The sequence below is a fragment of the Lutjanus erythropterus genome, chromosome 20 (genome assembly GCF_056507025.1).
Source record: "Lutjanus erythropterus isolate fLutEry1 chromosome 20, fLutEry1.hap2, whole genome shotgun sequence".
Lineage (NCBI taxonomy): Eukaryota > Metazoa > Chordata > Actinopteri > Lutjaniformes > Lutjanidae > Lutjanus > Lutjanus erythropterus.
In genome coordinates this window covers 3721635-3793723 of record NC_139336.1, presented here as the reverse complement: position 1 = coordinate 3793723, position 72089 = coordinate 3721635, and the positions used below count along the sequence as shown (strand labels likewise).

Genomic DNA, 72089 nt, shown 5'->3' with positions numbered 1-72089 from the left:
CCCCCAGAGGGCTTTTTCCATTACCCCACAACGGTGGAGTCGTTTAGCTGATCCAGCCCAGCTTTTCCATTCTTTCTTTCTTTCTTTCTTTCTTTCTTTTTTCACTCCCTCCCTCTTCTTTGCTGTTTTTTCACAGACACATTGTGCAAATGTAACCTTTTGCAAGCCCCAACCCCCTCCTCCCTGCTCCCCATCCCCAGGAAGTTGGCTAGCCACTTTGCTGCCAAGAAATATGAAAAACTGGCAGGCTGCCCGTTTCATCTGCAAACACACAGCGGAAAAGGGAGGGAGGATGGAAGCAGCAGGAGATGGAGGGAGGCAGCGAGGGAGGGAGGAGGGAGTGGAGGTGACACAGAGGAGAAGGAAATGCTGCTGCTGCTGCTGTGCTTTGCCACGAGGAAGAAAAAAGAATCAAACGAAGAGCAGAGAGAAAGAGAGCTGCAGAGAGATAAGGATGAATTTTACTTGCATGAAAAGGGGCCACATTACCGAGTGAAGATAAATCATGTGGAACATTTTCTTAGCAGCAGCAAACAGCACACGGCCGCTGATGAGCGGAGTGAGCTGGGTTAACACATTAGCATGCACACACACACACACACACACAACCAAATGCTGCTCCGCATGCTATGTGGAGACACATGCACATACACAGACATGCAGATACATCAGAGATCTTATTCTCATTAGTTTCTGGAAAATGGTTCATGCTAAGTTTGCAGTTGCATTTACGCTTCATTGTGGAGAAAAAATCAGTTCTGGTATATACTGACTGCACAAACCTCCCAAAGCTTTCCAACTCAACACTGTTCTACATAAATCATTTGAAACGTTTGAGGCCAATCCAAAGTGAAAAGGATTGGTACCAAACTCAATACTTTCAAGGGTGCCACACACTACGTTGGTACTACTGAGAAATTTACATGAAATCAATCAGTACCAAATATTAGTACCAAAGGGCCTGATTTTCTAAGATCCTAAATAAGAGTGCTAAATTCGTAACATATTTTCACATTTGGTTGGTGTGCATTTTGCAGGTGATCAACTAAGAATAATTGCATAAATGACAACAGGTGTAAACACTGTGGAGACAGCAGGATTTAAATGAGGGTTTTGCATGTTTTACAGGCTTCTGCCACAGGGAGTTTGAACGGAAAGCAGAATGACTGCACGCGCAAAATGAAATTCGATCCAATGGAGGTGTGAGTGGAAGAGGCAAATTAACATACTGTTGAGCTGGAGCAAAAAAGTTAAGAACAACAGATGAAATTAAGAGACGACGGCAAGATATAAGGCAAATAATAGATAAATAATCTATTGCGCAGGAGGTACGAGGCAGGCGGCGGTGACGTCTCTCAATCGAAGCGGTTCCACAGTGGAGGAGAGGTGCGCACCAGAGGAAAGGAGTGCGCTGTTGGAGAAGAGTGCACAACCTGCCAAAAAAAACCCCAGTTAAAATTGTAATATTGATGAAAAGAAGGAAATATGAAGACATAATAAAGGTCAGTGTTCATTGTCTTTAGGCTACAGTGGCTATGAATGTTCAATTTTGTTGAATTTGGCTGCAAATAGGTTGCAATAAATTTATGTTTAATCATGTTGTTTTTCCTGCATTAAGGATTACTGAATGAAAATATGAATACATGCATCCCCTAAACAACTCATGAGAAATGACTTTAAATAAGAGTGTCTCCTCCTCGCCAGAATAACAGCAGCCATCTGTGCGCACCGCTGGGCCGATTAGCACCTTCCTTTCAAACATATTAAATACAGACACAGTTGCAGTCACTGCAGATTATTTTCAGGGTTGGTAAATCGCTGTACGTGTGCTAAATTAACCTATTTGCATTTTCTCCTCCTAGTATTTTGCACACTAGGGTAGAAACGTCCCATACTGCATATTCATTAAGGCAAACGTACTAAATGGACAGTGTGTGATGTCTTACACATTTGAACTCCTCAGTGCCTCAGTGCGTACCATTAGTAGATCAGTTTTCGCAGTTGTTTGCAAGTGATATCAAGTTTATGCACGTTTTTACACACACAAACCTTGAGTAAATCAAGCCCTGAGAGCCAATCTGGGTGAGAGATGAACTTATGAGGCTTTTCCACTGGCACTTTTGGCCACCAGGAGTCAATCCGTGCCACACTGATTTGCATTACCATCACCACTTTTATCTCGCCGAGCTGTGCTGAGTCATGCCCGAGATGAGCCTACTCTGGAGTGTGACCAAAGCGAGCCTGACCCGCCTTCAAGTGGGCTGCGGTGGAGTAACACCAACCACTGCCAACCCCGTACAAGCCTTCCTTTCTCCCCTTCAAACAAGCTCAGCAATGTTTGAGCAGAACAGACGTTTCGAAAAGTAACACTCTCACTCTCAGCTGTTTAGAAGCTAATCTCTTTAGTTTGAAGTTAAGTTTCTCTCCTGTCTTGCTGTTTTTACATTCAGATGGCTTCTGTATTTTACTGTCTTGTTGGCTGTTAGTTTCATAATAAAGGCTTTTGGATAACACCATAAAACAGGACTTGTATTTTGAAGAATTTACAGGAAGTGCAGTGTTTATCCACCGTTTAACAGCTACTGGGCTAAGTTCATCTTCAGTCAAAGACACCTGTCGAAATCCCTGCCATGCTGGGCTGAGTCAAACCGAGTCGACCTAAGTCACAGGAAATAGTGAGCCAAAAGTTGTCTCAACTGTTTAAACTTTTCAAAACTCAATGCACACTTGCTGCAGTAACTATACTGTGAAGTGCAAAGGGCGAGGCCAACACGTCCAATCAAACTGAAAACCATATCTAACAGCTAAGAACGTCTCACCTCTAGCAGCAGCCGCAGCTAACATTAGCACATCTGCGGCCAGCGCCAAGTTTCACGCTTCATGGATAAGAAATCTTTAACTGAGGTGTCAACAAATTCAGTCAACATCTTCAGGTGATCAGGTTGCTTGTTGGATCAGTTACACATTCAACATAGGTAGTACAAAAAAACAACATAAAATACCAGGATTTAGGGCTTAACAATAATGGTTGCCCTATTGCCCCGGGGAAGTAAAATGCTAAGTGGGGCAAGTTAATCTGGTAACTCACTTGCCTGACTGGGCAAGTGGTATAAAAGAATTAAACTATTAAATTATTTTAATTATTGATTAATTGTTGTAATTTATGATGCAAATTGACAGAAAATGCTCTTTCAGCCTTTTGAATATGAAGATTTCCTGCTTTTCTTTGTTTATTATCGTATTAAACTGAATATCTTTGGACTTTAGACCAACAAACAAGACATTTAAAGACATCACCTTGGACTTTGACAAATTGGGATGGATACTTGTCAATATTTTCTGACATTTTATAGACATTGAAGCCTAAAATTAAACATGACAGTTCATTTTAATCATTAATAAATAAAACTATTTGTCTTAGCAAGTAGATTTCTGATTTGCCTAACAGGGCAAGAGAGAAAAAACATTCCCTTTGAAGTGGCCAAAACATACACAACTGATTTGCTGCAGGTTTAATTAAAGGACCAGTCTGTAGGATTTGCTTGCAGATGAATAACACCTCACCATGTTAGCTGTTGTCCAAAACTTTTGACCATTCTTCTTCTTCTCTGGGGTAACTTTTGACTCTGAGCAGCAGCCTCTAATGGATGTAAGCCTCGCTAATGTGAAAGATGCATGGAGGTACTGTATGTGGTTAGTGACGGTTAAATTGTTTGAAACAGATGCATCCATTTTCCTACATAAATGGGGCATAAATGATAAATAAATAAATCGCCTTTATTCCTATTATTGTATCTGTTCTGGCTATGGGTCATGCTAACTTTACCAAGCTTCCAAACTTGTTGAAGAACATATTGTGACTACAAACCACGCTAAAACTGGAAAAGATCCTCACTAGAGCCAGTGTTTGGTTTGTGTGTCTGTTCTGGCCTATGTGGCAGTATGACAGTATGAACACATACTTATGAACAGCGGCACACTGTGATTATGAGCTGGGACTTCAGTTTGACCAAAACATGTGTAGTTGCCACATACAAAAATCCCAGTAGAGGGCAGCAAACACCACACAATGATAGCAGAGTAAGTAATGTTTTTCAAGCATTTTCTTTACTTAAACTTGTATTAAACACTAGATAATTGCCATTTACTCTGTTACTGTTGTTTGGATAAATTATAATGAAGTTTGTGTTTGATATAAAGAGCTATAATAATGTATATGAATCATTCTAAGTTTCTTTTTGTCATTCTTATTTCTCTGTTTTAGTAACACACACAGTTACATGTAGCATAGATCTCCAGTTATATTATTTCTGTCTAACAGCATAGCTCTTTCTGCTGTGCTGCACAACTGGAAGAAGAAGAAGAAGATTAAAGTGTCTGAATATTGTCTTCTAACAGACTCGGGGATGCGCACAATTTTGTCCGCTACACTGTGAAAGTTCCCCTTGAAAAAGGCAGTGCTGTCAAGTTAGCCTCCTTGCAACAGCATCAGGCTCGTCTGCTTCGTATCAAGCAAGATATCGGCCTAAGAGTATTATTTTTCATCCCAGCCACTGTAACTCAAAATATGATTGGTTAATTCACCTGTCACTTTCTAAACAAACACACAGGCTGCGGTTTTTAACCAATGAGTGAGCCACCTCTAACCTTTCTCTGCCTAGAGACAACAACAAAAACATCTGATTGGATCACTCTATTTTACTGTTTACAGGACAGCAACCCTTTCATTGCTGAAATAAAGTTGACAGAAAATGAGGTTGAAATCAGAATTAGAAGAGAACGGCCTAATAATTTCATGAAATAAGTCAAACATAATATATTTAAATATAACACTTGAAATACTGAAAGCCATCACCGTTCCCCTCTACTTATGAATTTGATATTCAATTTCTGCCATCTTCTAAGAATAAATCCACATAAATCTGACACACCGGACCTTTAAAAGGTAATGATGTCAGTGTTGTGTTGACAGCTTGTTCTTGATCCAGAAAAAACAAACCCAGTTAGTGTAGTTTTAATTAAAACGTACATTTTAATTTAATAACTATCTAATAATCATATTCGTATTCTTTCATATATTATGGAAATGCAATTAGCTGATTACACTGTGTTTTTTTAACTTTAAATTTGAATTTAATTTGAACCTCAGTGCCTCCTCTTTTTCTTGGCCTAGAAAATATCAGTTATCAAAGGAGGCCAGATTCTGCCACCCCAAAATTCCTCCATCCAGACATCAGCAACACACAGTGTGCACATTCTCAACCCACTGTCTCTCCAGTGAATTATATATTTGATATAAAGATTTGGTTTGGTACAGGTATATTTATGTAAAAGTCATCCTGGGTAGTATACTGTAGTGTGTTAGATGACAAAGGATGTTTTACTTATTTTGGTTCCATGTATTAAAGCTTGTCCACTGCTCGGGCATTCTCTTTGACGTCTCTCCTGGACCTCCTGACAGTTTCTGTCCAGGCAAAATGCAGCGAAAGAAGGAGCACGGAGCTTTTTCTGACTGTTCGGATAGACGCTGGTTCTTCCACGGAACATCTGTGTGATGTGTCTTCCTGCGAGCTCTTCCTGTGGTTTTGACGTCTCCAAGTGATGCTCTTCCTGTCTGTTGCCTGGCAACAGAAGGGAAAAAATAGATGAGGTGATGAGTGAAGGTGAGCCCGAGGGAGATGGAGGAGAGAGAGAAAGGGAGGAGATGGTGGGGAGTAAAGCGCCGGTTGTTATTTTCTTCTTGGCAGGCTCTCGCGGATCGTTCCGTTTCTGTTCTCTAACGTTCCTTTGAAATCAAAAGACTAGGCATGATGTGATGCTCTGCTGAGTGCGCGATGATTACATACATGTCAGAATGTGCATTTCATGTCACATTTGACATTCTTGACAATAAAGTATTCTCCATGGTGTGTGAAATAAGCTTTTATCAATTTTAATTGTATTTTCTAAAGTATTGTATTTCTTGTGTCTTTAGATTTCCTCTCAAAGTGTTCAGACTACCAACACACAGGCTAGATTATATACATACATGTATATGCATGCATGAACATATAACTGCAGAAATAATGACACAAGTCTTGTGATTTAATTTGTTTCTCAGTGAACTTCTTGCACTAATTTCCTTAAATTTTGAATAAATTGTGGGTTTTATGCTTTTCCATTGGCTTAATTCATAGATTACTTTACCTTCTTAGAAATAAAGGTGTGAACTAGAACCATAAAGGGCTCTTTGGCTTGTCCCCTTTTGATTTCTGTTAGAACCTTTTATAAAGGTTTTATATTATGTTACATGGAACCCTTGACAAACCCTTGATGAAAGAGTTCTTCGAGTATTTCAACAACAATTCTTTGGATGAAAAGTGTTCTTAATAGAGTCTCTAGTCCTACAAAGAAGCCTTGATAAGGGGTTCTTCAGAAGCAAATGGTTCTGGGTAGAACAGGACAGCAAACAGATTTAATTCACAATGTTTTTTTTTAAATTGCCACTGTCACATTGCATTATTTTGCTTTCAGCAAAAATGCAGAAGAACCTTCCAAAATATGGACTGTGCAAGCTTGTTTCAGGGCCTTATCAGAATTTATTACGGCTCTCTGTCACACTCAGTCACAATCAGATGTAATATAATGTAATGTCAGTAGTGAATGACAGAGGTGAAAGCATGTGTGATATAGAGGAGTCATGATAGCAAGGCCAAGATAGTGATAAACTAGCCTACCTGGCAAAATCTGGTGTTGGAGCATTATAACACACATAATCACTGTCAGTGCACCTTCTCACATATAAAGACTAACTGGTGACAGCGCACCTTTACATGGATGAAGAATATATAGGTTAACAGGCGACAGCACACCTGCACACAGATGAAAACTAACAGGTGACAGCAGCACCTTAACACTGATGAAAATAAGTGCACTCTCCTTAATTCATCCACGGGAACAACTTGTGCTGCTCTGAAATATTCTGAAAGGAAACTATATTTGGAAGCTGCTTTTTCTTTCTCTGCTGCTTCTTTCAATTCTGGCTTCTCAAACTTACCTTTGTGTTTCTATATTGCTTGTTTCTCACTTACCTGTTGTCTTGACATTTCACTGGCTGGCTTGGTTTTCTTAATTTGAAAGCATGTATTATTCTAATGTTATTTATATGCTGAATGACATCAAGTATGTGACACCATGAAATAATGTTCTTGACTGAATAAGCACTATAACTATAACAAGTGACAATAATTGGCAGCACCAGCGGCTCTAATGCAGCTGCATTACCTGCATATATGGTAGTTCTGCTGCTGGACACGTGTTCACACAACAGAACTGTGTAAACTATCGGCCTTTTACTTTTTCATCATCCTCTTGTTTACTGCACTGCATTGTACTGTAACTGTATTTTATAAAGCAAATGCACATTTCTGACCATTTTCTTTTAACTGCACTCAAAAACTGGAAAAATAATTGGTTATATCATGGTTGTATTAAGCCGCACACAACATAGACAATGTATGACACACTGGAACTGAGCCTTAAATTTCAAAACGAAAGCTGTAGTCAGTGATTAAAGTACCAGGTACCATGAAAGTTAGACATGCAAGTAGAATTATATTATGCCAAACTGTCTCATTGATTTGTTTCAGGTATCTGAATCTCTTTTCATTACAGGGGTTACAGGTGGATGGATCCCAGAATGCAATGGGCAGAGACCAGAGCTTTAGCTGTCTCTCCCAGACTGTCTCTTACTTCCATCCCCTGCTTCACACACACACACACACACACACACACACACGCACACACACACAGTGCTGTAGTGTCAGTGAGTCACCACAGTGACGCATTCTGATGGAACATTTGGTTTTTGTGTGTGTGTGTGTGTGTGTGTGTGTGTGTGTGTGTGTGTGTCTTCAGACTTTCATATGTAGATAGATGGCAATGGAGGAAAGAACTGTGAAGTTGAGATGAGACAAACCAATCTCCTACATTTTATGTCCATGCCACCGTGCAGGATTCACATTATATTTTGTGGGGAGTAATGTGGAAGTAATTTGTGGAATATTATATCATTCTATTGTCAATACTGTGCTTGAAAATAGAGTTTTGTAGGCTTGTACATCAAAGTTTATGCCAGTTAACTCTATGTTGCAGACTTACAGGTCTGTGCTTTCCATCTGAACATTTAGGTCTCTGCCTGTAAAGTCTGCTTTGCAAGTTTGTGCTTCAGTTTCAGGATTACAAGTTGCAAGCTTACTTTTACTAGCTGTGAGGCAAAAAAAACCAAACATGTGACAGTGAAACAGGTTACAAACCAACACATTCGCTTACTGACAACTGGCCAGATATGACTGCTTGCTCATTTGCCCTCTGTTTTAAACTCTGTCCCTGTGTACACCTGGTATTAACATGCGTCCTGGGTGGTCCAATCACAAACGGACAGCTGTGAATGTAACCAGGATGCATTTGAGATCAGATTACTTACACCACATTCAGAGGTTGTCTGTGCTGCATGTAGGGCTAAGTATTGTTTAAAAAATGACAATACCAGTACCCTTAAAGTGATACTGATATTAATGGTGTACTATTGCGGTGATTGGCTGTGAGCAAAACCATATAAATAGTATTTTTTTCTAGTACTGGGTATGAAAAGGATTGATTGCAGGTTTCATTTGACTGGAGAAGTGTCAATACCACTTGGTACTGAGTTATTTCAATCAATACCTTGAAGGTATTGAGTACTGATACCAAGCCCTAGTGCATGTGACCACATTCTTTACCTGGTGTGAATGTTTCTGAACACGTAACACCAGATCCCCTTAAAAATCTTACAATTTTGAGAGCTGAGTTCTGGGAAACTTCCTAAACTTTGAGAAACACTGTTTATGACTGAATTATTTGGACCTTCTTGTCAAATAGGCATTAAATGCAAAACACTGAGTTATTTCTTTTCTTATTAAAAGCATTGTTTTGCTGGATGCCCCAGCACATCAGCTGGTAGAGCGTGTGCCGAATGTACAGAGGTGGAATCTGCAGCAACAACCATGGGTTCGATTCCAGCCTGTGGCACTTTGCTGCATTTCATCCCCACCCTCTCAATCCGCTTTCATGTCTGTCTACTGTACTGTTAAATATTATTTAGTAAAGTCCAAAAAAGAATCTTAAAAAAATGTGTTGCTGTGAAGAGCAGATAGGAGAGACGCTCCATGGTGCGCTGGGATGCACACTTTTACTTACTCTTTGTGTGAAAAATGTGAAAAAATCTGATTTCCACACAGTCAGAAAAAATAAAAGTGTGTGCCCTGCACATGGTTAAAATCCCGGCACTGCTGACAGTGCAGGTTAAATATGAGGCTCATGTAGGCTGATAAAAGACCTGAACTAAAAAAAGGATAGTCGAATCTTTGTACTGAATGGTCAAATGGACATTTAACGGACAAAATAGCTTATTTGCATAATGAACGTTGAAGTGAGGTCAGATCACAAGTGGTCACTTGAGACGGATCTGGAGGCGCATTAATACCAAGTCTGAACCCACTGAGAGCTGTTCAGTTGTGATGCATGTTAATACCAGGTGTGAACAGGTTCTGTGACACTACGTACTCTCTAGCAGCACTTTTGCTCATGTAGGGCTACGTGGTCCAGTTAGCAATAATGAATCTGTAAAATCTGGGTAGACTTTAACAAAACAGGCTAAAAAACTACTTAGCTATGTTCAGAAAAATATCAGGGTTTGGGATAAAACAACCCACTATGGAAATAACCAAATAATTTGGGTAAATACATCTCTACCATTAATTAAGCCTTAATAAAAAAAAGTGATTATGGTTATTTTTTTTGTATTTTCAAGATAAGAGTGGATGTTTATACATGACATGTTATGTCATGATCTGTGGTAAGATAAAACTGACGTAAGTGCTCAGAGAATATGAAATGTAATTGAAATCTCAAAATGTCCCATTCTGGACATATGTGTTGCATTGTTTCTACCATTCTCACATCTCCTCCTCATGTCCAAAGGAGGATGCAAGTTCTGGAAGCAAAGGATGCATAAATGACAACAATCCCGATCAAGAAGAATCCCAGGAGTGACAGAGAGACAGAGGAAGAGAGAGGGGAGGACTAAATGAAAGAGAAGGAATCACCAGAAGGGAAAATGTACGGTCCCAAAGCTGGAGAGGGAGAGATGGAGAGAGGGGGGAGGGTGGGGGAGGAGATGGAAGGATCAATATCTAATTTCAGTGCTGAGTTCACTGTGGACGGTTTTCCAATAAGACTGGGATAGAACACCAAAGTTTGAATAGCCGTGTATCTCTGTCTGTCTCGCTGTGCATCTTTCTCTGTCTCTTTGTCTTTCTTCTCCCCTCTGCCTGTCTCCCTCTCTGCGGCCTCATGGGTGGACCACGCCTCCATCTGTCTCTGTGTCCACTGCTAATGATGTGCAGGCTCCAACTGACTTATACCAGCTATTCAGGCCACTGCGAAGCCAAGACGTGAAGTCATTCCTGAACAATGAGCAGCATCTACTGTACTTGTAACCAGCAGTGTTAATTACAGCAGATGTGGCTGCATCATCAGAAGAGCTCTAGAGTCGGTCATTAAAAAGGGGCGGGACCGCTAACTGTGACTTCCCTGTCAATGTTACACAAACTTAATGTGTCTCAAATGGCCTGAGTTAATTTAATTGACAATTTATTTAGGAATACGAAAAAAACAAAAAACATACAGAAAACAAATTAGGAACCAGCATGATAAAAACTTTAAAGGGGAACCCCAGAGATTTAGTATTGCGTAATTTTGAGGAGCTCAAAAGTAGGGTTGGGAGGTTTACTTTAAAAATGTGTTCTGATACTGTTAGTGATTACCTATTAAAAATGTAGTCAGTAACCTAATCCAAGGATTGCAGTGGTAAAGGAATGTAACTTGATTACTTTCCATTACTTTGGGATTACTTGTAGTGTTAGCAGTTTATCTTTGTTGCTAATGTTAGCTGCTGTTCTGTATAGGTGATGTTAGCAGTTGTCTGTGTAGCTAGTAGTTGTCAGTGGAGCTAAAGTTAGAGTTTGGTCTGTGTCGCTAACATTAGCAGTTGTTCTGTGTAGCTAATGTAAACATTTTTTCTGTGTAGCCAACATTAGCAGTTGTTCTGTGTAGGTAACATTAGCATTTTGTCTAAGTAACTATTGGTTGGTCTGTACAGCTAACGTTAACATTTGGTCTGTGTGGATAATGTTAGCCATTGGTGTGTGTGGCTAAACTTAGAGTTAGGTCTATGTAGCTAACATTAGTGGTTGGTTGTGTAGCTAATGTTAACGATTTTTCTGTGTAGGTAACATTAGCAATTTGTCTATTGAACTATTAGTTAATCTGTATAGCTAATGTTATGTTATCATCATGACATCATCAGGTTTATACTCTCAAACTTTGGAAAGCTCCTTTACGTGGCAATCTGCAAGATTTTCATTTAAATATAAAGGTTAAGCCCAACTGGAACAACTTGCCTGGTTGCACAACCTAAACAAGGACTTAATAATGCCATGAATGCACCAAATCCTCCTGAAGTAGTTCACCATGCCATGAAAAGTGGGGAAAAAAATGGGAAAAAGTGAGAGATTTTCTGCTCTTCCACAAAAGCAGGTGTTGTTGTTACTGTTGTTTTTAAGTCATGTCAGAGCTGAGGTAATAGTAAGGTCAAATTCTTCTCTCTGCTTCTCTGCAGTCCGAACCTCAGCAGTGAGAGCAGGATGGAGGTGTTGAGGGGCAGTTTACCTTCCTGAAATATTTATGAGAAAATGCACCAATGCAACTGTGCAGCAGCCACAACTGAGAAGCTCTGTTTCTTTCCCTCTGTCTCTGTCCTCATCTCTTCCCTCCATGAATCATGTTGTTCTAATCAGTTTGTAATTAGAATATTTTTGGTCTACTTTCTTTTCTTATTATTTTCACTTAAAGAGACAGTTCACTCTCAAATCAAAAAACATATATCTTCCCCCTGGCCTGTAGTGCTATTTATCCAGATAGATAGTTTTGGTATGCGTTTTGGAGATATCTGCCTTCTGTCCCATATACCGGAACTAGATGGCACAAGTCCTGTGGTGCTCAAAACACCAAAAAATACATTTTAAAATTTCAACAGCAATGTCTCTTTCCAGATATCATGACCCGGTTGCTCAGCATAATCTACAGACCTTGTTTTGAGCAGTTTAATGTTTCTTTCTTACTGCTAACTGTATCACTGTACAGCAGGAAGCGTGCATCTACTCATGGATGAAAGCTTGAGCCAAGGAGGTACTAAATGCATGTTCACAAACATGAGCTTCTCGTCCATCATGCATGCTTCCATCTGCACAGTGATATCCTTGGTGGGTGTAGTTTGGTAGAAAGACAATAGTTGCTAGATGCCATCTAGTCACATTATACTGGAGAGACGGCAGACATCTCTATGGCTGATATCTCCAAAACTCTGCAACTCACAACAAAACTGTGTAGATGGATAATCAGCACTACAGCTAAGAGGAAAAATATGTTTTTGATGTTGGGGTGAACAATCCATTTAACTTGAAAAGGTCACCTTTATAATCAAGAGGATACACAGCCCTCAACTACTTCTCTGTTGTCATTGGTGTCTTTTACCCTTTGTCTCACGCTCAGAACCTTCAGACTCTGGTCTGAAGGAACATAGAGTATTAGAGGTGGTATTTAGAATGTGTGTAATAATAGGAGTTTATTGTGTGTGTCCAGCCCACATGGACCCGTAAGACAACTGCTGTAGTGAAACAACATTTGTCAGAAAACAACATTAACACCACACATCTCTGAGTGCCACCTCTTCGAGGCTTTACATATAAAATATGCTGCAAAAAAAAAAAATAATAATAATAATAATTAAATCCCTAAAACACAGCCTGTCCTCTTCCACTGAACCTGTCCTACAGCAAATGGTAGTTATACAGAGATCTTTGACTTTTGGTAAAATTCCACTCCAGATAAGGTAGGATAAATTTCTCTTTGTAGCAAATATTACCATTTCATCATACAGAAGGATGACTTTGCACTGAGCATCAGTTTGAAAATCGTATAAAATCAGAGTCAGCTCTGACTGATTTGGTGCCCCTGGCAAGATTTTAGCTGGTGCTTCCTTGAACTGTAGCCAAACGCCATCACACACTAATCATCATGTTAACTTACAGACTAGATCTGAAATGTGACCCCGACAGCACTGCTTTTTGTACAGTCTGTCCTCACCACAAGAGCATGCATGTTGGTTGTGAGTGCAAGCACCTTATTCTGACCGATATGTCTGTTTAGTTGGGGGCAGTGGCCCATAGCGTACATAGTAAGTATTACAGGAGAGTGAGAAGGTCCACATTCGAGGAGGAAGTGGAGTGGATGGATGTCTAAAGCAAGCATACCTACAGTTATTTAAGGTTTTGAGTAACTTAGAATGTCATAATGGGTGCAATGTCCATCACGCCACTTCCGTTGTGCGAGTGACATCAGTTTACATGGCATACCTAACATAGTTATTTTAACCCAAACCACAACATTTGTTGTAATGTAGTTAAGGTCCAGCCAGCCTGTTGCTGCTGGTATTCCACCTGTAACTGACAATCGACCAATTATGGCGTTTAGGCATGAGGATGTGTTGGTAGAAACATGGCAGTGCAACATGGCGGCCTGCTCCCTCTGTAGATATAAATGCCTCATTCTAAGGATGGATGGATGGATGGATGGATGGATGGATGGATAGATAGATAGATAGATAGATAGATAGATAGATAGATAGATAGATAGATAGAATGTGAAAGGATCATTAAAGGTCATTAAAACCCTCCAGTTCCCTGAAGACAGAGGACAATGTTCTCATTGTCACCTGTACTTCCCTGCAGACATGTTCACAGGTCTGTTCCAAAGCCTGATCATCTCTGGTGGGTCTTTAACATTTAACATTTTACATTTCAACATTCCACATGACATTTTCCTGCCTTGATAATACGAGATGAGGACAGGACTCACACCAAGGATAAAAAGTACAAGGCAGCCTGTTTTTTAACACAGGATGGTGAGTTGATCTCCTGTGAACTAACTTCAAAAACATCTTACTGTAATTATTATAGAATACATATGATTAGTATGTTGTGTAGGTTTGGGACAGCTATGCTAAGTGGCAGACTCTGTCTGAGGAGCAGGGAGGACAATAACTAAAAAGGGCACAACCCGTGCATGGTTGGGCACTTTAGAGGGCTGTTTACCCCATTTTGTCCACTGGAAGGGCACCCTAAAGGGCACTTCATCACATTTTGTTTGCTGGGAGGGCACCTCTAGAGGACACTTCACCAGGTTTTCTCCACCAGAAGTGCACTTTAGGGGGCACCTTATCACATTTTGTCCACTAGAAGGACAGTTTAGAGGGCACTTTACCATGTTTTGTCAAGGGCACTTTCGGGAGCACTTTGTCATGTTTTGTCCACCAGAAGGGCACAGCAGAGGATACTTTGCCACATTTTATCTCTTAGAAGGGCACCAAAGAGGGCATTTTATTAAGTTTAGTCCACTAAGGCACTCTAGAGGGCACTTTACCAGGTTTTGTTTATTGGAAGGGCACTTTAGAGGGACACTACTATGTTTCATCCACCAGAAGGATATCCTAGAATGCACTTTTTACATGTTTTGTCCACTGGAAAGTCAATTTAGAGGGCACTTTACCACGTTTTGTCCACTAGAAGGACACCCTAGAGGACATGTCATCATATTTTGCTCAGTTGAGGGGCACTTTAGAGGGCATTTTACTACATTTTGTCCATTAGAAGGGCAGCCAAGAGGGTAGTTTATTACATTTAATCTACCATAAGGGCAACCAAGAGGGCACTTTTGCTCACCAGTGGCTATATTAATCCTTTTCTGTATCATTTTCTTCTTCTTTAATCTGTATCCATCTTAGTCTCTTGTAGTGTGTCTTTGTTTCATGAGCCCACAAGGACCTTGTAATGCATCTTCATTAATTTACGCCACATACAAACATGCAGCCAACATATAGCCTACAACAGTTCTCACATCTCCCTCTCCTACAGGCAGCACACTGTTTTCAGCACAGAAATGAACAAATCTTCAACACCACAGCTTCAAGCTGAACTGAGTGCACTGAATCACCAGTGACACCAACAGAAACTGCAGCTTTCTGCACTAGAGCTCCTCTCAGTGGTGGAGAGGAGGCACTGACATTTCAGACGACAACTCAGCCAGGATATTCTGTGTGTTTCTTACTGGTTAATGAAAGATAGCAGAGACTACAGGCACAGTTATGTCTGTTGCTGAGTTCTGAACCTCACAAAGAGAGCTTATATAGGCTGAAGCCACTGAATGAAACTCACTGAACCTGAAGACTCAACTGAAGGCTGTCAGAAGCAGAACCTCAAGTCCCCAGTGTGTTTTTAACAAAGTGCTTGGTTTCTAGCATCTTTGCTGATGGTGGATTCAGGACGGACTGCATCCAACAATTTCCAGAATCCAACTTTCTGAAAAAGACAACCTGACATTTGTGAGAGCGCCCTTGTCGAGATTTCCCTGGCTTTTTCTGCCCCCTAGTGGTCATACCAGAAAATACACTGTGGCAGTTCTACGCATAGTGGCTTTAAAAATGCAAGTACATAGTCAGCCAGACAGAATAATTGTAACCCTAGCTTCCTCTGGAGCTTTCAGCCACATCTCACGGTTTGTTCAGTTGTCATGGAAACATTATGACTATATCCAGTAAAATGATTCAGTATGTTCTCCTTTATTATATAATACATACAGTATGTTCATTATAAACCTACACTACAGTTGTGAATATAGGAATATTATACCTCATATTCACGCTGTTTAGCTTGAAAGGACACTATTATTGCATTTATTATGTTTTATTATGACAAAAATCTGCATTCAAGGGTAAAAACCCTTTCAATTCAAGTTGACCATGTGCATATGTCTTTGCTCTGATGCACACCAGCCATTTAACCTGATAGAAGTAGTTTGTCTGTCTAGTCTATGAATGCACGTGTATAGAAATTGTCCTGTAATAACATGCCATATATCAGCAGGTTGCAGTTTCACAGTGCAAACACTAAGCATACAGAGAAGAGCAAGGATTCAGCTGATATTAAACTGCTCTGACAAAGATCTCACAAACCAAGACAGGAAAGAGGCTGATCCTTCATGGCTCTATACTGCACTGCCCTCCTGTGGTTTATTTTCTACACTGCAACTCCATCTGCACCTCTTTATAATGACGACAGTGGCTGGAGTAAAGTGAACCAAGCACCAGGAGTTTAGACAAGTATTTGGTCTGTACCGTAGAGCATTTTATGATTTGATCCTCATCCAGAGTTACACATACTCAAACCTGACAGCTGGTCAGTCCAACTACAAAGTCATACAACACCTAGGGATCTTCTGCGGGTTGTTGGAGGTACCTCTGGAGGTCCATGGAGCAGTTTGGTTTCTCCATGACCAATATCAACTTGTGGTTCAGCATATACCAGTCCAGAAGGGACATTGTAGCATATTAACCCAGGATCCTGGTAGACCTGCACTTTTCAACATGAAGACCATCTCCAGAATGACTTTGAACTTCTTCCCATTGCACGTCTAAAGAAAATCAACGCAAACATACACTAATGAGGTCTGCAATGAGTTTGAACAGCTTTGAGAAGGCTGTAACAACCCATTCACTCATGCACATTGAATGTCATGTTTAGGAGACAGCAGGGTTAATATCTGCTCATCCACAGTAGAGTAGTGAAAGAAATACTTAACCCTCAGGTTCAGTTTGACTTTCAACAGATCAAATTACTCACCACTCGTTCCCGTCTCGCTTCCTCACTGGAAATGTGCTTGATGACCACCTGCAAGGCACAAATACAATTTAGCTGCTGCTTCTTGCAGATCAGTGAAGGTTATAATGTGTGTGAGGATGTGTTTGTAAGACTTACTGGAAAAGAGTTCAGTTTACAGAAGGCAGTGTACACAGAGCTGAAGCCTCCTGAGCTGAGCAGAGTGAGTTGATGAAATTATCTCAAAAAAAAAAAACCCACAGAGATGATTCTAAGTTTGATTTTTACTTTTGATTGCATTTGTACTTCTAAACCTACTCTTATTTATGTTGTAACTAATTCTGATTTATTGTAAAAGTAAAGAATTTGCTTTACATTAAAAAAATTGACTTTTCTAGTCAAATAAACTTGATATTAAATTGTACTTGAGAAAACAATTGTTATTCAATTGTTTGCTTCAGACAAGAAATAATGTATTAGAAATGAAATTGAATGAGCTGATTCATTCATAGGTTCTGAAATGTTCTGAAAATAAATAGTAGAAATTTTAAGTTTAATCAACTTAAACAAATATATTAAAGCTTTAATATGAAAGACTTTAGAAAGTTAGTGATCAGACTGCCTCACAAATTTAAATTAACTGAATTTGAAAAAAATTAACATGGTCAGTGATTGAAGTCAGGTATGGAGTCACAGGAGAGCCATAAAAAAGAACAAGTCTGTTAAAGAATAAGAAAAAATTGTGAAAATATAAGGAGGAATTAACATATAAATGCAAATAATATCAAGGAATAAATGTATACATTTTAAGTGTAGGGACAACATTTTCATAAAAAAATAATAGCACATTAACTACATTATCAGTAGGTATTGTTAGTTTTGGGTTTTGAAGGGTTTTAACACATTGTAAATTGTTTGAAGTTGTGAATTTTCATCTGGGACGCGTGTTTTCTAGCTCAGAGCAAGTTTAGAAATTAAAAAAAAATCTGAAAACCAAAATATTAATACATTAGATATATTCATACACAGAAATTCTTAAAGAACACATTTCACCCAAAAAACTGGAATTAGTATTGATTTTTTTTTTTTTTTTTTTAAAGCTTTTTGGTAGGATATGATGATCCCAATTCCCAAGAACAGACGATATACAGAAATAAATGAACCGATAAATTTATATTTTGTTATTTGTGATTATTTTTCTACATTCTTTATTTACCTTTTTATTCCTATTTATATTTCCACATGCATTTTCTTACACTTGCTCCCACAGTCAGCCACCAGAGGCGCTGTTGTCACTTCTCCTCCTGGGAACCAAATAAGGAAATGACGTGGTGCGCGTGCAGAGATGGTCCCAAATAGAAAAGTGAAACGGTGACACCGGCAGCGGAGCAGGTTTGTGAGCGGTAGAGGAGGCTGAGGGACCTGGAGCTTACCGCTGACTGAAGACGAGGTTAGTGTCATTATTAATAATGAGTTTTATAAGGTGTAGAAAGAGCAGGTTTAGTGATTTAGACTGTAAACAGGCTGTCGGTGGCTAACTAGCTGCTGGGCTAAAACTAGCTACAACATCTTAACTTAGCACGTGCAGGGCCTGATAAACGTCACTGACATTGTAATGAACTGTGTGAACAGGTCTTTATAACTGTTGTCAATTAAACAGTCAGTTTAGTGGCTGTTTAAGTTACAGTTAATTGTTAGTTGTTATTATTAGCTTATAGTGGTGGGATGTAATTACATACATTTTCTTAATTACTGCAGTTTTTCTTTTCATGCCACTTTACACCTCTGCTCCACTATACTACTTCTCAGAGACAAATACTGTAGCTACATTTTACTACTTTAGTAACTCTTTAATTTTTTTTTTTACACATAGAGAGAAATATAAAATATATTTATAAAGTGTGTTTGTTATAAACCACCAAAGTTTATACAAATACAACTGGAATGATTAGTTGTTTAATCAGATAATTATTTGCAGCTATTTTGACTGATTAAGACTCTTTTCATTTAAAATTATTTCATGTTTGAAATCCACAATGTGGATTTGCTGCTTCTGTTAAGTTATTGTAATAATTGTAATGTAGTTGTAACATTGTTGAGGTTTAGACTTTTGATTTTTACAAAGCAATCAACTGATTAATGGAGAAAATAATCAGCAGATTAATCCAGAATGAAAATAATCATGAATTGTAGTCTGATACAAAGTAGTTACAAATGAGCTCCAGATCAAGCAACTGCAACAGTAAAATCCTACTTTTACATTAATGCATGTAGTCATAATCATCTAATGAGTTCATATATAATTGTATAACAGTCTAGAGTTGCAACACATATCAATTAATTGATAATTAATCACTTATTAAATTAATAAATTGATAATTAATCAGTTATTAAATTAATCCCCAACTATTCTGATAATCGATTAATCTATTTCAAGGAAAACCAGTCAAAATTCTCTGATTCTGGTGTCTTAAATGTAAATACTTTATGATTTCTTCACTATTTTATGACAGTACTGAACTATCTAACTGCTAACTGAATATCTTTGGGTTGTAGACAAAATGTTGTCATTTTTGACATTTTCCGACATTTTATGGACCAAACTACTAATCAATTAATCAAGAAAATAATCAGCAGATTAACAGACAATGAAAAGAATTGTTAGTTGCAGTCCTATAACTGTCACATTATTTTTTATTTTTTGTTTGGTGCACACTTTTACTTTAAAATACTTTGCTCTGATTATACTTCTATACTTTTATTCAAGTAACATTTTCAGATAAAGCTGAAACATGTGACAGGATATTTTTAGAGTAGTACTTGAATACTTCCTGCACCACTGTTATCTTATAACTAATAAGAGTCAGTTAACTTTTATATTTTAAAGGTTCACTTCAACTCCCCATGTGCAAGTTGTCATGACATCGCTCTGCATTCTTTCAGCTTTAAATAGCAGCTAATGTAATAGCTAAGCTATCTCTGTGTGTTTTTAAATTGAACTGTGTGTGACACTAATTTAATTGGGTCTGTAGTCATAAAAGGGTCATGTTAATATTCTCTGGTGTAAAATAAGGACATGTGCACATGTGTGTAGTCATAATAATTACACTTTGTATTGAAAAGTCCCTCAGTTGTGTGATCTTTTATACAGACTATCTAATCAAGTTGATAGTACACACCTCTGTGCCACACCGAATAATTGTTATGAGAGTTTTGAAAAGGTAATCATAAATACATATAGCATGGCAGACTTTATAAAGTGTGTATCCTCATTCATTCTGCTTGTGTTGGACAGAGTTCTCAGGGGAAATGTATGCCCTCTGCCCCGGTCACAAGATGGGTGCTGACAGCTGAACTACTGCCCAGTGTAGCCAGATTTGGCTGCTGCTGGAGTGTGTGTGTGTGTGTGTGTGTGTGTGTGTGTGCGCACGCACGCACACACGCACGCATGCATACACGCGTTTGTGTGTGTTTGTCTCATACCAAGCAGGTGATAGACGCCCCCATCCTCTTAAAACAGTCCTAGAGTGGGAAGTTTGATTATTCATCCCTTCAAATACAACCTCCACAGAGCTGAATGAATGTGGATGAATAGCCGTTAATTACAGAGCTGAATGCAGCTTTCAAACAGGTGGATGAACGTTCACTTGGAACAATAAGTATCCTAGAAACTACAGAGACTGACTGACACGCAAAACTGAAAGGCACATTTACAAGCTGACAGGCAGTGCATTTTAAATTAGGGTATTTTTAGTAACACGTGACACAGGTGGTGAAAAATAATATGGTGAAATAATAAAATAACTAGTATATAACCTGTAGAGTATGTTTTTCTATAGCAAAATAGCAAAACATATAGGTATGCATTTGACATAGGTGCTAGAAATACAGTTACAAAATGCTTTTTGTAAAGAGATGAAACAAAAAGGGGAGAAGGACAGAATTAAGTACTGTGTATAAAAAATATGAGGTTATTATACTTTATAATGTGCTACATGTTACTCAGCAGCTTCATAATATGAGGGTGTTTTGAAGTTGTTAGATATCAGCATGAGCCAACAGACAAGTCTTAACAAATTCCTAATTTAACCCAAATATGGCAGAAAACTTGTGGAAGTGAAGATTTAATCAAATATTAAAATTCTGACTCAAATTATGGCAGTTACATTTTGCAGGTGTATCTCCTCTTTAAGTTTTTATGTGATGTACTGCAGATGTTTGCCTTTGTCTCCACTGTTAACATTGCATACAACTGCGGTATGGCAGATAATTAAGAAACACACAATGAGCCTCGTGCAAAAACCACTTGTTCAAACAGATTTGTTCTTAAGTGGTGTGTACGAGTGATTTAGGAGAACTTGTCGCATTCAAGGGTTTTCTTGTATTTGGAATTTTCTTTCAGATACGAACACAATTTACGAGGTCCAGACCTGTTGTAGTGTCATGTGTAGTTTGAGAAATAAATTAAACTTCATAATTATGTCAACATTATTCTGTTTTACTTATTAATTATATATTAATATAATTGTACTATAAATTCACATATAAAGCCTACCATCAGTAATTCAGTGATGTATTATTACCTGCTGTCAGGTGTATTGGTCGTATATCTGCACATGCAGGTTTATGAAGTCTCTGTCCAGGTGAACATCCTCACTTCTTCTGTCCTCTCTCTCTGTGATGAAAAGTTTTTTTCTTTCTTTGAAGCCATTTTCATATTGAGACATTTCTTCTGTATTTCAGTTATAGTGTTAGGTAAAACAGCATTAGCAGCACTATTTTTTCCCATTTCTTTTCTGTAGCAGGTCGTTTAATTCCACTGCTGATGCTATTAAAATGAGATTTTTGTTTATGGATCTCTGAAAGCAGGACTTCAGATTCTGAACTCTTTAAGTTCTTTTATTTACTCTTTGATGCCACTTTCATGAATGAACACTTCCTGACATATGTGGCAAGAAGCGTAGCCTTATATGGTAGTATCGGGGTGTTATTCATGCTAATTTACAAGTCTCATGTATGTGCACTCAGATATGCACAGGCAGATCATTTACGCAGTTTTCTGAAGTTATGAGCATTTGTTGAATCTCACGTTGTATGTTTGATGAGCCCTTCCTACGAAGTGAGTGAGAGAAATTTAAGATAACAATATGAAAATGTTCTTGTGTTAGGCCCGAGGTGTTTATTAAAATGTTCACTGGTCTGATCCTGGTTCCACCTCCATCAAAGGTGGACTGAGCAAGGTTCATGTTCATGTTCTTCTGGTCAATGACTGTACATCCAAATACACTTTGATTACTATTTGACACAACACACTAGACTCTTCATTTCATTAGAAACACAATAGTTCAAGAGGGGTTTGACTCAGTCATGGAGAAGCTACTGTGGAGTAGGGGTGGAAGGTATAAACTGTATAAAAAAGGTACAAATGTTGATCAAAAAAGTAACATGATAATAAGTTACAACAAAACATTAAAAGCGCAGATAAAAGAACCTACAAAGAGCTTTGCCAGATTTGAAGATATGTAGCAAACAAAACTAAACAGACAGCTTTGGTTTAGCTTGTTTGTTACAATTCACTACAGTACACACAAGGAGAAAAAAAACTGCTGCAACTGCCTCTATATGAACATGGTTCAGATTTAAAATTCAGACAATAAGCACAAGACGATAATCTGCAAATTATGACAGACAACAGTGGTTATAAGTGGTGGTACTTGATAGGGATGGGCACGATTAATCGATGATCGATAATTGATCATTAAGAATTTTGTCGATCACGTAATTTTTTTTCGATTTTTCGACAGTGTTAAACAGAGTTCATGTAGTGTGCGTCGAGAAAGCAATGTAATGAATTTCATTATGTGGCGGTAGTAAAATATCCCACCAGCGGGGGGCGATATAGCAGAGAAAACCGCCTGCGAGCTGACTTCTGCCCTGCCGCCGTATCTGAAGGTAGTAAACATGAAGCGTGCACGGCGAACAAAAACAAGTAGGTTAAGTAAGCTATAGCCCAGGACAGTTACCACCGTAGCCTTCATGTAAACCTATAGGCCTATAATGTGTTATTGATTTGTGGGACCTCCCTCTCTCAGTCGTGCCTTCTGGCAAAAAAAAAAAAACAAAGGTCAGCTGCGAGTCTACTTTGTTCTTTGATTAAATGACTATTAGTTAATAATATGATGTTTTATTTTTGTGTTTAAAAGAGGCGAAATGTAGCCTATTTATTTTGTTTTAGAGAATAGCCTACTGGCTCTTATTTTGTTAAGATCCCGAGTCCCGAGTCCCGACGCCTCCGCGTAGGTATATTTCTATTGTTTAACAGTTGCACATTTAAATTGTAAATCGCGCAAGACGTGGATTAAAGTTCTCCTTAAATTATTATTATATATTATGATTTTTTATTCTGTCTAAAAGAGGCGGAATTGTATTTTGTTTGAGAAAATAGTACTGTCACTGGCTTTTATTTTGTGAGGAGTTTCAGCCCGACGCCTCGCGGTGTTTTGTTTAACAGTTGCACATTTAAACTGTAGCCTAAATTGTGCAAGAGGATTGCTGGATTAAATTGAGAAAAATCAGACTGCCTGTGGTATTTTTAATCATTTTTTCTATCAGACATTTCTTAATGATTAAATCGATAATTGATCGTTAATTCTCATGATTATCGATCAAAAAGTTTGTCGAAAATGCCCATCCCTAGTACTTGATATATTTTAGAAAAGGTTATGTATTTTTTCTATTTTTAATTCCAGTTAAGCCCATTAAATGGTCTTAAAATATCTCTGTGCTATGTGAAATATGTCTTATTAATGCAATTCAGAGGATGGTAATAGTTGTCATACCATTGCTTTAGCCCTGCAGAAGACTTCAGTTTGAAAAACAAAGATACTGCAATATATACCTGAAAGTACTAAACAGTAGTTTGTGTACAATCTTCCTGAGAGTGAGGCATGTTATCTGTGGACTCTGACAGGATGGGGGACATTGCAGAAGATGAGACAAGCTTCTACTCCAATGCAGAAGATTACTGGAAGGAGGTTGCCCCCACGGTGGATGGCATGCTGGGAGGATACGGCAGCATCTCCAGCATTGATATCAATGGATCCAAGGCTTTCCTGCAGAAGTTCCTCGGTGTAAGAAACTCAGGCCTGCTCACTATATGTCACTTGCACACCTGATCATTTTGATTTGAACAGCTATAGTTTATTTCTTTTTTTAAAAATGTACAGATGGCTTTGAATCTGGTGAACATCTTATAACTACTTTTTAAAGACTTGAAACACAAGTTTAGGACATGGGCATGACTTGGGACTTGTTGGTCTTTATTTGGGGCTTTACTTGGGACATGTTGGTCCTAATTTGAAACTTGTTGCTTTTGACAAAGGACTTGCTGAATTTGACTTGGGACACTCTGAACTTGACTGGGACTTCCTGGCCTTTGACTCGGGACTTGACTTGAGACTTCTTGGCCTTGACTTGAGACTTTATTTAGGACTTGTTGCCCTTGACTTGGGACTTGCTGAACTTGACTTGGGACTTGTTATTCTTGACTTGGGACTTGCTCTACTTGACTTGAGAGTTCTTGGCCTTGGCTTGAGACTTAACCTGAGACTTGTTGGGCTTGCCTTGGGTCTTTATGGCTTAGACTCAAGACTTAACTTGAGACTTGTTGGTCTTGACTTGGGACTTTTTGGTCTTAACTTTGGACTTTTTGGCCTTTGGACTTGTTTTGGGAGTTATTGGGCTTGCCTTGTGACATTACAGCCTTGATTTGACACTTGACTTGGGACTTTATGGCCTTGACCTGAACTTGTGAGCCTTGACTTGGGACTTGCTGAACCTGACTTGACTTTTCAGCCTCATTAAATGGCACATTTGGATTGTATATGAGAACAAAATTCTGAGTATCCTAGTAATAATACCACTTTAGTTCCCATTCAGTGGATTCTGTACTGTTTTAAAGTCTTTCCAGCCTGACAGCAGCAGCTTGTGTCACAGCTTGACTCACTTGTGATGTCTTGTGTGTTTTGGTCGTAGGAAGGGGAGGGGAAGACAGGCACGAGCTGTGCTCTGGACTGTGGGGCAGGCATCGGGAGGATCACCAAACGTCTACTGCTGCCTCTGTTCAACACCGTGGACCTGGTGGACGTGACGCAGGAGTTCCTGGACAAAGCCAAGACGTACCTGGGAGAGGAGGGCAAGAGGGTCGGGAACTACTACTGCAATGGCCTGCAGGACTTTATGCCAGAGAGTGGACGCTATGATGTCATCTGGATCCAGTGGGTCATTGGTGAGTCTGCTTCAGTGGTTGCCTTCAAGTGCATGATTCCCATTGATGAGAGACTGTTGGAAAGTGTGTGCTGTATACCCATGTGTATGAGTCATCGGCTTGATAATGTGGTCAGACGAGAAGTTGTGTGAGGCATATTAAAGCATTAAGCTTGGTAAGAGCACATACATATCCTTGCAGTGTCCCATCCAAACATAGTCAGAGCCGTGGTGCTGCAGCAATGAAGACAGCTTGGTAGTTCAGTCTAAAATCTCCCAGTGACTGCTCTGTGACTGCGTCACTTGTAGTTTTAAATGAGAAAATCTGTAACTTTCTTTAAATGGCACCACAGCCAGTTCTAAACAGGTCTAACTGTGTGAGTGGTAAGTTTTAGAAGAGGCATTACAGCCACACTCTGGGACATCCACAGCACTGTCTGAATGTCTGTAGCAGAATTCCTGCATTCCTTCATTGAACATCCTCCCCCCCCCAGGTCACCTGACAGACGACCACCTGGTGGAGTTCCTGCGGCGCTGTCAGAAAGCCCTGCGGCCCAACGGCCTCATCATCATCAAGGACAATGTGTCTTACGAGGGCGTGGTCCCCGACGAGGTGGACAGCAGCGTCTGCCGCGACCTGGACATCCTTCAAAGCCTGGTGGGCAGGGCCGGCCTCCGCATCGTCCACAAGGAGCAACAAATGAACTTCCCAAAGGAGATCTACCAAGTACACACGCTGGCTCTCAGATAGAGGACTGTGGCCTTGTATACAGAATATTTCTAATGTGGAAATGATGTTTTTCTAGCCAGCAATCCATTTATGTGTCTGGAAATGATCTGCAGTGTGGTGTGTTTGTGGAGTGTGTGTCTTCTGCTTCCTGCTTATTGCTCAGTCATCTTCTTTGAGCTACCAGGCCTCAGTCTCAGTCTCCCATTCAAGATGGACAGATTCTAGCATGCATTTCCTGCGTCAGTGTGATCTCCGACAGCATCACAGGTCAGACTTCACTTTAATTCAGCTTTGGCTGTGTGGATACACACAGTCAGCCAATAGAAACCCAGATGTTTGGAAATGGACAAGTCTTAAATACTGTGACATCACGTCCTCAGTCTGAGCTGAGTGCAGGTCACAGAGGGTTCATCACTAACCTTAGGGTCCATCATCATGTCCACAGGAAGCGTTTTACATGTGGATCTTCAAGCTGTCTGTTATTCAGCAGATCAAGTTGGGAAATAAACACTAAGTAAACATCTACCTGCCACTGAGAGATAGATGTTCAAATTTACCAACTGCTCTATAGTAAATCATTATTTAGTGTCACTGTCATGCAGTGTAATTTCCTACCTTGAAGCAGACACATTTACAGTATTATTCAGAGTTGTTTCGTGCACCTTTGTGATGTTTTACAGCTTATTGAAAATGTCTGCAGGAGACTTTATGGCTGTATTTTACTGTCCTGATCCGAGTCGTTTCATTTCTGCTCATGCAGAGTCTGATCTGATTCTTATATTTACTAAAATGTTGATGAAATGTATTTGACACAGTGGAATAACAGCTGAAGCCTACGGAAGTCAGCCCATCAGATTTTCACAAGCTTCTTGATTCAAATGCTGAACACCCTTGGTAAAATTTTTTAAATTGATCAGCTGAAATTATTAATATGATATGGATGAAAGTTTAGAAGTACAATGTGTAAGATGTGACCAGAATTTTTACGTAAAACAAACAGAATGTGAAGAAATAACAGCCATGACTTCCAGTTTCAGCAGGGAGATGTGTGTGAGTGGCAAGTTTGCTACTTTCAAGCTCTGTTGGCTTTTTTAGTGGAATAAATAAAATAAATGAACTCACAAAATATGAAGAAAGGATATATTTTGACACCCTTTGTGCGTAATAAACTGTACACCTTCTGAATTCAAGTTTCTCTCTTTTACTGAACTAAGACAAGTGTAATTATTTGTCAGTCTGTTATGATTTATATTTGGAGAGCAGGTTTAGTGTAAGATGTCAAATAAAAGGTGACTGTTCTCTGGGCCTCTACAGAACCAGGAATGTGGATTTTATGACATACACGTGTGTTTCTGAATCTGAATATTGTCATCTTTAAACACTTTGAAAAGCAAGTTTTCATCCTGAATGCATGTTATTTGACTGAACTGTATCACATTTATTACAGTATATGAGCAGACAAATATTTGGTGTTGTTACTGTAAGATCCAGTTCTGATGATGAAGACTAAGTTTGTTGGTTTGTATTTATGATATCAAGAAAAATGTTTCAGCACTCTAATTTCAGCCATTGACCGGACACTTCACTATTTGTCCAGGTACAGAATAAAGGATTAGACTTTGGTTCATGACTGTCAATATTAAAATGATCTGATTAAAATTTTGATAAACTTAGTAAAGTTATCATCCATTTATGAATGCATGACATAAATACAAAAACTCAGTGTTCAAACATTCATAGTTACCAGCCATATAAATTAAAATGAAAACTAAGCGTTATACTGGAATAATTATAATGAGAATGACCATTTTTAGGAAGATTAGTTTGTTTCATATAGATAATATTTCACTAAGATTAGAAAATAAGGGCTTGACAACTTATTATTAATCTGACACCTACTTCACATATACAGTTCCACTCAAACAACTGGATGCATATTTTCAGTCATTGTTTTTTTCTTTTTTATTATTTTTTGTGTTGTAGATTAACACTGGAGACATCAAATCAATGAAATATGGAATTGTATGGAATTATGTACTAAGCAAAAAATGTAAAAACCAGGCAAAATGTTTTATATTTTAGATTCTTAAAAAGCAAAAAGACTTTGCAGTCTTCTGCACATGTAATGAAAGATTTAATATTGTTGTTATTGTATGTTTGATTTGCAGAAGACAGTGTGTGAGTACTGTGAGTATTGTAGACTGATGTCATGAGAGTGTGTGTCATAGAGGGGAGATATATCACCTCTGGCTGGTTGCAGCAAGGACTACAATTCATCATGGCATCCATTAAAAGACTACAAAACCCATAGTCAGGAGGGAAGTCAGGACAAGGGTTGCTGACCAGCTGAACCAGATCTGCTGATTGTCCCAGTGAGGGTGCAGAGACTGCAGTGATCAGTGTGTGTGAAGGAAGAAGACAGTGAACCTCAGTTTTGATTTAATTTGATTTATTTGAGAATAAGATGTTCTGTTATGAGAAGACTCAATGCACGTAATCTAAGTTGGACAGCAATGTCTGGCTTTTTTTTTCTTTCTGTTTTTTATATTTGAAAGCTGGTCACCATTCACTTCCACTGTTTGGGAGATTCTGCAACTCTGTTTTCCTGTGAAACTCCAGCAGTGTTTTGTGAACTAAAAAACTAAACCTGACCTTCAGTCAGCATGAGGATGAGTAGATAATGACTGAATTCTCATTTTTGGATGAACTATCCTTTTAACTGCAGACTGATCCCAATCAGATATCAGATATTGTCCATTTTCAGTAAACCAGAACTACAACAAGATGGTTTATTTTGACATATTTTTTGACAATCAATCACAATTATCTCACACATGGTGTGCTGCTGCACCAGTGGTCCATTATACTGTAACAACAAGTCAAGTTTACAACTTTCTCAAGTCAGGATTCACACACTCAGCAGTTCAAATTGTTATATATTACAGGTAACATTAGTCAGTTTGAGTGAGCTGATGGTATGTGTAGACTGGGCTCAGTAAGTGCTATAAAAATGCCCTTGTAAAATCAGGTTAACTTTTTATTCAGTGTACCTGAAGAGGCATACTATATATAATCCTCCATACTTTTTCTTATTTTTCTTCCACCAGATTTTCAGCACGTAACTAGTCCCACACCGTCGGGAGCATGTACACCAAAAGGACATCAACACTTGTGGAAAATTCAGGACAAGGGTGCTATGACTTTTGTTAACGATTCGCTAAACCATTTCCATGAAATTGCAAATAATTTCCCATTCAAAGTGAATGGGATTTTTGATTTTTGATTAATGAAATCACAGTTTTCGTTTTGGGAGATTTTCAGTCTGTTTCAGACTTTATAATGGGTGTGTATTTCGTGCAGTTGTTAGAGTGGAGAAGAGCTGTAAAATCATCTAGAAATTTTCTCTTAAACTCCGAGGCAGAGGTCCAAAAGGACAACAAGTCCAACCAACTGCCCCATTTACTCCCATGTTAAGCAAGAGCCAAAATTTCTGAAAGAAAGCAGATGATTCCAGTTTTTTGGTGGCCATATTTTTCACACCACAGAAATAAAATTTGCACCATCACGTTCTGCAACCTGTCCTCTCGCTCACCGTATGTGGTTTTTAGCTGTAGCAGTTACCGTGTTTCATTAAACAGCTGTAGTTTGAGAGGTAGGTAGTCTCAACTTTTGCCTCTTTTTGGAGTATTTAAAATTGAATGTTCTGTTGCACACAGGCAATTGGCTGAATAAACCAACCTGAGGCTGGTCCTGTCTTCTGATTGGTGGATTGACCTAAAGCTGTTTTTTTGGCTGTTCAAACCTCATACAGAGAGAATTACACCTGAAGTGTCCAATTTTAAAATTTTAGAAACTTTATACACACACAAAACCTGTTCTTTCTATCTGTAAGGGGACTTTTACTGACATACAGAGATACACACACTCATATACATACACACATGCACGCAACAGCGCATACATGTGGACAGACGCGCAACCTCAATGATACATCTACTGCTATTAATACTGCTGGCATTATGGTGGGGATACTAGTCGGCAGCGAGCATCAGGCACACTCCAAATATTATGTGAAATTTTCTAGTTATTGTTAACATCTTGTTGTTTGCATGTGTTTTGTTGTTGTTGTTGTAGGCCATGTCTCTCCCTGTTGTGGTCATCTCTAATGTGTGTCAGCTGCCCAGCAGCTGGGCCTCCATCCTGTGGTACAACATGCTGACCACCGAGCTAAAAATATCACATCATCTATAGAAGATGTATGAGATGCTATCAGGCAGATTCATCTTCAGCTTCTTTATGGTGCATTTGAGTGTAAGGAAGTAGAGGGAAAGTCTGTAATCATAACTGTACAAAAGGTTTTAGGGAAAGTGCAGTTCTGTATATTTATATTTATGTTTCTATGAGTCACTTGTTTATGTAAAAATCGTTGGATAAATAAGTGAAATTGTTTTGTATCAATCTCAAATATCTTGGTTGACTTCAGTATCAGTCGAGTGTGTTAAGATGTTTTTTCTCTTGTCATCTTCAGAATCTGAAGTTCTTCCTCACTCCTCCTCCAGTGAAGTGTTCTCAGCTGTCGGAGGTTCTCAGCTGGCAGTTCTCCTCCGTCACCAAGCGAGGCCTGAACCAGGAGCAGCTCAACACGCTGGCCGACAAACTGCTGGGTACGATCAAACACAGAAAAACAAAAACGCAACAAGAAGCAAAATAAACCCCTCTGATAGCTGCAGATGTTTTTAAGGCCTGTTTAATGTAAACCTGAATGTTTCTCTGCAGGAGCCAAAGCCCAGAGGAACCCAGTGGGACCAAGTTCTGCAAGGTGAGACTCAGTCAGCCAGGTCATGAAAATGTCAAAATCAGAAATGGCTTTATTGCCAAGTAGGTTTTCACTTACAAGGAATTTGCTGTGGCATGTTGGTGCATACTAACATAATACTAGAAATATAAAACGTGTCAGATGGAAACATTAAAACAGACTTTTCGGCCGAGTCAGTGAGTCAGCATTAGCTTACATCAGCCAGCTACACTTCTGAAATCTACTTGTCAGTCATTTCTCAGAAATGAGAAGCTGCTTTTGTTGACTTCTCTAAGGATTCAAAGACCTCATGTTTCAACAGTTGCTTCTACAGAAATGCAGGGCAAGAATGGAAAGTTTATCAGACTTAGCAACAGTAACTAAGGAGGGCGGGACTTAGCGAAGGGTGAATTGCTGCATCTTTCTTTGTTGCAAGCTTCAGAAATTCATTTCCAGATCATTTTGATAAGTTCAATTTGCACTCAAAATAAAATAAAAATTACAAATCAATCTTGAATCTTTTTTAATATCCACAACATACACAGTGAACCAGAACAGCCTGTAGGGGGCGTTGCTCTGCTGGTGTCTTTAAAGACAACACATGTCTTCAAGCAGGATTCAATCCAACACTGAGTTGAAGTTAAATCTTAGCAGGTCATCCTCTTGAACTGTCTCTCTGCATCAACTTCAGCTCAAAACCAACCCAAGGACTGAACCTGGTCCCTCAGAACTTGAAACCAGTGATCTACCTTCTTAAGTCACTGAATCAGAGATACATGAAGACTCTTTCTTAGAGCTTTTCACTCTTTCCTTTGGAAACAGGTCTCAGAACTAAGACAAGGATCAAACCAGGGTCCTTGAACTTTGAAGTAGTGATCTATCTACACAAGGCAATGAATCACAGATACCTCAAGCCTCTTTCTGAGGGCCTTTCAATCTTTCTGTTGTATTGATGAAACCTGGGGTCTCAAAACCACTGAGTGGTGATTTTACTTCTTAAGTCAATTAACCAGAGACACTGGCGAGCTCTTTCTTAGAGTGTTTTACAACACAAAAGCTGTTCTTCGTGTCTGTAAGGGGACTTTTATTGATATATACTCTCACCCATATACTTACAAGAGAAGAGCATGTTTTCTTCTTGTCAGTACAGAGACTGTTTCCAATGATTCAGACTGAAAAAAGCCCTGCATTAAAGGGACAGTTCACCTCCAAATCAAGATACATATTTCCCCCTGGCCTGTAGAGTTATTTATTCATCTAGATGGTTTTGGTGTGAGCTGCAGAGTTTTGGTCATAGAGATGTCTGTCTCCTCTCCAATATTAATGGGACTAAATGGAGCACAGGTTGTGGTGTTCAAAGTGCCAAAAAAATACATGTAACAGCAATGTCTCTTTCCAGAAATCATGATCCAGTTACTCAAAATAATCCACACTGCTTGCTGTGAGCAGTTTCACGCAGGAACTACTCTCTTTCTACACAACTACGCCAACCAACTGAATCACAGAGCAGAAGAAAATGAGAGGCTTGTCCTCATAACAGTGCAGGATGTAAACAGAACATCTCAAAAACTCAGCAACTCAAACCAAAACAATCACATAGATGACTGATAAAGTCTGGAATGACGTCCTCAAATGTCTCCTTTTGTCCACAAACCAAAGATATTCAGTTTGCTCTCATGAAGGAGTAAAGAAACTATTTACATTTAAGAAGCTGGAATCAGAGAATTTTATGTTTTTTTCCCTTAAAAAATTACTCAAACCGATTAATCGCTTTTCAAAATAGTTGGCAATTAATTTAATAATGTACTTATCGCTGCAGGTGTGCCTTGGTGGGTATGCTGTTTGAAAGCCACTGGTTTATAGATTAAAACTGGAATGTTCATTTTACCCAAACTCACACCTGGACTGTAAATGGAAAACACAGAAGAAGCTGATCATTTCCGATAATACAGTTTTTCCAGAGCTGTAGTTTTGATTTTGGCCTGAACTGTCCCTTTAAAATAAGGCAGAGGGCTGTGTTCACGGGGGTGTGTTGTTTCAGGTACCAGTGTGACATGTCCAGAGTATCATATTAGTGTGTTTTAAGGCCTATCAGATGCCTGAACACTGCACAAAGTGGGTGAATAGCAGCGTCGATGTGAACTGCAACACCTCAATACAACCAGCTGTTGACTATGGTCTGGAGCTGGTCATGTGATGACAGCTGAGTCTCCTCCATTCACTGAATGAAAACTGTGAGATGTGACTGAAAACTCCTGGTGAGTGGACCTTTGAGCTCAGTTCTGTCACCTCAGGCCGATGCTGACTGATGGATGGATCCAGTCTGATCACACAGTCAACAGCATGTGATCAGGACCAGGTCTCGCTCTGGAATCGGCCCGACTTCTCCATGGCAGCCAGCATCTGCTCGGCGTCCTCGGCAGACACGCCCCCCTGCTGCTGGAACGCCTCCTTCAGGGCGTCACACACACTGGCGGGCATCTCTTTGGCATTGCTGCAGAGAAAATGAACACGGTCAGCAGTGTAGATTCACAGCTACTCTGTGTCTTGAAGCTCTTTAGGAGGGGATTTCTCAATGAATAATTACAGCAAACAGAACCGTGTTAATACAGACACCTGACAAGTGTTCAGGGCAGACTTAAAGAAGGGTGAAACTTTCTTAGACTTAGTCTTAGACTCACCCAGCGATGTAAAAGCAGGCACTTTTATTGGCGATCAGGTCCCACAGCAGCTCAGCGTTCTCCTTCACACGGTGCTGCACGTACACCTTCTCCTCCTGAAATAAAAAAACACATTCAGGTTCATGATCTGCTACAAAGGACACACAGGAGACACACACGGCCACAGTTATTATGCTGTGGATCATTCTACAGTAACGCAAACACAAGAATTCTTATTTTGTTATCATACACTCATGAAATCAGACATTCTGATTATCATATTCCACTTCTGTCATATTCTGTCAATAAATTAGCCTAAATCCTACAACATAAAAAAGTAGAAAAGATACAATATTAAGAGTATGTGTGTTACCTGGTCTCGTGAAAAGGCAGTAAAGAGGGTCAGGTGTCCAGCCTTCATCATTTCTTCCCAATCTGAGCGGCAGTAGAAGTCCTTGTACTCAGAGCGACAACCAAAGAACAGGATGTTGGCTGAACAGCAGGATGAGGAGGAGGAGGAGGACGAGGAGTCAGAATTGTGAAATGATGTGCAGTGAGAGACAGAGTCAGAGAGGTAAAGAGCTCACCAGTTTTCCCCTCAGCGATCCTCTCCTGTAGAGCCGACCTGAAGGGAGCCACTCCTGTTCCAGGTCCCACCATGATCACAGGCGTGTCCTTCTCTGCAGGGAACTTCATGGTCCCCTTCTTCACCCACAGGGGCACACACACCTCCCCTGCAGCACCAGTTAGTACGACACAAGAAAATGTCTTCATGGAAAATGTCTTCAGATTACATTTGTAATGCATTTCCTGCATCAGGAGCTACGCATTCTGAATTATGCATTTGTTTTTTTAAACTTGGTGAGGATTACAGTATTTAGTTAAACATGAAAAGTTTCTAACAGCAGTCTTTATTTTCCTTGGCTGCTGAGAAACCAAGCATTTATATTAGAGACAGGTCTTTATTCCTAATTTCACATTTTTGTGAATACATTTGATGACAATTTAGCAAGATTTTTCCCTGAGTTCTGATCTTGCTGATGATGTTTGCTGTTTACCTCCACATTACCTGTTGTCTTTTTAATTCTAGGAATGCAATAATATGTCCAACAGCATGATTAAAACATGTCTCAATACTGGACTGTGACAATGTCTAAAGTGATATTATATAGTTAACTATTTTATTAGATTTTATAAAAGCACTGCTACTGATTGATGCAATGTTTTGCATTTCAATTCAACTCAAACATTCATTGCTAAAGACAATTCATGGAAATTTTTTGCAGATGCTGAGATCATGTCTACTACTTAAGCACTTTAATTTAAAAGGAAAAGCTAATTTTATATGAAAAAAAAAATCTGCATACATCAGATTTATCATTAAGCAAAGGACATTTTTTCCAAGTCATAATTTTTCTTTGTTTTTAAATATCGCACTAAATATCATACTGTGGACTTTTTATCATGATATTATCATACCTCGAGTTTTTTTGTATCATAACATCCGTAGTTAATTTAGCGTAATGTTCATTTCCACAGCACTAACTCCATCAGCAAATGTCTCCACTCTGCTGCTCTCACTTTGTCTATTACAAAGAAACACTGTTCTTCCTCACTGACTACAGTCAGCTCTACCTTGTGGTTGTTTCTTTGTGCTCAGATATCAACAATGAAACTAACACTTCCTGCATTGATTCTGCACATTAGAAGTTTTCCTGTGGCTAAATATGAAACATCTACAGCACGTGTTGAGTATCATTGACAGTAACCTAATTTTTAACAAAAAACTACAAAATGACAGGGGCTCTCCTACTGTTGTTGCCTGTGATGATCTGAATCACCTGATGTTGTTGGTTTCAGGTTTGCTCTGGCAGTGCCGTTTTTTGCCTCTGCACAGATCCCTCACCTCTCCATTCATCTGGGCTTCGAAGTTCCTTTCAATATCATATTTAAACTTCAAGTTCATTCAGATCCAGGCGTTATAATTGTTGTGTCAGATGAGTTTCCACTGTGGAGAGTGGTGGACTACCTGTGTACATGACTCATACAACAGGTCTCGCGTCATTCATTGGTTTTCTCCTACTTAGAATTTTCTTTATGGTACATTCTCTTAAATGGTTTGTACTGTATGTGCCACTTCAGAACAAATGTGTTCATGAGTGACATTTATTTCAACAAGTGGGAAAAGCTGTACAATACTAACAGAGAAAAGGAACACAGGGTATGAATGTCTCAAATGAACACACAACCTCCAGCCAATCAGAATTAAGTAACATCTGTGGCTGTGACGTGCTGACTGACCTTGTGCAGGGTCCAGGGAGGCTAACCAGGTGGAGCAGAGGCCTTTCCGTGGTTTAAACAGTCTGGTTTTGTACTGAACCACAGCTACCAGGATCTGAAGCCTGTTTGGGTGAGCCTGTGCAGAGACAAGTCAAGGTTTCACTGTCTTTACTAATCAGTGAATTTCATTTACACTTTTGCTTAAAGCATCCATTTGAAACAGAGGATCTTCTTGGATGGCAGTTAAACAGCTGTCATGAATGAGGAGCTACCTTGAGAGAGGAGGCGATGGAGAACGAGCGAGGCTGGATGGCAGGGAACAGATCCAGGAGATAATCTGCTTTGAGTTCTGCTGTAGTGTGAGGGAAATCAGCCAGGACCTGCAGTGGAGACAGCACAGTGCACTCAATGAGCATGTGTGTAAGATCATTTTTCCTCTCGGCCCAGTACCGACTCCAGTCCTGATCCGTTACCTCTAGCGCCGTGCGTCGGGGCCGGTTGCAGTAGCTGTGCAGCTCGTCCTGACCCGCCGCCGAGCTGAACTCAAGCAGCTTCTCCCGCTCCAGCTCGTTGGTGGCGAAGGTCGACAGCAGCTCGAAGAAGGAGCGGCGAGGCACAGCGGAGATGTCCAGGTAGCTCTCCACCAGGTGGCGCACAGTGCAGGGCTGAGGAAGCCTGTCTGGAACTGAGAAGACAAATTGACTTTTCAATGTCAACTGTGGCTAGAGAATTCTGCTTTAAAGCTGCACTGAGCACTAGTTTTACGTGAAAAGGGTCACTCATAGAGACAAAAAACACAGAATCATCACCCAGCTCTGTGGTCCCCTATAGCCTCTTTCTAAAGATTCATAGATTTCTTTACTGTGGATACATGGATAATGCACACACTGAACACACACTGACCTGCAGTGTTGTCTGTGGCTCTGAGGGTGAACCAGGCCTCTGGATCTAGTCTCAGCAGCTGACAGAACTGCTGCACGTCCTCTGGTGCGTTACATGGATACATCATCACCACGTCACCAGCAGAAAACCTGATCAGCAAAACCAAAAGAGGGCGTACCTTTTTCATTTTGCATTTTCACTGCGACTGTTTTCTACCTCTAAATGTTTTGACTGAAAAGTGAAAAATAAATGTGATTTTCAGCAAAAATAGACAATTTCAGTTTCTGGATGTGTAGAATGTGTCACAGACATGAAAAAAAATCAGGTGAAGGGAAGTTTTTTTCTCACTATCTCCTAACCACCCTCCCTTTATCTTTATCTCTCTGAATCAGGGGGAAGAAAATGCACTGCTTTCTGTTACAGCTCTTTTCTTCTCTTCATAAGTCTTCTGTAAACTAAATTTAGAAAGATATTTCTGACAGCAGCAGCCGCACAACAGAAACATGTGAGCTGCAGCAGTTCAGCAAGGTAAACAGCATCTACCTCACCTGTCTCTGGGGTGCAAGTCTAAAAGGGTTTCAACATTACTCACTCAATGTTAGATCCAGTGATGTCAAACTCAATGTGTCTCACGTCCTGAAAGTGTGATGCGTCCGTTACTCTCCTGTTAAACACCAGCCGGGAAGGAAAAGGACAGGACTGGGAGGGGACAGTCTGATCCGTGGGAATCCTCGACCTGTTGTCCATCTTCTCTGTCACATCATCCAGGAAGTGGAAAGTGTATGTTGGAGGGAGTCTGCCAGGAGAAACACGCAACAGTCCAGCTGGCAAAAAGCCCAACAAACTTTAAAGAAAAATATGCCACCACAGAAAGACAGACTGTGTCAGATCGAGTGGACACTCACGGTTCATCTTCCCCCAGTGGAATCACATCAGCCAGTGATGGGTACAGAGCAAACACTCTCTGCCAAAATGACGTGAGCCACGGGTCGATCACAGCGTCTGACCTGGTTCACACAGATTTTAAGGTAAGAAAACATTTAACAGCTAAACTGGATATGTATTGCAAATATTTTTCTTCCTGGTCAAAAATAATATTTCAGATATTCACAATATTTTTCCTTGGACAAAATGTTTATTGGGCTTTTAATTTCAGATATCCACTATTGCATTTTTCATATCTAGACATGAACATTCTGGGCATTTGCAATAGAATTCTGGGGAAAAAGTCCCAACTACAACAGTTTGTCAATCAATTAAAAAAAGCATTTTCTGAGGCAAATCAGATTAACATGTGGCTTAAAATCTGTATGGGAAAACATTAAAGAGATATGAGCCACAAATTAGAGCACTTCATAAATGTCCACATGGTGGTGCTACTGTGTCTGGATCTGCTCTAAAACCATATCACTCTCTCAGTTCTTACCTGGCTCACAGCCAGACTAAAGCACAAAATTCTCCTAAAATGCGTGATGCAGTTTAAAGGTAGAGAGATCAAACAAAAAAATCTACATGTGTAAAAGTAAATGTCTTTCATTATCTAAATTAAATTCCAAACTCCAAACAAACAAATTAAATTTGTGGCATAGCTGTCTGGACAGCTAATGATTAACTGGTATCATTGTATCAATATTGCGTGATATATATATTTTTCCCACAGTGTATGAAAAAAAAATTAACAGGAGCAAAATCTGTGAAAACTTCAGATGAGTAGAAATCTATCAAAATGCTGCACACATGAAAAAAATACCTGGAATAAAAATGCATTCCAAGCTTTATTTGTGATGAAGTATCCCATGATTCACCAGCTCCTTCACACATGGTGTTTCTTACCCCAGGTCATGTTGGTCATCTGCCAGCCCCACAGGCAGCAGCACACTGGCACCCAGCTGCAGAAGGCGCTTATGGAGCTTCTTAGCCACAAAATTGAACCTGCAGCGAAAGTGGTTGATGCCTTTATTAAAAAAAAACAAAAAACACAAGTTTCTCTGAATGTGTGCTGTGAGAAGTGCAACCCTGAAAAAGAACTGACTTTGGGTAAGACGAATCCCCCAGGCCTAGCACAGCGCAGTCCAGCCTACTCAGAGAGCCTACAGGCAGAGACTTCCTAAAGACAAACCTCCAGAAGTTCTATGAAGAAGAAAAAAACAGAAATCCTTAGTGGGTTTTCTTATTTCAATTGATCAGCCAAGAAACTGAAGTATTGTTCCTGTTACTGTATGTTTTGTAATACCTTCATATTGTCTGGAGGGTCTCCTTGTCCAGTGGTGGCACAAACAAAAACAACCAGAGACTCTGAGATCAAGTTGGCCTGTTTGATGAGAGGAAACACACATGAGGACACAGTGCTTTCAAGCAAGGTAGACTTTAAACAACACAAATCAATAGGAAGAGAGATAGAGGCTGTCACCCAGCAGTGCAGGGACTAAAGTTCAGTTGGATCTGGTGCTGTAAGTATAAATGGTCAGAGCCATAATAATCCGCTCTCCTGGCTGCACCACACTCACCACATTGTAAGAATCCAGAGGCAACACTTGAACCTGCAGCTGTCTTCTCTGCGCCTGCCGTGCAATCCTCTGGGCTGTGTCCTGGGCCGTACCAGTCTGACTCCCATACAGGACGCGAAGGACAGGCTTTAACATTGTGACTGAGAGACAAAGAGTGACAAAATGCTCTGTTATTTTACAAGGACAGAGACTTGGAATCGTAAAATGAATCCACAAATTAAATAAAACACACAAGGTGACTGAAGTTATCTCTGCAGCTCTGAAGTCCACAGAGCAGAGTCAGTTTCCACACATTTAATAACAGCATAATGTCCCATTTTATCATGTTTATATAGTTTCATCAGGTCGTTGTAATGGCGTGTTTCTTTGCATGTGATCACTTCATCATGTGATGGAATAATGTTGACAGTGTAGTGTCTATTTTGTGAACCATGTGTAATGAATATGTTTTTAAATCTCTCCAGCTCTGCAGGGTCATCCCTGGCCACCATTACTCTCTTTCAGAGGCTGTAGCGGGCTCAGTTTTTAAGATGACCTAAGAAATCCACTGCTACCAACCATGGCATGCTAGCTTCAGAAGTACACAGGAATTTGGTGATGCAGCGCAGTGGGACAAGAAGAAAAAAAGGTTGAAGAGATTGACTTAAAATGTTAAAGTTAAATACAAAATTTATGCACAAATAAGAGTATTATATACAAACAAAAATACAAATTGAAAATATAAGGTATGAATAAGATAGGAGTTGTAAAGGACAGTGTGATTTAAGAATAAGAAGTACAGAACAAGTTAAGAGCTTGATAAGAAGTTAGCTACATAATGTTTTAAAGCTAGACTAAATTTTAGCAAGTGAAAAACTAGCATGGTGATTTTCAAAGGGCTCCCTTGACCTCTCACCTCTAGATATCTGAATAAAAATCTTCTTCTGCTTCCATTCAATCCTAAATTTTTATTGCTGTTTACTGTTTTCATCGTCCAACTTTTGAAATTCTGGTTCTTCTGTATGTGAATGCCATGCAATTTGTGGCAAAACCCTGCAGCAATTTGCATGCAGAATAAATGTATATGTGTATAATTTTTTTGCCTATTCTATCTGAATATTTCTGCAGACTGGAGGGTGGAAATTTGAGACTCTTTTGAGTCTTGAGACTTGACCTCACTGTATTAAATGGCCTATAGTCACCTCTGGGATAATCAAAGCTTCATCAAACTTCACAACCACAAAGTAGAGACCTGCGGCATTCAGAGGATGGATTGCTTTCCTATGTATATCAATAAATAAGGGGGTCTCTGAACAACCTCCAGAACAGAAGTGCTCCCCATCCAACCACCAAAAATAGCAATTCTGACTGAAATGTCTAAATAGTAAAAGTTTTTGAACCCAAATCACGGCATAAATTCTTCTATGGTGTTCCTCAAGGTCTTGTTGTCTTAATGTGGTATTTTGGAGAATTTTTTGACTATTATATAACAATTCTCCAGTGTTCAAAAATGGTTACATTTGCACCAAATCAGTGTAATAAATGGTATCAACCCAAAAACTGCTGCAATGACTTATAAGAAATGATCAAGCATGGGGAGGGCCATAATCAAACATGTATGTTAGGTCAGTACAGACAGAGACTGGCTTTCATTGGATGTTGTATTTTGTTCAATTGTATATGTGACCCTACCATATTTTTTACCCTAAACTCTGAACTTTCAGTATTTGAATAGGCGCCTTAAAAAGGGTCATGTTTATTGCAGATTTATGACTGAGAAACTTGACACACGATGCTGAGCTGCATCTCTAATTAATCTCCGGATTCAAGCTTTGACATGATGCCTGCTATTTCCCCTAAAGATCTCCTGTACTCCCCTAAAATAAGACAACAACAAGTGCAGGATATGGAGATGTCAAGTAGAAAAGGTCACTTAAAGTAGGCCTAAGTTAAACATAATACTTTATTCTTTTATTGTGACGTGTCTGCCTTTTACGCAGCATCTTTTTTCTTACAATAAAAGTAACCCTGACACAAAGTAAACATTACAATTATATTGCTCTGACGAACTTTGTCCATATGCAATAACACATGACATTATGTTACATGACTTGGTGGCTAGCAGGTTAGCTAGGTCAATTATTTTTGTTTGTTATTTTTTGTTTTCTCTATAAATCACACATATAACAAACACAAAGGAAACCAGACACTTACCGCTGCTGTCTTCGTCAAAAAAGCCTTCAACGTGAATAAAATTGAAAGATTATTCCACTAAATAAGGCAGGAAGCTTCTCATTCTAAACATCACCGACACACTTTACGGCAGAAAGCTAATCTCGCGCTGTGATTGGCTCGTCTTTCTTCTTCTTCTTTGGGTTCGTGGGGCCAGACGTTACATGGGTGTGTTGCTGCCCTCTGCTGTTTGTTCTTACCATCTTTTTGACAATTATTTATACATTTTTTAAATGTATTTCATTACTATGCAGGTATTCCATCAGTTTCTTCATTTCAGTCCAGTTATCCAGGCTCAGTAGTGTCAAGTGTGCAGAGTAAAACCAGTTTCTCCAGCTGCTCTCAGGTCTGTGAACAGCTTCCTCCAAGAGACTATTTCTTATACTGGGTTAGTATTATAGAGGATCTGAGGGGCTTTAATTATTGCTTAATTGTCACCATAGATAAATAAATCACAAATGATCAAATTTATTGAGTAATTTCACATATAAACATTATATTTATGAATAATTTAAATATCAATTTTACTCTATTTGTGAATTCATTATTTCACTCATTTCTTTCTGTTGGTCACCATTCACTTCCATTATTTGGGAGATTCTGCCATGCTGTTTTTTCTGTGAAACTCCAGCAGTGTTTTGTGGACTAAAAAAACTAAACCCCACCACCTTGAGCATGAGTAGATAATGATTGAATATTCACTTTTGGGGAAACAATTCCTTTAATGTCATCAAAGCGGGGTTCAGTGCCATTACTTTTTGGAGCCTAATATAATTAACCCAAATTAATTAGTTGTAAAATTGTATGATGTGTTTTCAAACATCTTCTGACATAAGAAGTGCTGGGTGTGTTGGACACATTTCAATAACAACCAGCAGATTGTGCTCATCTGAAAACATCAAAGCCCATGTAAATAGATTTTTCTGAATAGAACTGATTTGGGAACTTTGCTGAGTTTTTCACATTTTATTAAGACTGAAACAAATTTGTTCCTAACATTTAAATAAACATTTTTAAGAAAGTGCACCATCTGTCTCCTGTAATTTTTTCTCGATGTAGGGGAGCCCCAGTGTGCTCTATTAATTGGCATTTTTGTGAGTTAAATTAGGTTTGAATTTGAGAAGAAAAAAAATGTGTAAAGAGTTTTTTACAGTTCTAGCCTTGAAGTGCATCAGGTATATGCATCTATGTTACATGCATGCACTAAACCTCGTTAGAAGATTTGGGATTCCCCCACCATAGTTTTAGAAAATAGGGCATAGGGCCTCCAAAACACTAGATATGGCCCTGACTGCAGGTCTTAGATGTACATTACGTGCATTTTTTAAAACTGATTTTGAATACTGATTTTTTTTCTCTCTATTTTATTTTGTATATTTTTTTGTTGTTCCGTGTGTATGAGTTTTCAGGTAATTTTTGTTGTTGTTGTTCAGGTATTTCCAGTTAAGTTGTTGTGTTTTTTTTGAAAATATCACTATATAAAGACTACAACTGTGACCACTACTCTAAATTTATCTTAAGATGATATTACATTCTTAAATTATTTTTTTGTGTAGTGATGGTGGTGAAATAATGCAGATTGCATCATGAAATTCATTAGAAAAATGATGGAGGGATTCATAAATAAATTATCTTATGTATTAGCTGTGTCATAATTGATGCACACATGATTTTACCATAAATTACTGTTCAAAATATTACATAATTAGGTCGTAAATATTCTGATTGAAATATTAGTAACAATATTCCTGGTATTGTTACTGTAACTTTTTCAAAATTAGCCAAGTTTTTACTTTTTAGTGATATACAAACATCATTTCTGGGTTGATAAGGGTTGTGAGGCAGATTTGTAATCTTGTCAGTAAAAAAAAATAACTAAAAATATTTTTAAAAAATTATTTCACCATTTATTTTAAAATACCATCACACCATAAAACATGTATACATTTTGTTAGCTTAATAACCCTCACATGGTAGATTACTCACCAAGGAGATCACCTGGCTTAGCTTAACTACTGGAGTACACACACTTTGTGGCATAAATACATGACTGCAGAAGAAAGTGAAAGTGAGTGTGTGTGTGTCTGTGTGTGTACGTGTGTGAGGGCACTTTGTCTCCACTATTAAAGGACAATGACAGGGAAAGTTTGTGTTGAATTTGACTCATGGTGCCAAACCTCTACACACAAGTCAAATAAGACACAACTCTTGGAAAAAAAAATCTCACTTCTATATCAGAATGAAACTGCAATTAATTTATAACAATCCTTTTTTCAAAATGGCATTTTGCTACAAAAATGATTCACACATGCAACAACTGAGTTGCACTTTTTTTAATTTTATGACATATGAAAGATTGTTCCAGTGCAAGTGCATCTACTCACATTTCACTGAACTCAAGAATAGGATTCAGAGGCTTAGTATGTCTCTCCATATGGAGCTGCAATTTATTTTATTTACAAATATGCCAGAAAATTAAAGGGATAGTTCATCCAAAAATGAAAATTCACTCATTATCTAGTGGATCATGGATTCAGAAAAGTGTGACAGAATTCAGCAACTTTTTGAAAATGATAAATCAGCAACACACAAAATGAAACTCAGAGTGGAGTAGACCTGCGAGGTGAGCTGTATTTAGCCCATCAAAGTGTCAGTGTCTGGGTGCCCCTGTAGCTCAATTGGTGAAGCCTTCGCCCCATATGCTGATGGTGCTGGTCCTCTGCAGCGGATGCCAGTTCAACTCCCACCTGTGGCCCATTTGCTGCCCTTCGTCCCCTCTCTCTCTCTCTACCCCCATTCCTGTCCCATCTTCAGCTGTCACTGTCAATAAAGGCAAAAGCCAAAAAAAAAATCTACAAGTGTCAGTGTCACAGTCAGCGATGCCCATGATATTTGGAGTTGTAAGCACACCGTCCTCCGTGTGCCCAATAAAATGCGTGAATGTTTTCTTTATTGCTTCATTCTGAATGAACTGAACATTCATATGAACAAATGAACATTTGTACTGGCTTGGAGCCCAGTTCACATCAGCAATACAGGTCAGATTCAATGATTATTTGATTTTCAGCTACACACCACTTGGACTGATCACATTTAGGTTGACAGTTACCCAAATCACTTTTTATGATGTGAGTATTGTACACTTTGTGTATTGGGTACACAGTAGGAACTGGTCTGACCAGGCTGATGCTAGCTAGTACTAGAGGGCAAAACCAAAAGTGTCACAAATCTCAGGCACACAGCCTGGCAACAAGGATCAGTAGTTCATTGGCCCAGGGACTGGACAGGGGCTGGGTGAAAACCTCAGGGAGATGTCCTGAGGGCAGGGCAGAGGCAGAGCCGGAGACCTCAGGGGAGCAGAGCAGATCTGGAGGGCAACCTGGAAGCAGGGTTCAAGGAAAGAACACCTCTGGAGGACAGGCATGAAGATGCGGATACCCTTCAGGAGGTTGGCAACAAAGGCGATGGCGACCAGGAAGCTGCTGATGAAGGCGAAGATGAGACCCCTCTGGTGGCTGACGGAGAAGACTAAGATCCCCTCTGCAGCCGACGGCAAAGACAAAGGCGGTGGGAACCCTCTGGCGACCACCAGCACTGACAAAAGCAAAGGCAAGACCCTGTAGTGGGAAATTTTTTAATCATCCTGCTTGCATGTTTAATCTCTGGTGATGTTGGTGCTTTCCATTGGGGTATTTTTTAACTTGATATCCTCAGCCAAGGGCAGGTAGCACACAGGAAGTCAACTTCTTGGGGGAATTTGTTGAGACAACTTTATGAGGCATTTGATTTATATTATTTAAAAAAAACAGTTGATTAAACCACACAAACTTAGGGGAAGTACACTTTTGCTGTACTGTAGGCTGTAAGAATGCTAAAGGATAAGGGGAAATGATACACAGGTACGTTTGGATGTGAGCTGAATTGTCAAAAGAAGAAGGACACTCTCTGGATCCTCCAAATAGTATATAACAAGGTGCACTGAGCTCCTTTCTTCAGTCTAACCCTGGGATTGACTCAAGTTTGTTGATTTTTGGTGAATGAGAGATCAATAAACTTTGTATGGCAGAACTTTTTACTCCTCCAGTGACTTTTTGCTTGATGTTGGTTTGAACCTTTAAAGAAGTTTGATAACTGGATTTTTAAACAAGGTTCACAAGGTGTTGTGGCATTAAGCCCAGAACTTACTGGTCCATCAGTCTGAGACTTTTTGTTACAACAACCCCTCTGTCGGCCGGTGGTGCTGACGAAGGCGGGACCCCTCCGGTGGCCAGTGGCACTGGCGAAGACGAAGGCAAAGATGGGACCCCTTGGGAGGTCAAGCAGCAGGCCATAGGCAAGGACGGGAGCCCTCCAGGTGCTAGTGATGAGGATGGGACCCCTCCAGCAGCCGATAAGGATGAAGGCAGGCCGGCAAAGATGAAGGGGGAACCCCTCTGGAGACGAAGGCCGGTCACTGAACACTGAGGCAATGGAGCATCCATCAGGTGAGCCACTGATGCCAGGGAGACTGGAGGCAGCTCAGCTCAAGATGGGCAGGAGGTGACTGCGGCCCAGCTGGGACTGGAGGTGGCTGCAGTTGTGCGCTCACAAAACAAGCGCTCCCTCCTCCCTCTCCTGTGTCTCTTCTTCATTTGCTCATAACAGACGGTGCTGAAAACAGCGACAGAAGTGACACTGTACCACGTCACACCACCAAACTTTCATAATGCTTAAGTGTAGACTAAGTTTGGGTTTCATAGGAAAGATGAGAAACGCTGCTGCAGATCATTTATGTAAAACGTGTCGGCAGTGGCGCAAAAAGTGGGTATGCACTATACACGGCGCATAGGGGCGCCACGCTAGAGGGGGCGCCAAAGCGATGGGGGAAAAATTATTTCGAGTCGGCATTTTCTGTATTTAACAGCTGTTTATGCACGTGTAAATGATATGATCAATAACAGAGGGGCATGTCACTAATTAGGCGCCCCTCCGCTCCCCTCCACTCGCCCCCTCCCACACACACTATAGGCGTTCCAGTGCGCGCTCCCTCGAGCACGCGCTGGAGCAGGTTTTTTTTTTCATTTGCTTCGTGTTGTCACATCAAATGACAGGGAGCTAAAGATGGAGAGGCAGAAAAGAAAGCTCTCGGGGGCACAAAATAGAAAACGGAAGAGTGAGGAGGAGAAATCTTTCGAAGGGATGAAAAAAAGCTTTTCAAAGTGGTTGAAAGACAGTGGGTAAGTTACGTCAGTGTATCAAGATGAGGCTTGTAAATATTCAGGTTAGCTAAAGCTACTACTAGTAAAACGACAGGTCTTGCAGCTGTGGGAGGAAGGATCTGATACTGAAACACGTTCTTCATTCTTTCAAAACGTCACTAGGTATTTAGATGTCAGGAATATGATTTCATTTAGTGACGTTTTAGATTTGTTTCCAATGAGATATTATTGAGTTTATTTAAAAAATGATTTCTCCAAAGGATTTTCAAACTGATCCAATACGAATATAATTTAAAATTAAAATTTCATGTTTTTTATATGTGGTTTGACTGCTGTATTTTTTAAACCTCCTTAACACAAAGTTCATGTGATTCAGGTGTGAGAATGGAGAGAAAGAAGAGAAGAAGAGAGAGAGAGAATCAGGAGAGACAGGGGAAGATGACAGGTTGGTCTAATATTAGGTAGAAGTGTAGGAACAGTCACTTGATATCAAGTGATTAATTTCTAAATATTATTTATATTGAAAAATTAGTAAGATGTGTAATTTATTCAAAGCTATTAAACAATGCTTGTTTGACCATATGAATTGGCGGAGAAAAACACAGGCAAGGGGTGAAGGAGACAGATATGAGGTCAGTGACGGCATCTGCTATAGAGGAGACCAGTGATGACATCAGGTAGGAATAATTAAACTAGTTGTTTCTACACTGGTCATAAGAGTCCAGACTTCGTACTGATGTCCGTACGCACATTTATTTGCGAAGATGTATCATGGAACACCGTGAAAACTTGAAATAAACAGAAAATAGTTTCAAGCACAAACCTCAAAATAATAACAAACATACATTCTGTCTCATTTCCCTATAAATCTGAGTAACACACCATTAAAAACAGGGTAATTTATCATAATAATTACCGTGTTCGCCTGGTAGACCAGCTGTAGGATCAAGGGAGAGAGCATAAACGTCTGCTGTCCATGCTTGGCATTTTCAGTCTCTTTTTTTTGTTTTTTGCCCGGCCTTTTCTCCCGCTAAACCTCCGGGTCATTGTCACATGATTCACAAAGAAAATACATTTGACATTGTATATTCAAGGAGACAACATAATAATAACTCAAGCTCTTAATCTATCCCAAATGACAGCAAATAAAATATTCTACAACAGCATGAGAAACTGTTTAACCTCAAAGGGGGGCCTCTGATGTTGTCATAGCAACATGCAAGCAATGCCGTCATCAGCGCCACAAAGTGAGGCCACAAAAAACTAATTAATATGTTACTTAAAATAAAAGTCTGTAATAAAAGTCTTATATTTTATAAGTCCATGAATAAATAAGATTTATACACGTAAACATTGAAGAAAAGGGAAAAAAAAGGGGGGGGGGGGGGGGGGGGGGCCTATAATGTGTCTGCATACCCCTCAGAAAGTAGGTAGTTTCGCCCCTGACCGTGTCGGACAGCAGAGAACAGACCCACAAAGATGTCATGTCACTGTGAGATCAGGTAACACGGAGCATCACTGTTCCTCCACACTGATCAAAACCACAGCACTCTTCATATGAAACAGAGCAGTAGATCATCTTACTGCAAAAATACTGATATTTTAAATAGTATTAAAGTTTCTCATTCATCTCATCTCATTTACACATGAGACTCATAATAAGATGTTAACACCACTGTAATGTCTCCTTCTCTCCGTCTCTACTGTTACTATATTTAGTAAAACTATCAGGATTTTTTGCCAACTAACAGCACTCTACAAATGTAGCATTAATTGAATCGAAATGAAAAGACTGACACATTGCTTTGTCTTGTATTGTATTGTGACAGAGCTGAATTGTATTGAACCGAATCGTTGGCCACTTAAAGATTTATTGTATACTTATACGTATACATGTATCGAGATATGTATCGAATCATCTCAGCCAGTGAGATACACACCCCTACTATTCAGTAATCAGTCTCCATGGAAGAAGCATCCTCTGTAAATATAAACTGCTCATTTCAAGGGAATGAAAACAGAATGATTCTTATTTTCAGGTCATTATGCACTAAAGAAAACACATTTCTGAACATAATATTCAATATCTGCTATATTCAGCAAATAGATCACAACCCTTGATTTCTCAGTCTGCAGTAATGATATATGTAGGTATGAAAAGCTGCATTAATCTAATATTCGCTGCACTAATATGAACCATGGTGATCCAAATACTCCTTTCACATACAGCACAGATTAAATAAACAGCTATACATTGTCCAGCTGAGTTTTGTTTCCTTTCTTTTCAGCAAACCCCGCCAATAATCACTGCACACATCTCTGCACTTTGTAGTTTGGGTGGAGCAGGTATGTTCTCTACCAAGATGAGTATAACCCTTTAAAGCTTGTGCTTTAGATCAGTGTACGATAGGGCCTGAAGTGTCTTACAGAGCAAATTCCATTTAAAATATTTTTAACACCTTTCATGATTATTACAGAGCAAAAAAAACACACACAAGTAAGTCAGAGTGTCTGTTAGATTTCATTTATTTTATCCAAGACAAACACTTCGTCCTTCTCACAGCTGAACATCACTCAGCAAAAACTGACTGGTGCTGACAGGACACAAGGTACACATCCTCTTTCATTATATTCAACAGGCTGACAGTGACAGCAGGAGTCATACATTCTTATTCATTAAACCATGACCATGGACATACAGCTTTCTGATTGGCAGGTACAAAATTAAAAGACGTGTAAAGCAACAATAAATGTGTGTTCTGAGTTTGTCGCACCACAGAAATATGTGTTATTAACCACCAAACCAAATTTGAAACTTAATTAAATAAAATTAGGTCTCAAAATCCTGAGAAGAATGAGCAATTTTCTCTGCTCTGACAAACCATGTTTCAGGTCCACCCCCAAAAAAAACCCTGAACACAGAAATTGTGAACAACAGTTTCAGTCTAACTCCACAATTCAGCTCTACATATTTCTTAATCTTTTCACATGTTTTAACATGTAGAATATGTTAAGGAGAAAAACTCAGTTTTTCCTGCAGACAAATATCAACAGTTTAACCAAAGCTATAATGCTCATCTTTTCTCTGTGCAAGCCAGTTCTCCTGCCAATGTGATGAAAAAATTATCCTGTAAGTTATTATACACTCTCTTAAAAGAATGACAAAAAAAATGAAGTCCAATTGTCGGTGACATGGTTAATGATGTCTATGATGTTTGGAGGTATAACCAGACAACCTTCAAAGATCCCGGCAAAATGACTGAATATTTTCTTTATTGTAGGATCATCAATGCACAGTGCACCCCCACGCCTCTCATACTGGGTCTGCGCCCTGTTCACATCAGCAATACAGGTCCAATCTTTATCTTTAGCTACAGACCACTTCGAATGATCACAGCCAGGTTCCCATTCACCCAAATCACTTTTTATAGTTTTAATATTGTACACTCTACGTCTGTTGGGTACACAGTAGGAACGTGCCCGGTAACGCTGGCCGCCCCACGTCTGGACAAAGAGGTCACTGCCAACTGCTTCTGCGATAGTGACATAAAGATCTCCAACTGCAAGAAGAACAAGAAGAAACCAGGAGCCATGTTACAGAGACTTACTCACACACTCATGACACTATCCTACTGTACTGTAACACTGTATGACAGGACAGTTGTCTTACTGACTGAGTTTAAGATTCAGGGTTCATTTTGGACTGTCTGGACTCACCTTCCACTCACCTTTTTAGTTCATTTCATGCTGCTCAGCTCATTTTCAGGTTGTATATGTTAGTATATGCTGTATATGCATTAGACCGCAGTGGTGGACTCTATCATATTGACTGTATCATATTTTTTTTCTTCACGAAGGGCACTCAAGGGTGCACTTTATCAAGTATTGTCCACTGGAAGGACATTTTAGAGGGCACTTCATCAGGTTTTGTCCACTGGGAGGACACTTTTGAGAGCACATTAACACATTTTGCCCACTGGAAGGACACTCAACTGGACACTTTAACACATTTTTTTCCACTGAAAGGACACTCTAGAGGCCACTGTATCACATTTTGTCCATTGAAAGGGCACTCAACTTTAACATGTTGTGTCCACTGGAAGGACATTCTAGATGGCACTTTATCATTTTCTGTCCTACTTGTATCTAAGGAAAGCTGAGCCCCCCAGCCTGCACAGACTTTTGAATAAATTGCAGGCTTGTACAGGTGCTGGAAATCCTTGAAAACACTAAATTTTTTATATAGTTTCTCAAGGTTTTAAAAGTGTTTAGATTTTGGATGTAGTGCTTGAAACTGCTTGCAACTGTAATCAGATTACTTTGATTAAAATTGCTGCCTGAATAAATTGCTGCCTGACTGAATTAGTTAGTTAACTTTTTAGATTAAAAAATACAGCAAGTCAGAGGAAGTTATCATTCATTAATCATTCACTGGCAAATAAGAATTTCACGGATTAAACGTATTAAGTGATAATTAATCAACAGTCTAAAAATGGCATTAATTTTTTATTAATTTTTGTTTTGTTTGGTGGAGCCGTTCAATGGATAAGGAAACTTAAAATTGAACTTAAAATTAGAAAAAAAGAGAAAAAGACAATGATTCATTAATGATTCATCAATTAATCAATTGTTAGCATTTTCAACTGAGGAAAATGCACAAAATGTGTCACCCTAATAGGAAGCCAGGCCTTCTTACAGACAAGTGACACATTTTGACATTAAACTTTCTGTCACAAAACATAATTCTGGCAGATAACAGCACAATAACATCTGATTTAATGTGATGAAGAGGTGAAATAATCATTTTGTATATAAATATGTCATTTACCACAGCTGTACAGTGCTGGAAAAGCTTGAAAATGCTTGAAAAGTGCTTGAAGTTGATTTCTGTGATTTCTTGGAAGCAATGCTTTACAGGGCACTATATCATGTTTTGCACACTGGAAGGGTGGAGGCCACTTTATCATGTTGTATTGGACAGTGGACAATTCTGGAGGGCATTTATCATGTTTTATCTACCATTGGATTCCCCGAAAGGTCACTTGGACTACCACTCAAAACTAGTGTTTCAAACTCATTAGCAGAGGTGAGACCAAATCAAGGTTTCACAGATCACAAGTTAAGTCTCAAGTCTTTGCACTCATGTGAGTGAGCAAAGTGTTAGAGAAGATAACAAGTATTTTCAAGTCAAAAGGGTAAAGTATAAGTGAAGTTGAGTCACTGGTGTTAAAGTCCAAGTTGAGTCAGTGTTAAAGAATTGTATTTAAAGTCTAACCTCTGTGTATTACCATAATTAAAATGGTAAATTATAATAGTATATTAAACCTTGCTTATTTAATATTTCAGATCATTTTAAACATGCAGACATCTCACCCATTGGCTGTCCTGCCTGTTGCTTAGCAATGCTGTGAAAACGCTTGTTTGAACTTGATGTTAGCAGCTGTAAATTACTGGATGGAGGAAGTAATATCCAGTTCGCAGCATCCCGAAGTTCTTGATGAAAGTCCAGTGGAAGATCATGTTCGAATGGGAAAGCTCCGATGTACTGCAGATGTATCCCTGAAAATAACACATTTACAGCAACATTCAATAGAACCAGTGAGGTTTAAATCTTCACATTTACAGTGGTTTTGTTTTTTTGTTTTTTTTTTTCAACTGACAACATTACCTATATGTCTGAACTGGCTGTAGGGGAATGTTACACAGATAAATGTCTGAGCATTTTGTGTTCCGCTATCAGGCCAGAAGTTATTTTGATCTCTTCTGAAAGGGAATCGTGGTGTGCTGTGTAGAAGCCAAACTCCTGAGCTGGTTTTATTCATCATCAGAACCCCTGGAGAACATGAACAGTTAGACAAGAGGTCATAAATAGACGTCAACTCCATCAGATGAAAAATCTGACAGGGTTGACAAAATGTTACATGTTTTAATTTCACAGCAGAGTCATAGTGAGCAGCCATTTTATTTTTTAAAGTGTCTCAGCATCTCTTAATGTTAATCAAAATACATATTTTTAAACCATAATTCTTATTTAGCTTTGATTTAGATGAACTACAGAGTTGACATGTTATGACTGAGACATCTGATAGAAATATTATTGAATGAATTTGTCTAAAAATGGCAAATGTATAAGTGTTGAGCAGTATTCCTGCCTTTTTTTAAACCAGGAACTGAGACAGAGTATAACTAACTCTTTTTGTGTCTGATTAAATCATGTTTTTGTAAAGTTGATAGAAATCAATGTCAAAAGAATTATTATATATATAATAGCATATTTTTGTACCTGTGTTATCAGTAGATATTGTTAGTTTTAGATTCTGAAGGCTTTTAACACATTTTTAATTGTGTGAAATTCTGAATTTGTGTCTGTGACAAGGCTGTTTTCTCACACAGAGCAAGTTTAGAAATGTATTAGAAAAATAAAGCAGAGCAAAACATTTCTTACATCACATATATTTCATATATATATATATTGTTACAGTCAGACGCAAAAACCTCATATCTCCATATTTTGATTTTTTCCCCCCACAAATTAATGATATTGGTCGCCCTTTATGTCTGTCTGTGGGTTGTGTTTAAAAGTATAAAAAAGAGCTGCTAACTTTGACTGAGCAGCATTCAGTTAGTTTAAAAACACAGGGCTTTTTTTGTTTCCTGAAAAGGTTTCTGTCCAACAGTGATGATATATAAATCCTTAAAGAACATATTTTCACAAAATATTTATTTATTTATTTATTTATTTTTGGAGGACATGATTTGTCCCAGCTCTCAAGCTTGGATAAAAACCATAGACAATTTAACAGGGGGTGCCATCCCCCTTGTTAACCTGCCAGGCCCCCACTCCATCCCCCCAGCAGAAAGAGTGCAGGGACAGAGGGGTTGTTAGTCTAGTCTGTCTGATCATTGTTTGTTGTTGATCTGACTGAGGTGTGTATCAAGTAGAATGTGTGGCCCTGATCATGACTCTGAAATATCAGCAGTGTAACTGTGCTGTGGACAGATCAGTTCATGGTGCTGAAATAGATGACAGATTTGTACCCTCAGCAACACTCAACAAAAATACAAATGTTTGTTTTTGCTCCTGCTTTGAGTTGAAGTAAAAGATCACAGACATTTAAAGTTTTATTTCTCTCAAATTTTGTCACATTTTTTTTTAAATCTGTGTCAGTGTCAGTGACCAAGATAATCCATCTTTTGGATGAATGGAAGTCATTCGTGGTTGTTTGCAAATCATTCCTGTCAATAATGGAAGCTCAGTTCTCTGTAAGAAAATGCTGTTTACCTTTACTGTGGCCAAACCTCTCAGCAGCACTACAGCCTGGAGGTTGATCACTGTAGCTGATGAATCCAAAGTCTGCTGGCTGCAAATGTGCAGAGGAAAGAAAAGGAAAAATATTAATTAACAGTTTAGAGGAATACAGAATCCCTCAGTTCTCACACATAAAATGTCACAAACACAAAATAATTTAATCATCTGCACACACACTGTCATTTGAACAAACTGAGTCTGTTTATTGATGAAAGCAAACAATTTACAGGTAATATTTCCACCTGTCTAACATCTAGCAAAATACCTCGCATGGATTCTAATTTAATTTAATAAACAGTGTTTTTCTGTGTCACCATTATCTGTTAAGTCTGACAGAGAGCTAAATATGATCATGAATGCAATGAAAAAAATCTGTCTCTCAGAGGTGATGCTCCATCAGTCACCACAGTTAATAAATAAATAATTTCATCAGTATGAGGTGAAGCATTTACTCAGAACTTCAATTGTTTTTTAAATAACTATATATTCTGTCTGACAATTTGTATTCCACTTTTTTAATCAGTATCTTCAGTAGACAGGAGAGTTGTAAATGGCTGTCCATGGATCCAAAGGTACAAAAAACCTCAATCCATACCATTTCTTAGCTTGAAAACTGGATTGGAACTTGGCTGGTCTTCATCACATGTGCATGTTTATGGCATAAGCATGTTAGATTATTCTCAAAAATTACCCACCAAGCACCTGCCATCATTTCAGTGTTGTCTTTTGGGACAAATCTGGTCAGTCTGAAGCTTTTCTTTAGCCCAAAAATAGATGTTGAAAATTGGGCCTTGTTTACTTTATTTGTTTATTGGTCCAAATGCAGTCCAAAAATAGACATTGAAGTTTGGGCTGTGTTCAGCCTGTCTGTCTTGAAAAAGACGTCCTTTTATCTTTCACTTTCAACCAAAATCAAACATTTCATAGATGACTTTCATAGCAGACTGAATTCTTTTCAACCAAACTTGCTGGGTGTGTATACATTAGGAGGAGCAGACCAATGACACTCACCATTGATCTGATTGGAATAAAGAGGTCCCGCAGGGTGTTTGCCAGGACGCCGTTGGGATCATTGATGGGCTTGTAGTTCGGTACAGAAGGATCCATCTTTGTCACTACAGTTGAATCAATGTAAAGATACTCCAAACCAGTCAGATGCTTCACATTGGGAGCCTTGTATAAGATGTACCTGATGATAAACAGTCAGAAACAAGTGTGAACTGCAATGATGTGAAATCAAACAGGGAAAGGTTAAACAGCTGAAAGAGATCAAATACATCAGAGTCTGGACAGCAGAGTCTTATGAAGGATTTAAGTAGAAGATTTAATGTTGCCTCACCAGTCCACAGGACCATTGTTGTTATCTCTGCAGGTCACTGTGCCCTCACACCCCCAGCACAGCAGACTGACAGTCAGGACCAACCTCCACATAACTCCCTGAAACACACCAGCAACACCCACACCAGCATGTTAGCTTGATTCATGTCAGCACCTTTCAGACATGCAGTTAACTGTGACAGCATTTTTTATATCTGCCTTATGTCTGAAAAAGACCCACAATCACTTCTGTAAAACTTGCAACGACAATCGCAACAAAATTTGTGGGTCAAAGCCCAGAAGAACTTTGCCTATTCAAAGTGGGTTTAAATCAGAATTTGTGCTAATTCGTTTGGCAAATACTATTAGTATTATCCCCCGGTGTAAATAGCATAGCATAGCATAGCAGAGACAAGCATCCAGATGTTAGTAGCCAACAATGCTAATTGCACCCAAGGTGTAAATAACCAGTGTGGCTACACTGGTTATTTACACCTGTAGTTTCACACAGCACTCAAACACAAGTCTCCTGAAGGATCATCCCATGTTTAATACATTCACACCAATCATAACCTCTCATTTTCTACAAAGACTTTGTTTCTCTTTAAAGCTAAACTAGGGGGGCAGGTGTAAATAGCCAAAGAGCAGCCATGTGATTTTATGTCAGTGGTCTTCCTTAATTGACTCTAAACATTTGCAATAGTACCAAAACTTATTTTACACCCTTTTTATTCCACATTCTCGCTGCAGCCAGACTGCTGTCAGTCAGTCTGTCCACAAAAATTTGAGTGAAACTACATGGAGTTCCTCCTCTTGGTGAGGGATAGAGCAAGGAATTGTTCGAACAGCACAGGAAGTCTGTAGAAAGAAACTGGCCTGTTTGAACCCTTTAAACCAGGGGTCATTAACCTGCGGCCCCAGAGGCCCCTCTCCAGTGGCTCCCTGTGGCCTGAAAAATGAATTAATATGGAAATTAAACAGGCCTGCGGTGACAATTATATTTTCAAACGTGGAGCTATACATAATTTTTAAAAGTAATCTACAGTTCAGTGCTGTTTCCTCTAAATTTTTCTGCTGGGCAGTCTTGAGTCCCCTGAGACTATAGATGCAAATTCTAAAAACAGAAAAGTCTCCAGGGAAAATAGAGAATTGAGTAGTTGTGGCAGTAAAAATGTTCTCAGTAAAAATGGCTGAGTCCTGATCTAAACAAACCAGGAGGAGTGAAAGCACTTACTTCTCAGAGTGAATAAAATGTTGTCTTCAGCTTCAGTTTGCAGTTAAACTTTGTCGTCTTCAATCTGCCCAGTATTTCTGAAAGTGTGATGTGCAGCACTCCCACTCTCAGGTCGACTTCTTCACCTCAGCTCTTCTCTCCTGTCTTTATACCTCTGTCTCCCTCCCTCACATTGAATGTCCTAAAATCTACCAATCAACACTCCCAGTTATCTGCTGTCCAACAGGTTCTTCATACATGTTTTGACATTCCCATGAACTAGTTTTTCTATTTATGGTCACATAGACTTGGACAGGAAAAAAAACAGTTTTGATTTTTTTTTTTTTTGCTAAAATCAATATTAATCTGCACTTTGAGCCTCGCAAATAAATAAATAAATAAACTAAACAAGCTGAATTTAGTTAGCTTTAGAGGAAGACATTTCTTTCTGAATATCTATGGTGACAAATTAAAGGGGAAAACTAATTCAAAGTGTCTTATTAAGGTTTTGTTTGACAGAAGGAGACTCACTGAGATTGTAGTGGTAAATTTTCCCATCATGTATTCTCCTTAGGCATCTATGTACAATCCTTAAGGGTGTTTTCTAACTGATTACTCCAGATAGCATACAAGAAATCAACTGACAGAAGGGACTTGCCAGTAAAACCCATAGGGATAATTGACCTATTTAAAAAAATAATAATCAATTATCCACATGAACCTAAGGGAAGTAGACTCTCCTGGAATTGACGATTAGAAAAGTACTGAAGGGAAAAGGAAAGTGATGCACGATTATATTCGAATGTGATCCAAAATGTCAAAAAGAGGAGGAGACTCCTCAGAGTCGAGTTAGGTGATTTTTGCTGCATGAAGAGATCAATAAACTCTTCATAGCAGAACTTGTTCCTCCACCAGTGATTCTTTCTTGGATGTTGGTTTGAACTTTGAAATAAGTTGGTGATTGGGTATTTTGTAACAATATCAGCTGGGTGTTGTGGCACCATGCCCAGACCTACTGGCCAATCTTTTGAGATTTTTGACACATCAAGATCACAGAATAACACAAACTCACAGATCAAGGCAGCTGTAGACCAACAACTCCTGTGTTCTGTGAAATAAAATGACTGTCTGGTTGGTTTGGAGAAGGTTTGGCTCATAAAACGGTGGTTACCCATCAGAAAAGTCTGTCTGACAGCAGATAAAGTGATCTAGATATTCTAAGTATAGCGTACAATCAATTTTTTGACAACATTGTCAAAGACATTTCTTAACTTTTGTCATATTCTTAAAAGTTTTAATAGTAAGACACCATCTTCAACTACGTATTTGTATCATTTTCCTGTTTCTCTGTTTTGTGTTTATTATGTGTGGTTTGTTCTTGTGGAATTTGTTATAACCAACTTTTCAGTGCTGTTCAATGGTTCTTAAACATTTTTGGACATGTCCAAAACTCCATCATTTTTGGTGTCTCTTATTTCAGTTGCATGCCACTGTTTTTTAACAGAACTTTGTCCCCTGATCTGGAAACTGCTTTATTTGGATATTCAACATTTGCATTGTGTTTTGAAGCACCTGATATCTGATTCTGCCCAGAAGGGGAGGGCTGTCCTTCTGTTTGATTTAAGAGAAACAGCGTCCAAACAGAGCTCCAGACTGAACTTGTCTTTTTGGAATAAATTTCCACATGGTGTAACCCAGGTTCTTTTAACTGGAGGCTGACTCCCCCCAGGAACCACAGAGGCCTGGTATGGGAGAACATGTGCATCTGACCAGGAATGTATGAATGAATTCAATTAATGTGGTTCATTTAGGACCATTTCAAACTAGTTGGACAATTTCGTGTCTTTTTGTGCCTAAAGATCAGGCAGTTTGGAAAAATCAAACCTGCTTTTATTTACACTACAGTACTTTATGCAAAGTTGAAAAGAAAAACATAGTTCATGTTTACCATCATGGTATTTTTGTCTGGTCTTACTTTACTTATTATGTAGAGGCCCATTTCCACTGGTGAAATTAAAAATTATCTCCATGGTAAGTCATAATGCTGAGATAAAAAGTCAATTCTTATCTCATACATATATATTTTACTATTTATCTCATAATCATGACATTTCATCCCTTATGACTCTCATCTCATAATTGTTTGACAAAAATATTAATTTTAAAATCATTTTAGTTACTATTGAGAAAGTAGTCCAATCTAATTTAAAGGGACAGTTACACCTGTTACATTAAAACAAGTATAAGAATTTAAAATGAAAGCAGGTGTCCAGCTATACAATATATTTTATGTATTAAGGAGACTCAACACCATCAGTCCGTTTGTTTACTGTATTTCAGTATATTTCCAGATGTGGCTGCTTGTGTAGCAGCAGTGTATCTCTTCAGCAACACAAAGCTTTTACATTGACCACAAGGTGAGTGCAGGGAAATGACACACAGATATTTCATATCACATTGTTTGCTGACATGACGTGTGATTTACACAGAAATCTCTTACATACACACTACACTGAGCAGACATATAAAGTTAGTAAAGATATTTCCTGAAACATGCTGAGATGTTGAAGTTAAGAGCACTTGAAAGAGTATAAGAGCATTAGTGATGGCTACTAACAGCTCATGTGTTAGTATATACATGTGTACCACAGTATATAGCTATCATAATAAGAGTGGGATCTAAAGATATGTCAGAGACAAGTGGAAAGGAAATTTGAAAAATGTCCAGGGCTGGATTGCAGGCAACTGGACAGGGACCCCAGACCCCAGGAGTCCCCACAGGACCAGCTGGCCTGCCTGGGAAATTGGATTGTTCTCATTCAATTAATTATTATAATTAGAAGAAAAAGGAATATATGCACCATTAAAGCACAAGATTATCTGGCACAATAAGGTCATGAGGTGGATTCTGTTTTATTATTTGTGTTAAAATCTACTTTCTACCAATTTAGTATTGCACTTTTACAAAGGTAGAATGAATGAGACAAAAGAAAGGTCAAAATCATAGCAGCAGAGGCTGATAAATCCTGACTCTTAGTTAGACTGGGCCGAACTCCAAAACACTGGTTCCTGCAGTTCCCACAATGCAACACATGAATCAATATATACAAAAAGCAAACCGATGAATTTCTTTCTGCATACTACTGATGTAGCCTACTTGACAATTATTTTTTTCCACTTAAAAGATGAGTTTAGGTTGTATTTGTGATATCAATTAATCCATCATAAGCACCGCCCTTTTTTGCTCTGTGCTCCAATGACAGTTGAGCCAGCTTGGCACCTTGGTCAACCTTCTACCCTCCCGTTTCCAGTACTTCGATGTGCTCATCTGTGTCGAAAAGAAAGCCAAACTGTGAAAATAACTAAAAGATCTGACTCAAGATGTGACCCTATATTCACTTTTAGTGGAAAAGAAAAACGTTAGCTGAGATTCTAAGTTTGCTCAACTCTTATTGAAGCACAGGGCAAAAAAAAAAACAAAAACGGGGTGGCAGGACTTAAGAAAGGTCAGTTTAGCCTGGTGAAGACAGTTTGGCCAACTGCTGTCTGTCCTGCTGAAAGTAAGTGAAGTTTATTCATACAGCTTACAAACAAAACAGGAGCCGGGACAGAACCTTGGGGGGGGGGGGGGGGGGGGGACTGTCAAGAGTGTAATTCTGTTATGTACCAATTACATCTCACTACTGACTTTTCACTACTTAAAGTCAGGTACCACAAGACATGTTAGCATCATATATAAATATAAGTACTCCATTCAATAGCATCTTTAAATAGATCCTACCTATTGGGTAAATACCCACAACTCTATGCACCCACTTTGTAATGCAAGACTTCTGATAAAGATCTATAGTCTCAAACTGATGACATCATCAGGGTTATTTTCTCAGACTTTGAAAAGCTCCCTTTTCAAAAAGTTAAATAATATACAACTGTTTTAAATGATGAGCAGTTCTCATGATTAAAACTAAACTTAACATGCAGAAACTGAGTTCGTTTTTGGGCATCGTGCTTACATGGTGCATATTCTACATATTCTAGATTAAAACACTGAAACCGTCGCCATGTACTACAGTATAACAGTGTTAGAAATCTAGAAACAGAATATAAAGACTGGGAGGAACTGGGTGTATTAACACTAGATTCATCATTTCAGCACACACAGAGGGACATGGACAACTCTAGTATTCAGGACAAGACAAGTTGTGTAATCGGCTGAAGAGCAACAACATGAGGTTGCATTAGTGTGGAAGAGTGTTAGGACCAGGCGAGATGGGACAACAATGAGAGGAGGAAGATTTTTTTTAAATTTTGGATTTCAAGAATAAAGTTGAAGTTTCAACTGTAGTGTCAGCCAAGAGAAAACATAAATCAGAGGAGAAAGATTTTTGAGAATAAAGTTGAAATGTCGAGAATAAAGGTTAAATACCATTTTGACTTCATCCTCAATGTTGGTCTTTAACTTAGATCTTTAGATTTTATCTTTTTGACTTATTTTTAGATGTTTCAACTTTATCCCAGACGTTTTGACTCTGTTCTCAATGTTTTAACTTTATATTCAAAGTTTCTAAAAAATAAATACAAGGAGAAAGATTTTGAGAATTAAGTTGGAATGTTGAGAAACGTTAATCCTCATTTCAACTTTATTCGCAAGATTCCAACCTTATATTTAACGTTTCTAAAAAGTAAATCAGAGGGGAAAAAAAGTGAGAATAAAGTTGAAATGTTGAGAACAAAGTTTAAATACCATTTCAACTTTATCCTCAACGTTTCAACTTTATCCTTTTTGGAATTTATCTTCACAATTCAACTTTATATTCGACGTTTCGATTTTATCATAGATATTCAACTTTATCCTCGATGTTTCAACATTATTCTCCATGTTTTCACTTTGTATTCAATGTTTCCACTGCATTCTCCATGCTTTGACTTTATCTTAGACATTTAAACTTTATACTATATACTTTATACTTCTGACTTTATTCTGGGGAGTTCGACTTTATTCTCAATGTCTGGACTTTATATTCAACATTTCAACTTTATTCTCCACATTTTGACTTCATTCTGGGCATTCTGACTTTATACTTAGCATTTTGATTACATTCTCAATATTTTGACTTTCCTCCTCTCATTCCTTTTCCTTCTGCCTGGCCCTGATACACTTACTATGATAAAGATTTAACAATAAATAGATTATGTTTTAGATAATGTGTATAGATGTTGGACAGGTGTTACTTTGGTTGACAACACACAAGTATTGTGTTTAAAAAAAAGATATTCAGATAAAGGCACACATCTATTGAGAAGGTGTAATAAGGCAAAGAACAGTCAGTCTTCAACCAGTGAGTGGTGAAATCCACTTGGCTCTTAAAATATATATATAAAAAAATTACAGAATTTAAAAAGAACAACTAAATACAACAGGCTTGGACGCCAGTGACAACAAAAAACACGACAACAAACTATTAAAACTTGTTTCTGCATATACATGACAAAGTACTGTTTGGTTAATACAGAAAAGTGGCTCAGCTCTTTGAAAACCTGCTAAAAGCTTCTCTACACATGACGAGGGTCAGCTCACGGCGGCTGGATGATCATGCATACATAAGGACAGCTGCAGTCAGTGGAGGAGGAGCACAGCGGCTCGGTTTGTTCTAGCTGTGGTAGAGACGGATGCGCTGGGATATGGCGCTACGACAGAGAGGGCAGTTCTGCAGAGCTTCGCTGCAGACCTGACAACAGCAGACATGACCACAGGGAAGGAAGATGACCTGAGACTGGAGACAGAGACACGAAGACGGGACACAGTCAGTCATCTGGACGAGTGTGCCAAGGTTTTACATTTGCTATGTACAAATACTTTGTTACTGTACTTAAGTAGCATTTTCAGGTATTTGTACTCTACTTGAGTATTTCTATTTGTGACAACTTTTTACTTTTGAACATAAATATCTGTACTTTCTACTCTTTAGCCTCATTACTTTAGGGTTAACACATTTGAGATTTTTCACCCTAAACTGAGGTGGCAATAACACAGAATTCAACAGTTCTTCAGTGTATCCATCACTTCATAACATGCACAACAGACACAATCAAATGAAAATGAGGAAAAAGACGTAACAAGAGGACAACAACATATAAAGACAAAAAAGACATAAGACGAAACACAAAGTAACAACACATAACAAGATGAAAAAGACAACGTCTAAAACATAACACAACAAAAATGACATCATCAGATGAAATAAAAAAAAAGAAAAACTGCAGCAAGACAAAAACAATGAAACAATATCAACGAAAACGACATAAAAGATGTAACAGGACAAAAATGATGTAGCAAGACAAAATCAACGTAAAAGACCTAACGAGACAAAGTCGATGTTAAAAACATAACAAGACATAAAAGATATAACAAGATGCAACAAGATGAAAACAATGAAACAACACCAAAACCATGTAGAAAACATATAATAGTTTAACAAGATTAAAAGGCATAAAAAGACAAAAGTGATGTAACAAGATATAATAGGACAAAAATGATACGAGATGAAAATGGAGTAACAAAACAATAACAACATAACAAGAGGAAAACAATGAAACAATATGAAAGCAACGTAAAAGACAGAAGATGAAAAAAATGTAACGAGACAAAAACAATGAAACAATACAAAAATAACGTCAAAGACATAACAAGATGACAATGATGTAGCAAGACAAAAAAGATAACGATGAAAACGACATCAAAGACGAAAGAACAAGACAAAAAAGATGAGAAGGAAAATGACCTAACAAGGTGTAATGAGACGAAAACAACGTAAGACAAAAAAGATCTAACAAGACAAAAACAACAAAACAAGACGCAACAAGACGAAAAACACAAAACAATGTAACAAGACGAAAAAGACATAACAAGTCATAACAGACAGAGAAGGAGACTCAATTGCAAAGAAAAGGTGGGGTTCAGTTAAAATATGTGTACTTTTGTCACCTCTGACATTTAACTACTGTCTGGTTTTGTTGAGGGTTTTTCTTACCCCGGTCTCCATGCAGACCACACACTCTGAGCTCCCTGGTCCCTCCACAGGGCTCGGGGCTGAGGGGGTGACGGGGGTCCCTGGGGTGGCTGGCGGGCTGGGCATCTGAAAGGGCGTGGCGTTGGGAAGCAATGGAGGGGAAGGGGTCGGAGCTGAGGGGGCGACCTCTGGCTCCTCGTCCTGCTGCACAGCCTTACACACTCCTGGTAGAGGAGGAGATCATCAGTGGACAGCAAACACTTCCCATGATTTTCAATGTCCTTTTTTAATTCCTGATCCTTCATCCTAGAAAAATATGTTTCTACTATCTAAACATGATTCTATCTGTAAAATTTGCCAGTATAGTTTCTTTGAGAATTTAACAAAGACTGTATGTCTGCAGAACACAGAAAAGTAGAATATGTGTGATGTACCTTCAGGTTGGTGATCCCGAGCCCATTTCAAAAGAGCTTTCTGGATTCCTACCTCATTAATGCCAAGCTGAAACAAGAACAATGAACAATGATGATTATTCTGCACATTCATTTATAGATTAACCTGTATTCTAATTTGTTTGGTCTCTTGAGGGGAGCACAAGTTGTAAACAACACTGACATATCATCACCTTTAAAGCTGAAATAACAAAACCTGCTCACAAACAGCCTTCAATTAACCCATCAGGCAAATATGAAGCAACACTGACATTCATTTGGAGACCTGTTTGTGTCCACTTGGGTGACACAAGTCCAATAATTCACTCTTCTTTTAGCTCTGTTTTTGGTCTCCACTAAAGTAAAGTTTCTGGCTCTTTAGCGTTTACAGGTCTCCAGACTGTACAGATGATGGTGCAGCAACACCACTTCTGTATGAGCGAGTGGTGAGTTAGTTTGTTTGTGACTGACAGGTATGTGTTGGTCATGATGTTGCAGACAGACCTTCTTGAGGTCAGAGGAGGTCATGTGGCGAAGGGCCTCGGTGGAGACTCGGTGATGAGCCAGGATGGGCAGGTAGTGCTGAGCTGACAGTTTGCACAGCAGGTTGACAAGCTCTTTCTCCACACCCGCTTCCTGCAGTGAGATTACAGGGATTAAAAATATTCTGACTGAATTTTTTTTCAGGCCAAGTCAGATCCCCCATCAACAACTGGTGAAAGCAACTTACAGAGACACCCCCACCTACATTAATTTAAACACTCAAGAGCAACAAACAAAACAGCTTTTCTGTTGCTTGTTTGCTTTGACATCATGCTCCTTCATTCTTCCCCCTTACAAGTGGATCAATAAGCCAGACAGTGACCAGACACTGCTAACACTGAATTACCAGGTAGCATTAGGCTTGATGTTGTCTGTAAATAGCAAAACCTGTCAATAGATGACTGTTGATCTAAGCAGGGCTGAGATGTAGTCAGACACGACAGTCTGATGCTGTTGTACTGTAACGTTATTACTGAGGTCCAGCAGCCTCACACTCAAGGTAAGGCGTGACATTTACTGTTTTCTGGAGGTTCAGACGTTCTCACTACTCTCTTTTAGGGAGGAGGAAGGATGAGGAGCCAGACATCATGATAGATTTGTAAGTTTATTTGGTTTACAACCTGCCACTGGGCACTTTTTCCACCATTTTCACCTACCTCTCCAATTACATGAAACTGTGAATTTTCCCCCAGAAGGGGGTGTGGCCTTGCCTCTGATGTACAGTTTAAGAAGAGCACAGTGTGTTTGTGTGTGTCCTCCCTGCTCTGTACTGTACCTGCATGCGCAGTGACAGGGGCTTGGCATCCAACAGCCTCTGGTACTGGATCATCCAGTAGTTCTGCTGGTTGGACTCAGACTTCAGCTCTATCTCCTCCTGAAAAACACAAAGTGATCGCTGCTCTCATTTAACCACTCAATGAGAAGGGGAGAACAGACTGAACGCTTCAGTTCAAATAACCACTGAATGATGTGTGTAAAAGACTGAACAGGCAAATGTGAGCAACCTCTGCCTTCAGCAACGTTCTGACATTAACATTGAAGGGCAACGCTTCAATTTCCAGGTTCCATAATTTCATGGTAAATAGGTGGTAATTACCAAGTAATATATTTGAAATTACTAAGAAATTACATCCAAATTTCATTTCCTTTCATTAGTATGTGATGATTAGCAAGTACTTTTTTTCATGTAGTTGTTGGTAATTATAAAGCAACGGATTTGAATTCTCTAGGAATTTACCTGAAAATTACCCTCAAATTTCATATAAAGTCTGTGATCATTCGCAGGTGTTCTTCACATGCAAGAAGGTGGTAATTATCATTTCACATATTTGAACTTTCTTTGAAATGAACTGCAAATTTGCACCAAATTTCATGGTGAATATATGATAATTAGCAAGTATTATAACTGAAATTTCTTAGAAAGTATCCCAATTTATTGAGAATTATCACAACATTATGTAATAATTATATTACACTATTTCCAAATAAGCAAATGGTGATTACCACCTACTTGCAAAAAAAGAACACTTGCAAATTATCAGACACTTACTATGAAATTTGGGGGTAATTTGTGAGTAATTTCTAAGAAATTTCAAATATATATGTGGTAATTACCATTTATTTACCATGGAATTGAAGTGTTACCCATGTAAGAGAGGAAGGCGTTCTGTTCTTACCAGAACGTGCCGCAGCTCCTGCTCTCTCTGTTCTCTCTGCTTCAGCAGCTGCTGCAACAGATCACTGAGGGCTGTGCGCTGATCCACCAGAATCTCCTGCACACACACAGATACACACACACACACACACACACACACACACACACACACACACACACACACACACACACACACACACCATCCCGTCAGGTACAGTGACAATACACACTCATCAGTAACTACTGAAAGAATAAAAATAACACTGGCTCCTGGCTCTGATATGATTAATATAATAATTATCATCATGTATGTCATATCCCTTCAATCATGGTTATGTTCCTGAGCATCCCCCTACAATGATAAACTGTTGCCATGGAGCAATGACATGAAAACAGCCAAAAGAAATTATATCATAATCAACAGGAAGCAGAAAAAAAAATCAAGTGAATGTGGGAAGGCAAAGAAAGAAGGTGGTGACACCCACCTGCAGGTTCTCAGCATCCAGACTGCGTCTTTTAATCTCCAATTTAGTCAGCTGCATTAATTCACCCTCTATGAGCTTGATCTGGGGACAGTGAAGAGTAAACATGAAGCTAGCAAGGAGAAGGGACATGCTGTCCAACACAAAGTCAGGATGAAATGATGTTCTATCTGTGGGTTATATTAATCAGGGTTTCTGGTACCACTAGGATCCAAATGAATGGATGGATGAATAAAAATGAATTAGCCATGGGAGAGCTGCAGTTGATAGAACAACAAAACAGATAAAAGAAATGACAATAATGGACAGTATCCACAGTATTTATTGTCATCTTTACCTGCGTAATTTTCTCTCTACTACAGCCAGCATGAAAAGCAAATATCTTACCTCTAACGTCTGTAAATGAGCTCACACCTACACTAACCTGCTTCCAGATCCCTTAAATATATTTAGCAGCTCTCCAGTCTAAGGCTATTTTCACCCTTTGATGCACAGGTTATCCAAACCCCTTGTTATGCACAACATGGATCTAAAATGAGCCATACTTATTTCCCATGTTATTTCACATGTTTAAATATCTTGTTTTTGATCGACACAGAGAGAGTTTGCTGAGGTCGCTCATGGTGAGCTCCACTCTTATCAATGCCCTGAATCAAACAGAGATCAGTGACAGGTTTGACTCTAACCCCACCCTCCTCCACCCTCCCACACAGACCTGGTTGCGGATGTAGCCATGTACAGCGTCTTTCTGCAGCTGCAGGGCCTGGAAGGCTGCTTTCTGCATTTCCTCCTGCAAAAGTGCAGTACAGTAGTGTTAGATTTCTCCTCCAGGCTCTCATGACACAGGAGGCATCGACAAAAGATGCACCAAGGCACCACATACCTCCTGTAAGATTTGAGCGATGGCTTTGGATTTGTCCAAAACTTGGAGGGACAGCATTGTGTCAAACTTCCTGTCCAGATTCTCCATACTGTTAGGGGACAAGGGTAGAGAAGCCCAGTTCACAACATGTTAGAAAACCTGGTTCAGAAACAGCTCATTTTGCTGGTTCTCAAGAATGTGTGGGCGTGTCAGGTCATGTTTGATTGACAGCTACCTCAGGAGTCCCAACATGGAAGCTCAGTATTGTCCTGCTGTGGACCTCTGTAACAAAATTTATTTTAGCTCCTAAAGAAAAGGTCCACCTTGCTGCTTTTCTTGGTCATCAGACAGTGTTTTCCAACAGGAAAATGAACCCGTCATCTCTGCTCTCTTTAACCAACACCACACTCCATGGACAGAACTAGTCTTTTTACATCGCAGGACATAGAGTTGTAGGAGTTTGTGTTTGTGTCTGTTAGGTAGTTTGTGTTACTGTTTGACTTGGGTGTTTTAACATGTTTGTTCAGGTCCAAGCTATGCTGCAGATCAAGGCAGCGGTAGACCAGCAACTCTCTCGCACTGCGAGGGAAAATGTTTTTTCAGTGGAGTTTTGTGGCTGTGAAGACAGCACAGATGGCAGCTTCAGTTCACCATCAGTTAAAGACTGTCTAACAGCAAAGTAAAGTGGGAAAAATGTTCTAAATATAGAATACACTTGAACACGGTAGGTTGGGTGGTAGATTAATCACTGTTTGTGCTAAAGGAGTGATGTAACATTGTTAAGTTGGCTCAGACTCATAGAGCAGCTACAGTAGCAGGAGAAGTTTTGTTGCACCCACATAGCAACAGATTTTTTATGATTGGTTTGTGGAATTAATTACGGTATGTAATTTTTGTAATAATCGTCTGAGCACAAATAGGCCCAATTCAAACCCAATACAAGAAAGTGTACAAAAACTCATATGGCAATATTTCAAATTTGTATGAAATCTGATTCTAATACTTTTAATGGTTGCTATCATGTACAGAAGACACTAAATTCCATGGTTAGAAGACTATAGTGGATTTGGGTTTACAGAGGCTTTAACATTCATCTGATCAGCTTTGTGTGTTTGTTTGTGTGTGCACGTTGAACCTTCTGTGGGCCTCAGACACCAGGCTGCGTCTGCGAGAGTCACTGGCAGCCTGCAGGAGGCTCATAGCACAGCTTTCTGATAGCATCTTCTGCATGGCAGCTGAAACACACAGAGAGGGAGGACGGGGACAGCTTTAGAGGAAAAGAACGTGTTGGGAGGGAATGAATACAGAACAATATCAAAGCGTTGGATGAAATGAAATTAATGACCTTTTTTGCTGTACTAAGCTGTTGCTGGATGTTACAGAGATCTTAACATAGATCTTTTTTATTCAAACTCAACAGAAATCAAAAATAAAATTCACCAAAACTGTATTTTCACTGTTCCAAAAACCACCAGCTCTAGTTTGGTTGAAATAAACTCAGAGAGTTAGATGTGAACATATTCTGGCTATACACCGTTTCTCCTTACTGGTTGATGACTGGTAGAACAGAGGAAAGATAAACCCAGTGTACACTCTAAACAGAGCCTGGTCACTTTGAGCAGAGCAATAAAAAGCTTAAAAAGGATTTTAATTTTTAGAACTATGTCTCAGTAGAAATCCTTTACATACTCCTGTCAGACACTTAGAACAACAGTCTGAGTCTGTCAGTGTGGACAGACTTTGAAGATGTACAGTTGGATTATATTGCAGCAGCCTCCCTCTCCTCCCCGACTCTCCATTAGTCACTGAGACACAAAAGCACGGGGAAATATGGTACAGGTTGCAAAATCCTGAAGGTATGCTTTAAGGTCCAAGGCACCTGGCTTGCGCTCGTGTGAGTTGCAGAGTTTTGGAGATATCAGCTGTACAGATGCCTGCCTTCTCTCCAATATAATAGGACCAGAGGGCACTCAGCTTGTGCTGCTCAAAGCACAAGAAAAACACATTTGAAAAATTCAAGACCAGTGTTAATCCACAGACCTTGTTGTGAGCAGTTTCATATAAGAACTACTGTATTTCTGGTTCTGCTCATGACAAAGTCTGTGGATTATCTTGAGTAACCAGGTCATGATTTCTGGAAACAGACACTGCTGTTGTGCATTTTTTTTAGTGCTTTTAGCATCACAAGCCAAGAGAAGGCAGACATCTCTGTGACCAAAAATGAATAAACAGCATGACAGGTCCAAAGAAAAATATGATTTGGGGGTGATCTGTCCCCTTAATGAAGTGGCATGTGCTTCTTATTGTAAAAATGTAAATTAATGTGAATAGTTGGAAATAAAATTTAAATTATTGTTATAGTTCCATTAACTTTAAAGGTCAGTGGCAAAATGAAGTCGATTTTTTGGGTTCATGGTTTGAGAATAAGACAGACTCAACTCCACATACACAACAGTGCAGATTAGAGGACATGTTTACCTGCCACTTCCCTCTTCCTCAGTGAACTGGCTTCTTCCTGTGTGATGGCAGTCAGATGTTCCACACGGATCCTGAAGGGGATGCCAAAAACAACATTTTTATAGTAATGCTCCACTAACTTTGAACAGTAAGCACAGGGCCAAACAGCTGACAATAATGGTCAAATGTAAGAATATCATATAAATTCAGTTTAGACAAATAACAATCACATTCATCTGCAATTTTTGATCTTAATCTATTCATGCCATAAAGTCATGAATAGAGGACTTGAACAAAGTCAGAAATGATCATGTTCACCATCTTGGTTTAGCATGTTGGCATCATACATTTACTAATTAGTACTAGGGGTGCAATGGATCAGAAAACTCAGTTTGGATCATATCATGGTTTTGAGTAAAAATGGAAAAAGAGCTGGGATTGGGGTTAAACTGTCTTTGATCACTCTCTGTAGTCATCACATAGTAATGTTATATTAAATAGTAGTAGTAATGATAATAATGCTAATAATAATAATAATGCTAATAATAATAATAATAATAATAATAATAATAATAATAATAACAGATATCGCCGAGGTTACAACAAACTTCACAATCTTATGATCTGCTTCTATAACAACAAGCTTACCCAGATTCCCAGTTAAACCACTAAAACTGCCAAATATCATGGTCACTGAAGGAACTACTTTTTCCTGCAGTAGTTTTCTACTAGAAAGAAAGTAGTTCCTACATGAAACTGTGGATTACCACTACTGAACAAGCAAGTCATAATTTTGGAAGAGAACATTTTGAATTTTCAAATTGTATTTTTTTGTGCTTTGAGCACCATAATCCAAGTGCCATTTAGCCCCATTATATTTGAGAGAAGGTAGACATCTCAAGCTGATATCCTCAGAACTCTGCAACCAGAGGAAAAATATGTATTTATTAATTTTGGGGTGAACTATCCCTTTAACAACTGATAAATAAATATTTTGATTAATTTAATCTTCTCTGCTGTTTGCTGTTCCAGAGTTGTTTATCTATGGTGAAGTCTTGCAGACCTCCTGCATCCTGACACTGTGATTTTATTTTCCATCCCCTGAAAAGCACTTATGCATCTTACATGGAAAGTGCTCTATAAATAGGCTCAGCCTGGTAAGTGGAAACCAATTGGATAAGAGCTGCTATGCATTGGAGTGCCTCAATTCTCTTTACTGTAATAGATCTGGATGTTATAGATGAGCAGTTTGTCCACTCACCGATCTTCCTCCATGGCCTGAAGAAACTCTGCACTTTTCTTCTGCCTGGAAACAAATACACTGCAGTTACTCATCTGTGGACAATGCATGTACATCTCAGCTCCTAAAGACTTGGGACATGGAGTAAAACGTAAATAAAAACAGAATGCAATGGTTTGCAAATACAGACACAGCCCATGACATGACCAACTGTCACATCTGTGAAGGCACTATTAATGCAAAGTTTTTGGAGCAACACATGCTGCCATCCAGGCAAGGTCTTTTTCAGAGACGTCCCTGCTTATTTCAATAAGACAAAGCCAAAACACATCATGCATGTGTTCCAACAGCATGGTAAAAGAGTTCAGGTACTAGACTGACCTGCCTGCAGTCCAGACCTGTCTCCCACTGAAAATGTGTGGTGCATTATGAAGCACAAAATATGACAACAAAGACCCTGGACTGTTGAGCAGCTGAAGTCATTGCATTCTGTTTTTATTTTCACACAACTATTTTAGAACTGGGGCCGTACGACACATGCATGATTTAACACTACAGTACACTACACAGCTGGTTCCTTCAGGTGGTTCTACCTGTTTTTGTCCATCAGCATGTTGCTGATGCGGCTGCTGACGTTGTCCTCAGCCTGTCGGACTTTCTCCAGTACCAGCAGCCTCTCGGCCTCCTGGGCCCTCTGCTGCTGGCTGACGCCCTGCTCCAGACGCTCCTGCTCCTACACATCACACACATTATACACGCTAATGTAGCTGAAATCAACTCGAAACAGAGAAACCGCTTTTAAAACACAGAAAAGAAAAACTCCCCAATAGGTATAAACTTACTACTTACTTACTGGGTCACTGGAGATTAGCTGATTTTTGGTATGGTTTCATTGTAAATAGGTGGTGCAGCCTTTTCCAACAGGAAATCACCGTTATATAAGGCAAATATTGCCCTCTCCAAATCAGACAGCTCCCTCCAATGGTAACTGTCATTTTTGTGCTGGTTTTATTGTTACACCTCGAGTGAGGTGGCTGTTAAACTTCTTCACTTAATCTGTACTGTATCATAGTTATTTGAAATTATTAAATAACAGTCTCTCTGACTTCAACTGTATTCATAATAAAAGTTACTTGTCGAAATAACAGATCATGAAAAGAAGAACGTTTCTAATGAATGTATTAGGTTTGTTTGTTTTTAGTGATGAGATGATCAGCTCTGAGTTCATGTGAGTTCATCTGGCGTTGGTGTGA

At 39.0% G+C, this 72089-nt stretch overlaps 4 protein-coding genes across 4 annotated transcripts in view; 1 reads left to right on the top strand and 3 right to left on the bottom strand.

The window, feature by feature from the left end:
- The first annotated feature begins 18102 nt into the window (after positions 1–18102).
- Positions 18103–27407, top strand: ntmt1 (N-terminal Xaa-Pro-Lys N-methyltransferase 1). Its single transcript, XM_084746425.1, has 4 exons — positions 18103–18240; positions 23761–23920; positions 24825–25077; positions 25550–27407. The coding sequence occupies exons 2-4, from the start codon at positions 23762–23764 to the stop codon at positions 25804–25806; spliced, it is 669 nt and encodes a 222-aa protein (XP_084602551.1). The 5' UTR covers positions 18103–18240; position 23761; the 3' UTR covers positions 25807–27407.
- Positions 27408–31640: 4233 nt separating this feature from the next.
- ndor1 (NADPH dependent diflavin oxidoreductase 1) lies at positions 31641–41228 on the bottom strand. The gene is made up of 15 exons (XM_084746080.1): positions 41103–41228; positions 38910–39049; positions 38636–38713; positions 38435–38532; positions 38236–38334; positions 37308–37409; positions 36995–37198; positions 36424–36551; positions 35994–36205; positions 35793–35900; positions 35542–35656; positions 33828–33974; positions 33614–33732; positions 33262–33356; positions 31641–33074 (listed from the first exon to the last, which is right to left on the bottom strand). The coding sequence occupies exons 2-15, from the start codon at positions 39042–39044 to the stop codon at positions 32930–32932; spliced, it is 1785 nt and encodes a 594-aa protein (XP_084602206.1). The 5' UTR covers positions 39045–39049; positions 41103–41228; the 3' UTR covers positions 31641–32929.
- Positions 41229–49426: 8198 nt separating this feature from the next.
- Positions 49427–56828, bottom strand: LOC146308042 (deoxyribonuclease-2-beta-like). The gene is made up of 7 exons (XM_084746629.1): positions 56803–56828; positions 56179–56202; positions 54639–54816; positions 53601–53679; positions 51987–52151; positions 51692–51877; positions 49427–49878 (listed from the first exon to the last, which is right to left on the bottom strand). Exons 1-7 carry the CDS (start codon positions 56826–56828, stop codon positions 49469–49471), a joined length of 1068 nt encoding a protein of 355 aa, XP_084602755.1. The 3' UTR covers positions 49427–49468.
- Positions 56829–60438: 3610 nt separating this feature from the next.
- Positions 60439–72089, bottom strand: part of lrsam1 (leucine rich repeat and sterile alpha motif containing 1) — an 18397-nt gene continuing 6746 nt past the window's right edge. The window contains exons 12-24 of the mRNA XM_084746039.1: positions 71430–71569; positions 70858–70902; positions 69618–69688; positions 68275–68374; positions 67161–67248; positions 66993–67067; positions 66281–66361; positions 65818–65913; positions 64917–65015; positions 64103–64234; positions 63602–63668; positions 63189–63391; positions 60439–61931 (exon numbers count right to left, since the gene is read on the bottom strand). Coding sequence (XP_084602165.1) covers positions 61809–61931; positions 63189–63391; positions 63602–63668; positions 64103–64234; positions 64917–65015; positions 65818–65913; positions 66281–66361; positions 66993–67067; positions 67161–67248; positions 68275–68374; positions 69618–69688; positions 70858–70902; positions 71430–71569 — 1320 coding nt within the window. The 3' untranslated portion in view covers positions 60439–61808. The remainder of the gene's footprint in view (positions 61932–63188; positions 63392–63601; positions 63669–64102; positions 64235–64916; positions 65016–65817; positions 65914–66280; positions 66362–66992; positions 67068–67160; positions 67249–68274; positions 68375–69617; positions 69689–70857; positions 70903–71429; positions 71570–72089) is intronic.

Excerpts from the sequence above, each read along its gene's own strand:
- LOC146308042 (XM_084746629.1), bottom strand. The coding sequence starts at position 56,828 with ATGGGTTTTACTGGCAAGTCCCTTCT. Across the intron at positions 56,203-56,802 it reads TTTACTGGCAAGTCCCTTCT|ACAACATTTTATTCACTCTG; the intron begins GTCAGTTGATTT and ends CTGAAGCTGAAG. Across the intron at positions 49,879-51,691 it reads ACAGGCAGGACAGCCAATGG|TTGGAGATCTTTATGTCACT; the intron begins GTGAGATGTCTG and ends TTCTTCTTGCAG.
- ntmt1 (XM_084746425.1), top strand. The coding sequence starts at position 23,762 with ATGGGGGACATTGCAGAAGATGAGACAAGCTTCTACTCCAATGCAGAA. Across the intron at positions 23,921-24,824 it reads TCCTGCAGAAGTTCCTCGGT|GAAGGGGAGGGGAAGACAGG; the intron begins GTAAGAAACTCA and ends TTTTGGTCGTAG. Across the intron at positions 25,078-25,549 it reads CTGGATCCAGTGGGTCATTG|GTCACCTGACAGACGACCAC; the intron begins GTGAGTCTGCTT and ends TCCCCCCCCCAG.
- ndor1 (XM_084746080.1), bottom strand. The coding sequence starts at position 39,044 with ATGTTAAAGCCTGTCCTTCGCGTCCTGTATGGGAGTCAGACTGGTACG. Across the intron at positions 37,199-37,307 it reads CCACTGGGGGAAGATGAACC|ACTCCCTCCAACATACACTT; the intron begins GTGAGTGTCCAC and ends TTCTCCTGGCAG. Across the intron at positions 33,733-33,827 it reads GATCGCTGAGGGGAAAACTG|CCAACATCCTGTTCTTTGGT; the intron begins GTGAGCTCTTTA and ends CCTGCTGTTCAG.